Source organism: Brassica napus, chromosome A9 (assembly GCF_020379485.1).
Source record: "Brassica napus cultivar Da-Ae chromosome A9, Da-Ae, whole genome shotgun sequence".
In the NCBI taxonomy this organism is placed as follows: domain Eukaryota; kingdom Viridiplantae; phylum Streptophyta; class Magnoliopsida; order Brassicales; family Brassicaceae; genus Brassica; species Brassica napus.
In genome coordinates, this window is record NC_063442.1 from 41,384,280 (window position 1) to 41,438,901 (window position 54,622).

At 36.3% G+C, this 54,622-nt stretch overlaps 13 protein-coding genes, 1 long non-coding RNA gene, 3 other non-coding genes and 1 pseudogene across 20 annotated transcripts; 10 read left to right on the forward strand and 8 right to left on the reverse strand.

The window, feature by feature from the left end:
* Positions 1-564: 564 nt before the first annotated feature.
* LOC106364556 (gibberellin 3-beta-dioxygenase 1-like) lies at positions 565-3,798 on the forward strand. The gene is made up of 2 exons (XM_048741707.1): positions 565-1,090; positions 1,614-3,798. The coding sequence occupies exons 1-2, from the start codon at positions 600-602 to the stop codon at positions 2,197-2,199; spliced, it is 1,077 nt and encodes a 358-aa protein (XP_048597664.1). The 5' UTR covers positions 565-599; the 3' UTR covers positions 2,200-3,798.
* A 4,647-nt stretch (positions 3,799-8,445) lies between these two features.
* LOC106367068 (L-type lectin-domain containing receptor kinase S.1-like) lies at positions 8,446-10,644 on the forward strand. The gene has a single exon (XM_013806755.3). It carries the CDS (start codon positions 8,550-8,552, stop codon positions 10,536-10,538), a length of 1,989 nt encoding a protein of 662 aa, XP_013662209.2. The 5' UTR covers positions 8,446-8,549; the 3' UTR covers positions 10,539-10,644.
* An 888-nt stretch (positions 10,645-11,532) lies between these two features.
* LOC125578237 (ABC transporter G family member 40-like) lies at positions 11,533-12,488 on the forward strand. The gene is made up of 3 exons (XM_048740580.1): positions 11,533-11,688; positions 11,770-11,985; positions 12,306-12,488. Exons 1-3 carry the CDS (start codon positions 11,533-11,535, stop codon positions 12,486-12,488), a joined length of 555 nt encoding a protein of 184 aa, XP_048596537.1.
* A 384-nt stretch (positions 12,489-12,872) lies between these two features.
* LOC106364555 (serine-threonine kinase receptor-associated protein-like) lies at positions 12,873-14,906 on the reverse strand. The gene is made up of 7 exons (XM_013804104.3): positions 14,574-14,906; positions 14,323-14,458; positions 14,107-14,188; positions 13,763-13,938; positions 13,541-13,678; positions 13,323-13,462; positions 12,873-13,255 (listed from the first exon to the last, which is right to left on the reverse strand). The coding sequence occupies exons 1-7, from the start codon at positions 14,674-14,676 to the stop codon at positions 13,020-13,022; spliced, it is 1,011 nt and encodes a 336-aa protein (XP_013659558.2). The 5' UTR covers positions 14,677-14,906; the 3' UTR covers positions 12,873-13,019.
* Positions 14,907-15,363: 457 nt separating this feature from the next.
* On the forward strand, positions 15,364-15,435 carry TRNAW-CCA. The gene has a single exon. It is a non-coding gene; the product is annotated as a tRNA-Trp (tRNA).
* Positions 15,436-15,793: 358 nt separating this feature from the next.
* LOC106367067 lies at positions 15,794-17,499 on the reverse strand. Of its 2 annotated transcripts, XM_013806754.3 has the most exons (3): positions 17,365-17,490; positions 17,143-17,176; positions 15,794-16,803 (listed from the first exon to the last, which is right to left on the reverse strand). In XM_013806754.3, exon 3 carries the CDS (start codon positions 16,793-16,795, stop codon positions 16,052-16,054), a length of 744 nt encoding a protein of 247 aa, XP_013662208.2. In that variant the 5' UTR covers positions 16,796-16,803; positions 17,143-17,176; positions 17,365-17,490; the 3' UTR covers positions 15,794-16,051. The 2 variants fall into 2 exon arrangements, with proteins under 2 accessions (XP_013662208.2, XP_013662207.2); XM_013806753.3 differs by lacking the exon at positions 17,143-17,176 and having other exon boundaries at positions 17,365-17,499.
* Positions 17,500-21,440: 3,941 nt separating this feature from the next.
* On the forward strand, positions 21,441-23,838 carry LOC125578238 (annotated as a pseudogene).
* A 180-nt stretch (positions 23,839-24,018) lies between these two features.
* Positions 24,019-25,388, reverse strand: LOC106363112 (agamous-like MADS-box protein AGL61). The gene has a single exon (XM_022691873.2). The coding sequence runs from the start codon at positions 24,578-24,580 to the stop codon at positions 24,029-24,031; it is 552 nt and encodes a 183-aa protein (XP_022547594.1). The 5' UTR covers positions 24,581-25,388; the 3' UTR covers positions 24,019-24,028.
* Positions 25,389-25,607: 219 nt separating this feature from the next.
* BNAA09G56820D (uncharacterized protein At1g15400) lies at positions 25,608-26,384 on the forward strand. The gene has a single exon (XM_013806752.3). The coding sequence runs from the start codon at positions 25,738-25,740 to the stop codon at positions 26,164-26,166; it is 429 nt and encodes a 142-aa protein (XP_013662206.1). The 5' UTR covers positions 25,608-25,737; the 3' UTR covers positions 26,167-26,384.
* A 70-nt stretch (positions 26,385-26,454) lies between these two features.
* Positions 26,455-27,525, reverse strand: LOC106367064 (peptide deformylase 1A, chloroplastic/mitochondrial). The gene is made up of 3 exons (XM_013806751.3): positions 27,113-27,525; positions 26,941-27,030; positions 26,455-26,876 (listed from the first exon to the last, which is right to left on the reverse strand). Exons 1-3 carry the CDS (start codon positions 27,491-27,493, stop codon positions 26,568-26,570), a joined length of 780 nt encoding a protein of 259 aa, XP_013662205.2. The 5' UTR covers positions 27,494-27,525; the 3' UTR covers positions 26,455-26,567.
* Positions 27,518-31,792, forward strand: BNAA09G56800D. The gene has a single exon (XR_007316685.1). It is a non-coding gene; the product is annotated as an uncharacterized BNAA09G56800D (transcript).
* Positions 31,517-34,017, reverse strand: BNAC08G38920D. Its single transcript, XR_007316684.1, has 3 exons — positions 32,896-34,017; positions 32,679-32,784; positions 31,517-32,041 (listed from the first exon to the last, which is right to left on the reverse strand). It is a non-coding gene; the product is annotated as a glyoxylase I 4 (transcript).
* A 782-nt stretch (positions 34,018-34,799) lies between these two features.
* LOC106367063 (TSET complex member tstD-like) lies at positions 34,800-35,967 on the reverse strand. Its single transcript, XM_013806750.3, has 4 exons — positions 35,765-35,967; positions 35,402-35,515; positions 35,232-35,311; positions 34,800-35,160 (listed from the first exon to the last, which is right to left on the reverse strand). Exons 1-4 carry the CDS (start codon positions 35,950-35,952, stop codon positions 34,964-34,966), a joined length of 579 nt encoding a protein of 192 aa, XP_013662204.2. The 5' UTR covers positions 35,953-35,967; the 3' UTR covers positions 34,800-34,963.
* Positions 35,968-37,930: 1,963 nt separating this feature from the next.
* Positions 37,931-39,312, reverse strand: LOC106364552 (ethylene-responsive transcription factor WIN1-like). Its single transcript, XM_013804101.3, has 2 exons — positions 38,897-39,312; positions 37,931-38,657 (listed from the first exon to the last, which is right to left on the reverse strand). Exons 1-2 carry the CDS (start codon positions 38,974-38,976, stop codon positions 38,159-38,161), a joined length of 579 nt encoding a protein of 192 aa, XP_013659555.2. The 5' UTR covers positions 38,977-39,312; the 3' UTR covers positions 37,931-38,158.
* A 2,421-nt stretch (positions 39,313-41,733) lies between these two features.
* LOC125578576 lies at positions 41,734-42,309 on the reverse strand. The gene is made up of 2 exons (XR_007316686.1): positions 42,155-42,309; positions 41,734-42,063 (listed from the first exon to the last, which is right to left on the reverse strand). It is a non-coding gene; the product is annotated as an uncharacterized LOC125578576 (long non-coding RNA).
* A 4,113-nt stretch (positions 42,310-46,422) lies between these two features.
* On the forward strand, positions 46,423-47,648 carry LOC106364551. Of its 2 annotated transcripts, none has more exons than XM_048741712.1 (5): positions 46,423-46,621; positions 46,774-47,023; positions 47,093-47,183; positions 47,277-47,346; positions 47,434-47,648. In XM_048741712.1, the coding sequence occupies exons 2-5, from the start codon at positions 46,912-46,914 to the stop codon at positions 47,485-47,487; spliced, it is 327 nt and encodes a 108-aa protein (XP_048597669.1). In that variant the 5' UTR covers positions 46,423-46,621; positions 46,774-46,911; the 3' UTR covers positions 47,488-47,648. The 2 variants fall into 2 exon arrangements, with proteins under 2 accessions (XP_048597669.1, XP_048597668.1); XM_048741711.1 differs by having other exon boundaries at positions 46,424-46,621; positions 46,779-47,023.
* Positions 47,649-48,203: 555 nt separating this feature from the next.
* LOC106367062 (methyl-CpG-binding domain-containing protein 10) lies at positions 48,204-50,053 on the forward strand. 2 transcript variants are annotated; one of them, XM_048741710.1, is made up of 3 exons: positions 48,221-48,377; positions 48,442-48,535; positions 49,047-50,053. In XM_048741710.1, exons 2-3 carry the CDS (start codon positions 48,473-48,475, stop codon positions 49,878-49,880), a joined length of 897 nt encoding a protein of 298 aa, XP_048597667.1. In that variant the 5' UTR covers positions 48,221-48,377; positions 48,442-48,472; the 3' UTR covers positions 49,881-50,053. The 2 variants fall into 2 exon arrangements, with proteins under 2 accessions (XP_013662203.2, XP_048597667.1); XM_013806749.3 differs by having other exon boundaries at positions 48,204-48,535.
* Positions 50,054-50,599: 546 nt separating this feature from the next.
* On the forward strand, positions 50,600-52,264 carry LOC106363110 (zinc finger BED domain-containing protein DAYSLEEPER-like). Its single transcript, XM_048740581.1, has one exon. It carries the CDS (start codon positions 50,600-50,602, stop codon positions 52,262-52,264), a length of 1,665 nt encoding a protein of 554 aa, XP_048596538.1.
* Positions 52,265-54,622: the final 2,358 nt, after the last annotated feature.

Sequence of the window (54,622 nt, forward strand, 5' to 3'; positions counted from 1 at the left end):
AACCACCAAATCAACAAAAACAAGTTAAAGCAAAATAATTAGACAAACAACAAATTTGGCTCATTCTTTCTTTGGCATGATTTGTCTAGCCTCTACACAGTTATCGTTTTATAACTAATAATAATGTTTAACTTCAAGATATGAAAGAATGTATTGGCTTTTATTCTTTTATTTTTTTTAACACAACGAAGGAATATATTGTCAAAATAAAAAAAAAATATATGAAAGAATATACCTATCATAATACCACCACTTCAATTTGGATTATTTAGTTTGACAACCCATCATGCTTATTTATCTCATCTTGCATAGATCAAATAACATAATCTATATTTTTTCTTACAACAGAAGGAAATGGCGGGACCTCCATAATTTTTCTAGAGGTTTGGTTTGTTCGTATTGTATTTAATCGAATAAACTAGTCGAATAACACAACGCGAATGAACCAAAACAAGAGCTTAAACATATGCTTTTGCCTCCACTTGATCCTGGCTCTACCACTATAAATAAACCGCTCCAACAAGAGCTTTAAGAAAAAGACACAAAACATCTATAACACTAATAATTTACAAACTGCATTTTTTTCTTGCAAGAACAAGATGCCTACAGTGTTAACAGATGTCTTTAGAGGCCATCCCATTCACCTCCCACACACTCACCAACCTGACTTCACATCCCTTAGTGAGCTCCCGGATTCTTACACGTGGACCTCCAAAGACGATCCCCTCTTCATCGCTCCTCCTTCCCCTGCGGTCGCCGGTGAAAACATACCTCTCATTGACCTGAACCACCCCGACGCAGCCAACCAAATCGGCCGTGCATGTAGAACGTGGGGTGCGTTCCAGATAGCAAACCACGGCGTGCCTTTGGAACTTCTCCAAGGCATTGAGTTTCTCACCGGTAGTCTTTTTCAGCTACCTGTCCAGCGCAAGCTTAAGGCGGCTCGGTCAGATACAGGTTTCTCTGGCTACGGCGTCGCTCGTATCTCATCTTTCTTTAATAAGAAAATGTGGTCCGAAGGCTTCACCATCACCGGTTCCCCTCTCAACGATTTCCGTAAACTTTGGCCCCAACTTCACCTTAACTACTGGTACATATCTATATGCCGTCTCAAATTATTTGTTCAAAAAATATTAACAGTATATTTAAAGAAATAATATATAGCCTTAAAATTACTAACTCTATATATATGTTTTAAAATTATAGATCCTAAACTTAAAATATAAATAATTTGTTTTACAAAAATTATACTCTAATATATATCTAAAACAATTTAAGGAAAAAAAAACTCGGTTATGTTCGGCTCTTTTTACATATATGCTAAAGACGGCCATGATAGTGTACTAACATTGGTTGAATAATAACATATGCAACCGATAATTTTCCATGTCGTGAAAGATTAGTGGAATCAAAACTTAAGACAGCATAATGAAAATCTAGCATAGTGGACCCACCTCAAGTTTTGAAGATATATCCTTTTAATCGTATCGTAGAAAACAAAAAAAAAGAACAACTTGTTTTTTTGTTTGTTTTCTTGTTTATTTAAAAGGTCGTACAAATTTTACATCTGTACTTAATTAAAGCATAACATTCGTTCTCTTTTTGATTAACAGCGACATCGTTGAACAGTACGAGGAACAAATGCAAAAGTTGGCATCGAAGTTGATGTGGCTATCACTGAATTCACTTGGCGTCAGCGAAGAAGACATTAAATGGGCCAGGGTCAGTTCAGATTTAAACTGGGCCCAATCTGCCCTCCAGTTAAACCACTACCCGGTTTGTCCTGAACCCGATCGGGCTATGGGTCTAGCACCCCATACCGACTCCACCCTCTTGACCATACTCTACCAGAATAATACCGCCGGTCTCCAAGTATTTCGTGATGATCTTGGTTGGGTCACCGTGCCACCGGTTCCTGGATCACTCGTGGTCAATGTTGGTGATCTTTTCCACATTCTATCCAACGGTTTGTTTAAAAGCGTGATTCACCGTGCTCGGGTTAACCAAACCAGACCCAGGTTATCCGTAGCTTTCCTTTGGGGTCCACGGTCTGATACAAAGATATCACCTGTACCAAAACTGGTTAGTCCTGATGAATCGCCTTTATACCGATCGGTCACATGGACAGAGTATCTCCGAACAAAAGCAACCCACTTCAATAAAGCTCTTTCAATGATTAGAAATCACAGAGAGAAATAATAGTTCATGAGATCATATAATAATATTTGTGATATGCTAGTTAATTTGATTAATACAAATTGTTGTAAATTATTTATCATTGTTTGTCTTAATTTTATTTGCACTATGTTCCACACAAAAATCTGGCACTTATATAATCGTCTGAAAAAATAAAATTTGCAATTATGCGATGAGGGTCCCAAGAAATTATATGACTGAAACGCTAAAGATAGAGTATTTTATACTTACATTAAAGACAAACTACACGGTGTTTGTTCAGGCTTCTACACAATTCAGCTTGTTTGATTGCTATCTGACAGATTGTCTGGAAAAAACGAAAGATCACACCTAATATGATCATATGTCCAAACCTAAAAAAAATGACCAAAATAAATACAATCTTATTCTTATCCTACTTCTACAAGAGATATACAGTATCATCATAATATGCCCATCTTTATGAAAATTTTCGTGTTGAATTGTCACTGATTAGAAAATAGATAAACATTTTGGTATAGTGGAGACTTGAAATAAAGTGATTTAGAACTTTTTGATCTTCATTACCAAAACTGCAAAATAATAGTAGTAAATAAAAAAAGTAAAGAGTAAATATTAAGGCAATCTCACTGGAAATTCTATAAAAGTATCTAAAATTCAAAACATTAAAAAGTATAAAACTAAAAAATTATCACTACGGCTCGGATCAATCAGTTCAGTATGCTTTCAAACAAGTCTACTTTGTATCTAAATGCGTTTTTCCAAAACCGAGTAGCCGTTAAAGTATAATATAGAAAAAAGTATAAAAAATTGTAAAAAGGTGGTGAGAGAAGTAAATGACATTCTCATCCCATAAACTAAAAAAAAAACTCTCGTGTGATGTGTTGCATGTTATTAGTCCATCTTACTTTTATGATTTTAAATTATTAATTAAATTATGTTCAATTTATTAATATTTCATTTATGAGATGCTTTGTTTGAGATAATGTACATGCTCTTAGTGAATGCCCCATAACAGTATAAACGAGGCCCATTTTCTACTATTTTTGTTTGAAAAAGGGTTTAAACAAAGTAAACACACTATAGTTTTAGATTAGTGATATGTAGGCAATATACACACACTATTGGTTCCGAAGACAACATAAAGCAGACATCTTACTACACAACAAGATTACGAAAGGCATATATTTTGGTTGAAATCAATATCAGGTGTGTGTATAATTGTGATTAGGGTTCATAGTGGGTGCCATAAATCATAGTAGGCCTTGGTCATGGTACAGTGAGCCTTGAGACGAATCTCCAATGTTTCGTAGATCCTTCATGGCGAAAGGGCTAAGGATGGTCGTTGTCCACCTCTTTTTCTGGTGTTGATATATATCATCCCTTCTTGAAACGAGAAGAGACCAAATGAATACCTCACTTCCACGCTCTCTATCTCCACCTTGTGATAAACACGCCTTGATTCTATCGTTTCTTCACCCGTTGTTAACTTATTTAACTAAAGAAACAAAGAATTAGAAATATATAAAGGTTGTGTTGTCTAAAATATGTGATTCATCCAAGAAATTAAAACTAAATTTACTTGAATATTTACGTAACAGTTTTTCTTGGTCGAGTAATTGAGAAATATTATTGTTTACCTTTGTACGAAAAAAGGTTGAAATCAGTCTTGTGTTTATTATATACTCTCTCATTGAAATATAAATCAACGTTAGCTCGTATAAGATGCTTTTCTTTTGACAGCATCTATCTATATATATATATCTTATTAAAACTCAAGTACAAAATTGGAGTGTTTGGAGACTTGAATAAGACTTTTAAAAATTTGGAGTGTTTGGAAACTTGGATTACAGTCTTTTAAAAAAAAATATTTTTGTTTGAAAACAAGGATAGTAGTATTAAGAAAAAAAGTAATGGGCTTATTTTTTTTAAAAAAATTGAAAGTTATCTAGACTACTTTTAAAATATACCAAAATGGGTCAATCTAATTCCCTAAAAATTGGAGTGTTTGGAGACTTGAATAAGACTTTTAAAAATTTGGAGTGTTTGGAAACTTGGATTACAGTCTTTTAAAAAAAAATATTTTTGTTTGAAAACAAGGATAGTAGTATTAAGAAAAAAAGTAATGGGCTTATTTTTTTTTAAAAAATTGAAAGTTATCTAGACTACTTTTAAAATATACCAAAATGGGTCAATCTAATTCCCTAAAAATTTTTTTCTAAACTAACCATAAAACAAAATTTAAACTTTATATACATATTTCAAATCAAAATAATAATTCAAATTTGATTTATATCAAAAATTGATTCAAAATATACATATATTCAAAAATGGATTTTTACTAAACTATTTTTCAATAACCATTATAAAAAAATATTGTCAATATATATAAGAAAAATATAATACAAAGCCCAATTTGAAATACCAACTCAAATTATGGTTTCCATATTTCACATTAAGTTTTAAAAATATAATATATGTAATTATTTATATGATGGTATGTATAAAATACTATTAATTATATGATTACTTATATGATGGTACATATAAAATACGATTAATTATATGATGATAAAATACGATATATAATAATGACTAGGGATGGGCTTTTGGATACCCATACGGGTTTAGTTCTGATCGGTTTGTATTTTGGGTTTTCGGGGTCAAAGATTTCAGCCTTATTAGAATGTTTCTAAATTTTGGTTTGAGTTCGATTTGGATCTTTGCGGGTTTGGTTTGGGTTTGGATAACTAATTTAAATTATTTTTAAAGTCTTAAATCATTATATATTTTAAATTTCTCAAAATGTATAAATAAAATAATATATTACGTATAAATTTGAATAACATATGTCATAATACTTAAGCTTAACATATCAATTGGCTTGATTTAAAATTTTGGATACGAAATCAATAATTATTTTAAGTATTTTTGGTGATTTGAGTATACTTTAACTATTTCAGATACTTACTTTTGACTATCTATATATATTTTCAAGTATTTAAACCAATTTAAAAGTATCATTTTTGATGTTTTATATACGTTAAATCTAAAAATAATTAATATATGTAAGTATATAAATCTATTTTTAGATAAATTCGGATACCCAAATACTTCGGTTCGGATCAGATTCGGTTCTTTAAATAACAAAATTTTGAATAATTAGAATATTTAATCAATTTATGTTTGGGTTTGGTACTATATCTTTGGATCGGTATCGGTTATGTTCCTCGGATTCATTTTTCTAAATCCTAATAATTACATGAAAAACAAATATCAACATATTTTTCAAAATATACACCCGCGCGCCTGCGCGGGTCAAAATCTAGTATATCTTATTAAAACTCAAGTACAAAACTGGAGTGTTTGGAAACTTGAATAAGACTATTAAAAAATTTGAAATGGTTGGAAACATGGATTGTACTCAATTAAAAAAAATAATTTTGTTTGAAAACAAGGATAATAGTATTAAAAAAAAGTAATGAGCTTATGTTATTAAGAAAAATTGAAAGTCCATCATATTATAAGAAACTATTTATTTGTGTCAGTTTTAAAATATACCAAAATGGGTCAATCTAATTGCCTAAAATTTGTTCAACATAACTCAAGTACAAAATTGGAGTGTTTGGAGACTTGAATAGGACTATTAAAAAATTTGGAGTGTTTGGAAACATGGATTGCAGCCTTTTTAAAAAAAAAAAATTTTGTTTGAAAACAAGGATAGTAGTATTAAGAAAAAAAGTAATGGGCTTATGTTTTTTAAAAAAATTGAAAGTTATCTAGGCCACTTTTAAAATATACCAAAATGGGTCAATCTAATTGCTTAAATTTTTTTTTTCTAAACTAACCATAAAACAAAATTTAAACTTTATATACATATTTCAAATCAAAATAATAATTCAAATTTGATTTATATCAAAAATTGATTCAAAAATATACATATATTCAAAAATGGATTTTTACTAAACTATTTTTCAATAACCATTATAAAAAAATATTGTCAATATATATAAGAAAAATATAATACAAAGCCCAATTTAAAATACCAACTCAAATTATGGTTTTTATATTTCATATTAAGTTTTAAAAATATAATATATGTAATTATTTATATGATGGTATGTATAAAATACTATTAATTATATGATTACTTATATGATGGTACATATAAAATACGATTAATTATATGATGATAAAATACGATATATAGTAATGACTAGGGATGGGCTTTTGGGTACCCATACGGGTTTGGTTCTGATCGGTTTGTATTTTGGGTTTTCGGGGTCAAAGATTTCAGCCTTATTAGAATGTTTCTAAATTTTGGTTTGAGTTCGATTTGGATCTTTGCGGGTTTGGTTTGGGTTTGAATAACTAATTTAGATTATTTTTAAAGTCTTAAATCATTATATATTTTAAATTTCTCAAAATGTATAAATAAAATAATATATTACGTATAAATTTGAATAATATATGTCATAATACTTAAACTTAACATATCAATTGGTTTGATTTAAAATTTTGGATACGGAATCAATAATTATTTTAAGTATTTTTGGTGATTTGAGTATACTTTAACTATTTCAGATATTTACTTTTGACTATCTATATATATTTTCAAGTATTTAAACCAATTTAAAAGTATCATTTTTGATGTTTTATATACGTTAAATCCAAAAATAATAAATATATATAAGTATATAAATCTATTTTTAGATAAATTCGGATACCCAAATACTTCGGTTCGGATCAGATTTGGTTCTCTAAATAACAAAATTTTGAATAATTAGAATATTTAATCAATTTATGTTCGGGTTTGGTACTATATTTTTGGATCGGTATCGGTTATGTTCATCGGATTCATTTTTCCAAATCCTAATAATTACATGAAAAACAAATATCAACATATTTTTCAAAATATACACCCGCGCAGGCGCGCGGGTCAAAATCAAAAATTTAAACTTTATATACATATTTCAAATCAAAATAATAATTCAAAGTTGATTTATATCAAAAATTGATTCAAAAATATACATATATATTCAAAAATGGATTTTACTAAATTATTTTTCAATAACCATTATAAAAAAATGTTGTCAATATATATAAGAAAAATACAATACAAAGTCCAATTTGAAATACCAACTCAAATTATGTTTTTATATTTCATATTAAGTTTTAAAAATATAATATATGTAATTATTTATATGATGGTATGTATAAAATACTATTAATTATATGATTACTTATATGATGGTACGTATAAAATACGATTAATTATATGATGACAATATACGTATATAATAATGACTAGGGATGGGTTTTCGGGTACCCATACGGGCTTGGTTCTGATCGGTTTGCGTTTCGGGTTTTCGGGGTCAAAGATTTCAGCTCTATTAGGATGTTTCTAAATTTTGGTTTGAGTTCGATTCGGATCTTTGCGGGTTTGGTGGGTTTGGATAACCCATTTGAATTATTTTAAAAGTTTTAAATCATTACATATTTTAAATTTCTCAAAATTTATAAATAAAATAATATATTACATATAAATTTGAATAACATATGTCAGAATACCTAAGCTTAACATATCAATTGGCTTGATTTAAAATTTTGGATATGGAATCAATAACTATTTTAAGTATTTTTGGTGATTTGAGTATACTTTAACTATTTCAGATATTTACTTTTGACTATCTACATATATTTTCAAGTATTTTACCAATTTAAAAATATCATTCTTGATGTTTTATATACGTTAAATCTAAAAATAATTAATATATTTTTAGATAAATTCGGGTACCCGAATACTTCAGTTCGGATCAGATTCGATTCTCTAAATAACAAAATTTTGAATAATTCGAATATTTTATCAATTTATGTTCGGGTTTGGTACTATATTTTTGGATCGGTATTGGTTCTGTTCCTCAGATTCATTTTTTTAAATCCTAATAATTACATGAAAAACAAATATCAATATATTTTTCAAAATATACACCCGCGCGGGTCGAAGTCTAGTCAAATTTTAAAACCTTAAAATCTCGCATTAAATATCACACGTATTCGCGGGTCAATTTTACGCTAGCGGGCTACTATGGCCCAAAGACCCGACCCACTCAATTTAATTCAAATTTGTTTTTTCATTTCCGAACAGCGTGGGATCTAATTGGTCGGGAACGGGTTTGACGTTTCCCAATTTTTACAAAATGTACACTTTGACTTTTCTTAAGCCGCCGACGTTGACCACCTTCGCATTATTCTTTTTTCTTGACCACCTTCACTTATTATTGTTGAATTTGGTAAACAGAAAAGAAGAACATCGACGGTCTTCTCTACGCTTTCCCTTTCCAAAAATATCCACACCTCGGAAAACTCTACAGATGCGGCGGCAATGGCGGCGGCCACAGTTGTCACCACCACCACCACCACCTCTACTCATCTTCATCCTCACCGTCACCACTCTCCTCCCTCCCTCTTCCTCCCTTGATTTCCTCTACAACAACTTCACCTCCGCAGCAAACATGACCGACCTCATCCTCATCCAAGACTCCCGCGTCGAATCCACCTTCATCCGCCTCATCAACGAGTCCAACCAATTCTCCTTAGGCCGCGTTTTCCACCCGCAGAAGCTCTCGATCATACCCGATCCGACCCGGAACCGCACCCGTCTCTCTTCTTTCTCCACCTCCTTCGTCTTCTCCATCCTCCCCGACATCTCCACAAGCCCCGGCTTCGGCCTCTGCTTCGTCCTCTCGAACTCCACCTCTCCTCCAGGGGCCATCGCCAGCCAAAACTTCGGTCTCTTCCCCAACGTCCCCTCCCGTTTCCCCGCTCCTCTCATCGCCGTCGAGTTCGACACTGGTCTCAACGGCGAAGTCAACGACATCGACGGGAACCATATAGGAATCGACCTTAACAGCATCTTGTCCGTTAAAGACCAAACCGCAGGGTACTACGATTCTGTTAACGGAAGCTTTGTCCCAGTTGACATGCGTAACGGACAGAACATCCACGCTTGGATCGACTTCGATGGTCCGAACTTCGAGATCAACGTTACCATCGCTCCAGCTGGTTTGCGTAGACCTCGCCGACCTACTCTCACTTTCCGTGATCCCGTCATCGCCAACTATGTTTCGGCGGATATGTTTGTTGGCTTCTCTGCTTCCAAGACTACTTGGGTTGAAGTTCGGAGGATCCTCGCTTGGAGCTTGAGCGACACCGGAGCTCCTCGAGAGATCAACACGACGGGGCTGCCAGTGTTCTTTCTTGATTCTCCGTCGTCTTCTCTCTCAACCGGAGCAATAGCCGGGATCGTCGTCGGTTGTGTTGTCTTTATATGTTTACTTGGTGCTGTTGGTTACTTTATCTGGTGGAAGCTGATAAGAGAGGAGGAAGAAGAAGAGGCTGAGGAGTGGGAGCTTGAGTTCTGGCCTCACCGTTTCAGCTACGAAGATCTCTCCGCCGCGACGGACTCTTTCTCCAACGACCGTCTTCTCGGATCCGGCGGGTTCGGTAAAGTCTACAGAGGAGTCTTGTCGAACAGCAACGAGGTCGCTGTGAAGTGCGTGAATCATGACTCGAAGCAAGGGCTGAGAGAGTTCATGGCGGAGATCGAGAGCATGGGACGTCTCCAGCATAAGAATCTCGTTCAAATGAGAGGCTGGTGTCGCCGGAAGAACGAGCTCATGCTTGTGTATGACTACATGCCTAACGGGAGCTTGAACCAGTGGATATTCGACAACCCTAAAGAGTCAATGCCGTGGAGGCTAAGGCGACAGGTGATCAACGACGTGGCGGAAGGGCTTAACTATCTCCACCACGGGTGGGAGCAAGTTGTTATCCACAGAGATATTAAATCGAGCAACATTCTTTTGGATTCCGACATGCGTGGGAGGCTTGGGGACTTTGGTTTGGCGAAGCTGTATGAGCACGGTGGAGCTCCCAACACGACGCGTGTGGTGGGGACGCTTGGGTACTTAGCGCCAGAGCTAGCGTCTGCTTCGTCTCCGACGGAGGCCAGCGACGTGTACAGCTTTGGTGTTGTGGTGTTGGAGGTGGTGTGTGGGAGGAGACCGATTGAGTATGCTGAGGAGGAAGATATGGTGCTTGTGGATTGGGTTAGGGACTTGTATGGTGGAGGAGTGGTGGTTAGTGCGGCTGATGAAAGAGTGAGGGCAGAGTGTGAAACGGGGGATGAGATTGAGTTGTTGCTTAAGTTAGGACTGGCTTGTTGTCATCCTGATCCAGCTAAGCGACCTACTATGAGAGAGATTGTATCGCTCTTGATTGGCTCGCCACAGGAGGATTTGTTGACTGGACTCACGCCGGTAGCTGCTGCTGATACTGCTTCTCCCTCTTCACAGGTCTGAGTAGCTTTTGTTGTTTTTGTGTGTTGTGCGGAAGATGTGTAAAAATGAAGACTGATTATTTAAACTCCAAATTTACATGTTGATATTATTCAAGACTATTTAGATAGTAGAACTGGCCAATGTTGTGTTATGAAACATTCGTTTTAGTCTCTAGATCTCAAAAATAATATACATAGATCCAATAACTTCTGAATTGTAAATTTTTTTATTAAAATGTTTACGATCCCCATGACTGGCCATGCACCTAAGCTATCTCCCCCCTTTGGAACATTCTTTTTGGTTGAATCAAACAACACTAGGCCTTGTTTTTGAGGAAATAATTAAACAAGAAAAAATGAATGTTGAAGAGAATAGGACGGTCTAGAGAATGTGGTCGTGTCATTGGGAGTTTTGAGCAAGTTAACGAAGACCAACTTTTTATATTAATCGTCCTGGATTCAATTAGAATCTTCGACTAAGACTATTATTTTCAACAATTAACGGTTGTCGGTTACAGTTTTTTTTTTTTTAGGGTCGACTAGAAGGTGTTATGCTTAGAACTAGTCAATGCACCAGTCCAATGCATTTGGTGCTTGTGTATGTGCTCTTGGTGCTAATGCAGCAAAGCTTATTGGTGATAACCGCATCGCGACTAAACACGTTTCCATGAGGTAGTTCGTATTTGCTCTCGTGTAAACATGATTTTTTGAAGCTTGATATGTTGGATTTGGTACATTGACTCAGAACCTTGCAATATAGTCTACACCAATCAAAATATCTCTTTATTCAGTGGTCAGTGCTCTCCTAGTTAATTAAAAAGAAAGTCATAACTCTATCGTATTAGAATTAAATATCACTTTATCTTTTTATTTTTATTTAAACCAATAACAGTAGAGTTTTATGTTGGCCATGAATCAAGCCTTTGATAAACTACTTTGATGTAACACATAAGACAAGACTTAAATCATATTATATCTACAATTGTCTGGAACACAAACAAAAACACGAACTGTATATGTTAACTCTACAACAGAGTATTCAAGGAATCAGCAAGATCACAGAAGGATACAACCCAGCAACATGGATGCTTGAAGTCTCAACCACTTCTCAAGAAGCTGCTTTAGGAGTTGACTTCGCCCAACTCTACAAAAACTCAGACCTTTATAAGTACGTATATATATATATATAACCAAACATTTTACAAAATGAAAGAAGAATCTCATCTCACCTATTTAACTTTCTGCTTGTGTAGGAGAAACAAAGAGCTTATCAAGGAGCTAAGCCAACCAGCTCCAGGATCAAAACTCAAAAGATCTGTATTTCCCAAATGTACGGATCGTTTTTGACTTTCACCTTCTACGGTATGATGGCTGTGGCCATGACGCCTAATCACCACATGGCCTCCGTCGTCTTCTCCGCTTTCTACGGCATCTGGAATCTCTTTTCCGGCTTTCTCCTCCCTCGTCCTGTAAGCACACCAAAATTTGAAAATGCCGTTATTTATAACTATTAAATATTTCAAAATTAGGCCTTCAACTTATTTTATTGTTCAATTTAGACCCTCAACTTGTGTGTTGGATTAAAAAGAGAGTCCATAGTGGAAAAACCATTATATAACTGTTATAACTATTAAATATTTCAAAGTAAGACCTCAAACCTATTTTATTATTAAGTTTTGACCCTGAACTTTTGTTTTGGATCTTAAAACAGAGTATGCCGGTGTGGTGGGAGTGGTACTACTGGCTCTGTCCTGTTTCATGAACATTATATGGTCTAGTCACATCACAGTTCGGTGATATTACGCAACCAATGGCAGATGGTACGAGTGTAAAGCAGTTTAGTAGAGACTTGATCTATGGATTCAGAGAAGGTTTCTTGGGAGTTGTGGCCGCCATGAACGTCATCTTCCCGTTGGCATTTGCTATCATCTTTGCTGTTGGAATCAAGACTTTCAATTTCCAAAAGCGATGAAAAGTTTTTCCTCCTTTGTTATTTGAAATGCATATGCTTAGCATTCTATTTCCTGTAACACAATAAAAAGTCATTTTTTGTAGTGATATTAATAAAAGGGTGATCAACAACACATAACAACGTCAATGGATTAGATTGAATCTCTAGCTAATGTTACATACCGAACAATTCCGAGTGCACGTACATCAATGTGTTACAAACTTTAAATCAATTCTGCTTTCAGTTAATGGTGGTCATCATAAATGTTCAAAATGGCAAATAATAAGTGGAAGATCACATACTCATTTTTTTCTGGAACAGTTTGAGATCCTCCACTTATTTTTGAACATCACCTTTAAGGTACAAACTACAAAGTTTCTTGTCAAACTATGGATTAGAGTCAAATAGAGAGAAGACTAATTGTCAAATAATATGTTCGTTTTATTTCGTCAGAGAAACAATTAAAATAAAAAAACTCTCTGTCACATCTTATAGTGATGCAAAAAACAACTATGAATCTATATGTGGTATTATCATAAGCCAAACGGTGTTTCATTTAGCAGCTTCTGTGGCTTTCTCAGTGATACGCAGACTTTCAGCTTTACGCACAACTTCCTCTGCCACAAGCTTCACGTGACCGCTCAGATTGTTGTTCTCCCTCTCCTCATGGTGCACTGTATTCACCTCCCATATTCTCACCGTCCCGTCTTCTGAACCTGACGTGTATGAATCACCTCCTGGAGCATACCTCACGCAGTGCACTGGTCCGTGGTGACCCTTGTTACACCCTGCATTCACCGGATTTATCTTAAAAAAGGTTACTACACACAGATTCCTAAAATGAAAGAAACTTACCAATCTCTTCTCCGGTATGGAAGTCAAACCTATGGACCCACATATCTTCTCCCCCAGCAATGAAAGTGTTCCCGGTTTTCGGTTCCAGGGATGCTGATTCAACGTTGCAAGGCATCTCATAGCTCTTCACCAATCCAAAACTGGGAAGAGCATGACAAAACCTCCAAGCTTAAAGAAGACAAAGAGAAAACCAAAAAACTGTATGCCTTGAAACTTACTTATTGGCGTCCCAAAACTTAACACTAGACCCATCAGCAGTAGTTATGTATCTCCCATCCTGACTTACTTCAGCACTAGTAACCGGGAACTTGGTTTCTAATGTTTGAACAATCTTGTCATTTCTTATGTCCCATAACCTACAGAGGACATGTACCATAAGAATGATGAGACCAGGAAAGGACTGAGTCTAGACCCAGGAGCGAGGTGGTGACAAGACATACCTAATGTCACCGGTGTCAGTGCAAGAGCTTAAGATGGTATTATCACTATGAAGCCATTCAACGGTTCTGATAGAACCAGGAGGAGTTCCTACTTCTTTTGGAGGCGCGTCTGGCCGATTCATATCGAATATCCGAAGAATTTTCTCCATTCCACCAGTCAGCAAACGGTGAGTGTCCTAAAAAGCAAAGTACTATGCACTAAGATCACAACAGAACCAAAAAATGAACACCAACGACTCCACACACTCAAATCCCAAAAATAATTTTAGAGAATCTCATCATTCAGAACACAATGGCAAGGTGATCGAGTCACTCTTTCCTGGAAAAAAGAAACAAGAGCTTACCTGTGAGAAGGCACATGCACGAACAATGTGCTTGTGTTCAAAGGAGTGCAACTCATTCCCAGTCAATGCATTCCATATCTTCCTGAAACGTGTTATAATCACAAAACAAAAAAAAGTCTTAATCCCTGGGACGTTACCTGTTCCCATCACCAATGGATACAAGAATAAAACTGGTTAACTACAATCTTGAAACGCAGGAACAAAGAAAGAACATACGCAGTGAAATCAGCAGAAGCAGAGGCAGCACGCATCGCATGTTTATCAAGGCTACAGCTCCAAACTGCTCCTTTGTGTCCTTCAAAAGTCCCTATCCAGTCCCCAGTCTCCCCATTCCTCAACATCGGGACCGAATCTAAACACATCAAAACGTCAACAACTCATAACCCTAATCTCTCTCAATCAGATCAGCAACAAGACAATATGATCTTGAATCAAATCTGGGACAGAGAAAAGAAAAAAGATCGTACCTTTGCTGGCGCTGATGAGGAAGAACCCGTCTGGAGTAATCGGGCTGTAAGAGACATCGACGACGGGACGAGAATGACCGTGACAAACTAATGGAACTCCCATCGTTGAGGATCGAAATCGGAGTCTGTTTGATCGGTGCGAATGTACGTGAGAGCTGCCACGAAAGTCCCCCCTTGAAGAGGATCACACCTTTTTTATATAATTGGAAAGAGAGAAAGTGAGAGAAGAAGGAAATGATCAAAAGGAGCAAACTTTTTATAATTTTTTTTTTTTGTATGGGCAGAGAAGAACGCGCGGAGACGACGATGGTAGTTACGCTCAGAGACATGAAACGTTTCGTAATTTACGAGTAAGGGCTTTTATTTGTTACTCTTTTTCTATATGGCCCGTTATTTCAAACTGATTCCTTTATCAGTCCGAATTTAACAATAGTTCTTGACAATGGGACCCATAGAAACTAAATTTGCCAGTCGCTCTTCCAAAAGTTTCGTGAGAAATTCAATCGAAGACCTATTTGTTACACCATGTAGTTTTTTTTTGGTAAAAAAAACATAGTTATTGTTTGTAAATCAAAACATAGATGATATGAACCCAATAGGACTCATACTCGAGACGTTTTTGGTTGTAGTACAGAAAATGTACCAACATCTCTTGGTATTCTAGTCTTCTACACTAGATACTGAAAACTTCCACGAAAATGTACGAGCCTCTTCATTCCTCTAAGCAATAAGTATAAACACTAAGTTTAACTATGTATATTAATATTAAATATGAGTTATTTATCACCAAGGATCCGTGGCGCAATGGTAGCGCGTCTGACTCCAGATCAGAAGGTTGCGTGTTCGATTCACGTCGGGTTCAAACCCCTGAATCTTGGTCCTCTAACTTTTTTACCTTTTTCCATCCCTCAAAAACTTCAAAATCCTAATTATTACCCATTAGTCTTACCACCTAGCCAATTTGATATTTGTTTATGCATACTGCGCGAATTTGTTTTAATGTCTCTCTTTTTTGTAAAACAATTTAATTATGTTTTCTGTTCCAAACAGTCATTGATGATGTTTTCAGCACATCATCGGACGGAACTACTTGTTGTCACCTGAAACTTTCATCTTCCTCCCCGGAGAAACACTTTTTGATATATAAGAGAACCTTGAATGCAAAAACAAAAACGAGAACAGAAGAACTTGAGCATTCTACAAGAATGCAAAATTGCAAGTCTTGCAACCATGTAACAAAGTATGAAACCTATGAATGAATATTTTGATGTAAACAGAATCTTTTGAATATGCGAAGATGAACCCACAGCTATGGAACAACACTTGACTAACTGAAACATAAATACAAACAATGTAAGAATTATGCCTAGAACAAGAGCTGATGTCACTATAGAAACCTAAACAGTGAGAGAGTACAGTATGTATAAAAATCAAAACTTGGATTGAATTCAACATACACTCGGCACTTGGAATAATTTTCACGGAGTCCATCTGGTACCATTAAACTCCAACCGGGGCATTGAAGTATTAGCATCACTTGCTTGACCACCCCTCACACCAATAAAAAGATTGTGCATGAAAGCATCAAAGTTGAGATCGATCAAGGGATGGTGATGCGGAAGCTGATAGAGAGATCTCTGTTCTGACTCCCATCTCTGACGAGCGTTGATCATCTCAATGAACTCCGCTCTCTCCAAATCATCCCACTTGCGTTTCTCCAAAGGGTCCACTTTCGGAGGCGTAAAGCCCGGATGCTCAGCTTTCAAGTGAGTCTTGAGCTGAGAATAGCTCCCAGAGAAACCGCACTTGTCCATAGAACAGCACCTCGGTCTGGCATTCATGAATCTCCGCGCGGAGGTAGACTTCACCGTCCCGTGAACGTCTCCTCTGCAGTAGGGACAGGTAAGAGTCTTGACACTGCATCGGCTTGTGTTCTTGTTTCTGCGGAACTGCTTGAAGCAGTTGGAGTGACGCGCGCTAGTGTCGCACATGTAAGCACGGCATCCTTTGGAGAAGGAAGAGCATTGCAAGAGGACGGCATTGTGCGGCGGCTCCATGCAGATCACACACCTAACATCCTCCCATTCGCTCACACTCTCTGAATCGAGAGGAGATGACGACTCGGCTTCTTTTTGTTTCTTGCTCCGACAAGAGCGTAGCGGGTAAGGCGATACCCTGTCTCTGTTGCTTGAAACCGGCAGAACCCGTCTTTCCTTAAGCATCTCACACACTGAAAACAACAAACAAAGAGTTAAAAACTTAAACTCATTACACATCTATTTCAGAGAACATGAAGCTGTTTATTGTCGAACATAGACAAAGTCCTCAAACACCAAACCAAAGCATTTACATTCGAATAGACACAACACAAAACCCCAATCAATGCATATTCAATGAGAATCCAGGAGACAGAACACGAGCTTAGTACTAGTGATTACTAAACGTTACATTACAATCACCATATCATAAACAGAGAAGCAAGAGAAGATGATGTTTTTCAACTCGATTCAATTGAATTTGGAGCTATTCACTTATCCCAATTACAAACAGTTGTAGACTTCTCAATCACCTGAATCAACGGATAAACATTCGATTCGATTCAGCTGCAGATTATCAAGCAGGAAACAGATCAATTTCGATTGCAATCCAACGAGTATATGAAACTTTTCGCCCCAGGAAACGAAAAACGCCAAAATTGATTCCCAGAAATTTTCTGATCGTATCCACAAACAGCTAAACGACATCGGATCGAGGAGGAATCAATCGCCGATAGAAAAGAATAAAATATTACCTGGCCGGAGAGACGAAAGAGGCTCTTTTTGAGAGAGAGAGAGAGAAAGGAGTTTCGTAATGAAACGGTGAAGATGGAGAGAAACAATTAAAAGATGCGCGTGCGTGAGATGTGAATGTGAGATTGCATTTGCTGGTGGAGGAGGTCAGGGGCTTTTATAGGCGCCGAGTGACGTGTTTTCGGAATGACGAAAATGCCCTGACCTCGTGGAAGTCCACCCTCTTCTACTTTCCTTTGCAATTTAACCATATTTGTCTTTTTCCCTTCCTTTGCCGTTGCTTTTCCTTTTCTGCGGCTTCTAAAGTTTTTTTTTTCCGCCAAACATTCATTACACATCCTTCGAAAAACATAAGTTTATTATTTTAAATTAATGATTTTTTTTTTCATTTGAATCTGTTAGAAAATGATTCAAACAAATTCAAAGATTCTTCATTCAGTGACAACTAAAATAAAATCAGACATATTTTTTCCCTATATATCAAATAAATTCAAAGATTCTTACCAAACATAAATAAATTCAAAGATAATATATAAAGTTATGTGGGTTATCTCATATTAATTTTACATCAGTTGGGAATCCGTATAGATGTTAAATTCAATTTTCATATTCAAACCAATTTACAACACAAGTTTTATAGGTAAGCTTTACATGCGCTTTTACATCTTTGAAAAAGATTACAACAAATCGTATAATAATTTGTGGATTTTTTAAAAAATAAAAAAATATTTTTTTTAGTCTTATATCCAAAACTATGTTGCTTTATTCTACTTATCTTCTTATAAAATATGATGTTTCTTATTAAGTTGTGTGAAAGTAATAAAATTTGTGATCACTCATCATTTATATGTAACTAGGTGACCGGTCCGCACCCTGTGCGGACATAAGAATATGACCGGTCCGCACCCTGTGTTTCCTCTCGGTCCGCACTTCACGAGAGGGAACACAATAACGTCAGTATGAAGAGGCAGATATTATGTGTATGTATAATTGCAACGTCACAAAATATTTTGTGTGTTTACGAAGATACTTTCATTCAAAAAATGGAATAAAGAGTGTATAATTTTAGAAGTAACATATTTTATATTATCATTAATTAGAATTGTATTGTATATGTGTCGTAATTCTTTATTTTAGGTGAATAATATTATTTTTCCATAAATAATAAACAAACATTTATGTAGATATATTAAAAGAAAATATAATAAAAATTGAAATATTATACATAAATAATATAAATTATGAAGTACATTTCTCGATAAAGAAAGCAAATTCAATTAAAAACCTACAAAAAATTATATCTACCAAGCTCTTTTGTCTGCATGCAGATGAAGCAAACATCAATAAGTTAAAGAATTCTTCCATATTTGGAAAAAATATATATATATATATATATATATATATATATATATATATAACAATGACAAATTAAATAAAAGAGTATGTAAACACCTGTTTTCTACCAGTATGAGTTAGAATACCGCCGTATTTAAGAATCATAAGGGCCTCTACAGGTCTTTCTTCTTCGCCTTCACCATCCCACTTCAGCGGCTTCAGTTGAACCTTCATGTATATCCCTGAAAAATTTCTTCCCTGCGTCATTCCAAAAGGTTCTCTGATGTGAGAAAATGACCTCATGAATTAAATAAAAAATGCATAATGCTAGCTTACTTATAAAATAGTATATTCAACAAAAAAATGATATAAGATAGTATTACTAAATGATACTATGTAATACTTTTCCCGGACTATATTCAACAAAAAAAGAGAAAGTACTAAAGAACCTCTTCAAGAACTGCTTTAACTTGGCGAAGCTTCTCAGCTTGTTCAAGGTCTCCTGGATCACTATCACTCTCACGGCCTAGTCTACATATAAAAAAAAAAGACCATATTGTCGTTACCGGTATTCAACACATGAAAAAAATAGACCAGACATGATTTTTGGAGACAAGACACAAAGAGTTGAGTTCAGGGTTTTAAAGATGAGGAGCCTTTGCGTCTAAACACATTTTTCTTAGCACACAAGCAGGATCGTCGTAATACCTTAATAGTATGAGAGGAGAGATTTGTGAATAATACTTTAAAGAATGAAAAGAAAATGTTTGTATTTTAAAACTTTGGGTGTCTCCTATATATATACAGTCGATTTATATCTCATATTAATGACGCACAATATTTTGCACAATAAATAATAAAATCGTTTAAAGAAAGATATTAAATGTGTATTGTCAAAAAATGATTTGAATATGATATGATTTTAACTTGCGCAAGTAATCTATATTAAAAAGGTAAGCTATTAAAAACAAACAACCTAATTAGAAACATTAAAATATTTTGTAAGCAATGTAATAAATATGATATCAACATGCGCAAGTTTACCGTTTGAATAATAAAGAAAGTTTTTAATATTTGTCTAAATTCTAAATCTTGCCTAAGGGTAAACTAAATCGATAAAATTTAATGATTTCAACTTGCGCAAGTAATCCATATTAGAAAGGTAAGTTATTAAAAACAAATTTTGTCAATAAGTTATTTGCATATTTAATGATTTCAACTTGTGCAAGTAATTCATATTAAAAAGGTAAGTTATTAAAAACAAACAACCTAATTAGCAGGGGTGGGCACTTTACCCGATATCCAAAGTGGCACCCGAACCCGATCCGAAAAACCCGAACTGAAATCCGAATCGAAGTAGCAAAATACCCGAACGGGTATTGAATAAGGAGAGATTGGATACCCGAACCCGAACGGATAATACCCGAACCCGAATGGATATCCGAAGATAACCGAATATATGTATAATTAACCTTATATTTCTAGTTTACATCTCTCATTTTATATAAAATATTTATATTGATACTACACTTACTTTAAGTTCATATGATATACATATAATTACGGAAAAAAATGATTTGCTACTCACTTAAAATGCATGTCAAGTTTTTTATTTCAAAAATTAACAAAAAGTTACATCCAAAATTTTTTAAAAAATAACTAAATTAATGCCTTTTTAGTTTTAAAATATTATGTCCAAATCTATTAACCATTCAATTTATTAAAAATAAAAAATTAGTTAACTGAAAGTTATATTTTTAAATATAAGAAACTTGAGAAATGAAAATTTTAATTTTTTTTTTTCAAAATCTAAATATCCGAACCCAATCCAAAATAACCGAATCCGAACTAAAAATACCCGAACCCGGCCCGAAGTATAGAAATACCCGAACGGGTTCTACACCCCTGTACCAAAATACCCGAAAATCCGAAATACCCGATCCGAACCCGAACGGGTACCCAAGACTAAACTAAATCGATAATTATTATTGTCTAGCTATATATGGGCTTAACGAAATCGACAATAGTTTTGGGTTTGTCTACAACGATTGATTAAAATAAATGAAAAATAAAATTCAAAAAAATCGACCAATAGAATTATAACAATTTTTCTGAGAAGCTCTATATTAATGCCATGTCAGCAGAAATCATTAAAGTGACTTCTCTTTTAATGTATAGGAGGATATATACATATTGTCTTTCCTCATTTGACGTATGCATATATACATATCATCTAACATTTTCAGCTATATAAGATTATCTTACATACGTGCCAATACATGCTGGTAGAGACATAAATACAATAAAACCAAAGAGATCCCAAATCTTGCCAAATTGCCACTTACACGCAGCCTGCATGATGCAGGTAACGCAAGGAAGAATTAGCCTGTGTCAAAATCAAACGATAGGAATGGCTTCCAACTATTATTAGAAATACTTATTCAGAAAATTTCTTAGGGAGACGTATTTCTTGTCGGCACATCTTTCATTACATTTGAAAGCTCAAAGACATTACAAGTTTACAAATATATCCGAATATATTGCACCATAAACACGGCCCAACATTTGACCAAAAAAAAAAAAAACACGGCCCAACAATTGAGTTATTTCGGCCCAATAATCAGAAGGCAGTTCAACCCGCCCAAATTTAAAATGACCCGACCCGTAGCTTTTAAATGTGAACGAACCGTAAAACCCGCGTGGGCTCTCTTCCTCTTCCCGTTTCCAACGTCCATCGCCAACCATGGCCAAAGAGAAACCGAATCATCTTCTCACCTCCGATGGAGGTTTGCTTCATTCTATCCTCCATGCCATTAACTGATTGCTCAAATTCACTTCTCATTTCTTTTAATTGCGGCTAGATTGGTGAGCTCCTGCTTCAATTTATAGATGTAGGTGTTGATGAAGATAGAGATGGAGTGTTAGTAGACGACTCTCACAACGACCGACGTTAGGTGATAAACTCGAGAGTAGTCTTAACTTATTAGGCCGAGAGAAACTTTGCAGTAACAGTGATTCTGCTCCGGGAGATGATAAGCCTCCGACCGCAGCCTCCGTTAACGTTATGTTGAGACAAGCGTTGCATGCAGATGATCGGTCTCTTCTACTTGATTGCTTGTACAACCGAGATGAACAGGTTCGGTAGTTGTATGTTCTGTTTGTTTCTTTTTAATTGTTTATTTTTTTTTCATTCTCGGTTACTTCTTCTGTACAGGTGATTGCTAACTCGGTTGCTAAGTTGAATTCAGCAGAAGTACTCAAGCTTCTGAACTCTCTCCTGCCAATACTACAATCAAGGTGAGAGTTTAAGAATTGAAGCTGGTTTTTAAAGTGGTGGTTTTTTTATACTTTCTTGATTTTGCAGGGTGCAGTTTTAGCTTGTGCGGTTCCGTGGATAAAGTGTCTCTTACTTACTCATTGCAGTGGGATTATGTCTCAAGAGTCATCCTTGCTCGCGTTAAACTCCATGTATCAGGTTAGGGACTGCTTGAGTTTGTTGTCCGAGTATGGCGTCTCTGATAGTAAAACAGAAAGTTTGAAGGTAGATGATGGTTGATATGTGTTTGATTGCTTGTGTGTGCAGTTCATTGAATCACGAGTGTCAACTCTTCACACAGCCGTAGAAGTTTCAAGCTGCTTTGACTTGGTATGTAATGTATTATTATCTCTGATACGAAGAAGATATTGATTTCATTGTGTAGCAATAGATTTGGTGTTTGATTCCATTGATCACTTTGGGAATGAAACCACGCAACTGAAGTCCTGAGGTCGCTGTGCATGGATAACACTGTCATTTGTGGACTGTAAAGTATGTTACTGATTCGTTATTGATTGTGTTAATGGTAGATTGTGGACGACTTGGATGAAGAGGAAGAAGAGGATGGAGGTCCCGTGATCTATGAGGACAAGGACAGTGATGAAGAAGAACGGGAAGGAACAGAGTTAGCAATGGAGACAGATGAAGAAGCAGACGAATCAGCTGATGGTGTCAATGATTTTGAAGACATGAGCGACTGAGAAGACTTACTACAAACAGAAGAAAGTTTTGATTTGTGTGAGGCTGATTGATTGTTAGATGTAATGTTGTATCGATTAGACTTTTGTATTGAGAAAGAGTTTATGTTTTCTTAAAAGAAGAAAAAAGTTGACAACGAGTATGTAAATTGAGGCAGACCTTGCAAGTGCATCCAAAGTTCCATCACAGCCATCTAAAAGAGCCCTGTTCGTTTGCAGCTGTTTTCATATGTGTTTGCCGCTGGCATTGGTGTCGCTGAAAAAAAACAGCGGCAGTTGTGCAACAAAGACATGATGATTCCAATGAACAGGGCAAAGGTCTACTCGAATTTTATAATTCCCTCAATCAATGGAATTCTCCAGAGACGTGTCGCTGTGTTTGTAAGAAATGTGCAACAAAGAGATTATGATCTTCTGAAAATGCTGAAATAGGTAGAGAGCTGGAATGGAGTTTCTTTGCTCACCTGTACGGTTATGAACTTGATTTTTCCGGAGAGGTCTTCAAAAATCTTAACAGGCTGAGAGAAAAGCTCCCACTAACACATAAACAACAAGGAGCCAAGAACAATAGATTCAATAAGTTATAAGAACCAAGCTTTTATATACAAGTTTGCTTCTAACATGTAAAATGCGATGCACGTACGTATAACCTTGTGCATTCTCAAAATTAACAGAGTCCAGATGAATGTGGTACTTGCTCAAAGTGGAAACAAATTGTTAAGAAGAAGAAAAAGAGAGAGAGAAAGGCTATTCTTTTTGTCCCACATCGGTTTCTTTACTCAAATTTGTGTTGTTTATATACGTCCTTAAACAAACAATTGTACGTCGAGCTCAGTAGCGAGGGCTTGTGACCCATGTGGGGACAATAAGCTGATGGAACACTGGCCCGGCCCACAGGTCGGATCTGTTGTGGCATGTTCTGGGCTGCCCAGTCCAAGCCGAGAGTGACCCGTGTGTGTTGAGCGAAGGCTTGGCTCAGGCGGTTCCTAAAGTGGAGGGCAATGCGTGAGGCTGGTTTCACAGAGCAGCGATCACCTCCCTCTCTCGGCAGTGGACGGATAACGGCTCAAAGCCACTCAGATCCAGCATGGCCTGGTGGTTCGTACCCAGCTGAACCATCATCTTTTTTAATTTTTACATATTCCCATAAAATTCAACCAATTCCACTTTAATTATGCTCAACTCAGTTCTGAAAGGCCACAAAACATTTAGGAAATGAGAATAATATATAACCAAAATTGAAAAAAGAGCAAGCATGTTCATAGCCAAAAAGCACTACTACCATCTATAACTGTAAATTTCCTTCTTTCCTTTTTATCACAGTTTATATGTGACTCGGGAAGAAGCATGTACATAGCTTGAATTATAAATACAAGAAAAACCAGTAGACATTGAGTTCATGTAAGAAGGAGGAGGCACCACCATTGTCTTCCTCAGCTCCTCTAGCGCATATCTCATTTCCTGTAACTGAAGCAAACTCATTTCATCCACCGACCATTTAGCCATCTCACTCGCTTTCCTCATCTCCTCACCTTTCTTCTTCTCTTCCTCCAGTTGGCTCAACACCAAACTCAACTCGCTCCGCGTTGCTGTGTTTTCCCGCGGTTGACTTTGCTGCTGAAAAGAAGTATTGTTCCTGTACCGGTCCAGCACGGAGTAGACGCTTGGATGCCCGAACGAGAAAGGCTTTTTGGCGGGTGAGAATACGATTATTGCGACCTCTACACCGCACAAAGTGCATAGCTCGCTAGCTTTCTTGAAGAGACCAGCTCTGCGTTTGGAGAATGCTACTTGCCTGTGGCTCTCTTTCTCTATCTTAGCCATCCGTATTCTTTGCCGTCCAGTGCTTCCTTTTTTCTTTGAAGTCATTACTTATTTAGACGTTAGAAGGATTGTTTTTTCATCCCTTTATCATATATAGAGTATTGATTGTGGTGTAGCATTATAATAAACTTGCATTCGTAACTGCCCATTTTGTAATTACTCGATAATGAAATATCAAGATTTGTGAGTTATAAAATCTCAATTTGTTAATGTTGTGATGTAAAGAGATTTAGCCAATACATAATAGCCGTTGTTGACCGTTTATTTATCTTCTGATAAAACCGGTTCGCTACATGTTATTAGTTTTCTTAATTGATTCTGAGGAAAAAGAACATAAGAGCGTAAATTATTTAGCTTAAATAAAACTATATATTACACGGTGAAGTTGAACTTGATTTACAAAATGTCCCACTTTCACCTATCCGTATTTTTATATTATTTTCATCTCAAACTAGAGATTTGTAAATGTCAAACTAGAGATTTGGTATCTAATGACTAATGCCATCCTCACTTGCTCACCTAAATATAGTAAATATATTTGGTCACCCAATGAAGGAGAAGATTTTATTATAAATTAAATCGTGTCCTATAAGTCAATTCCCGTGTTTGTTTCTACTTTCTAAGCTTAATTATTATCTAACCCACGCCACTTGATTATAAAACAATAGTAATAAAAATGTTTACGCCATTTGAGTTTTTAAAAATAAAATAAAAACCCAACATATATGTGATCTGAATATGTATTAAAGAGGATTATGTGGCATTAAGATTCCAAAGATTCATACAGTTTTCTGATGAATCTTTGATGTTCCGTAGAATTATATGATCATTCAATATTTGCATTTTCAAATTTTAAAATATTTTAAATTTCTTATATCTGTTAATTAGGTTTGGTTTTCAAACCAGTTTTTTTTCGTAACAACTAGTATCACTGTTATCGTTACTTTTGCTAATACATTAATTCTGATAACAGTGATACTAGTTGTTACGAAAAAAAACAAATTCAAAACATCATCATCTTATCGATTCATCAAAATAATAAATATTAGTAATAATAGTGGACCGGCGTCAATTAAATAGTGATGACAGAAATAAAAAGGAAAGAGAGTCTGAACACAATGATTGATTAATCACACACTTATAAGCCTTATCACTTTTTAGTCTTTTAGCTCAAAAGAAGAAATCAAGAGAGAGAGAGATCCATGGAGGGTCTTCAAAGATCAACCATCTCCTTCCGCCGTCAGGGATCTTCCGGCATAGTCTTCGACGACCGTGTCATCGCCGAGCTTAACAAACAAGCCACGGAGCAGAAAGACGAAAGTCAACGCGACGAACAGCCTAAGCCTATGTCGGAAGAGCAAGAGAAACCGATCGCCGGCGACGAGAAAGACAAGCTCAGACCTATCAAAACAAGCGTACCACCACCAACAGCTGCTGGAGGACTCGAGAGGAGTCGATCCAACGGCGGAGGAGCTCCACGCCATCACCGAACAACCGGAAGAGTGTCTCCCGCGGTGGATCCGCCGTCTCCGAGACTCTCGACATGCGGTTGCTGCACTGCGTTTGGGAAGAAACCGCCGGGGAAGAAGAATAATCCGAGGAAGAAGCCACCGAAACGCAGATCAAGGTAGGCTTAAAACTAAAGAGATCACCAAAGTATACTGTCTTTGATCCTCTTTGTGTGTTCTGATACAATCTTGTTCATTTTCGAATCTCTCCGGTTAAAGCTTATAGATCGCAATACTTTGAATTTTATGTTTGATTGTAAATTAGCTGTCTTTTTTTTTCAGACAAATTTTTCATCTCTGTATTTGTTTTTTTTTTCTTGATCACCGCCGCATTTCACGCCTTCGCCGCCGTGTCTTGTCCATAACGAGCTAGACAACATTTCCAATTTAAAAAAAAAAAACATAGCTGTCTTAATGTGTGATATGTTCTGTCTTAAAATTAATAATACTGTCCGTAAAGAGACATGAAGCTTTAAAACATTACAAAAATTACATAACAAACTTTCTGTTGAAGAATCTGTCTATCATTGAGGTCCGAGTTTAGGACAGCCTTCAGCTAGAGGCAAGTCCAAGTTATCTACTGTCCTAAAAGTGCGTGGTATCATCTTATCAACATAAAGATTACCATCCAAATGATCGCACTCATGCTGCAGAATCCTCGCTTGCCAACCCGAAGCATTCACCTGAATCCTCTTCCCTTGACGATCGTAGCCCGTCACTACCACTTCAAGGTGTCTCTCCACCACAGCTCTGAATCCATCAACGCTCAGACATCCTTCGAAGAAGAGAGCTTTCTTGTCGCTGCTCGCTTTAAGCTCCGGATTCACCATTACCTAACACATCAAAAAAGTTAACTCTCACTAATTTTAACAACTTGAATGACTAAATCTTTATTACCATAAGATCAAAGGGACGTCTGTTTTGAGCAAAAGTCTCCTCCTTTGGTGCGTAACTGATATACTCTTTTGTATCTTCAAGAACAATGATCTGAATCATCACCATGGAAACAAGTTTAATCATTAACATTTTTAAAAAGAAGAAAAGAAAAGCGTTAGACTTTTTTACTTACTCTTAAGGGGACACCGATCTGAGGAGCAGCAAGGCCAACTCCAGGAGCTAATCTCATTACTTTAACCATATCATCAATTATCTTCTGTATACGCTCCGACCCGATTTCTTCCGGGTCAACTTCTCGGGCCTTCTCGTGTAGAACCGGATCTCCAGCTGCCACGATATCCGGTAAGTCCACTTTCTTCTTCTTGTCCCCAAGACCCAGTAGCCAACCGGCTTTGGTCTTCAAAGAGGATGAAGAAGAAGAGGAGAAATGATAGAGGTTATGGTTCAACGAGAATGAGGTGTCGGGTCTTGAAACGGGGAATCGGGTTGAGCGACATGTGACGGCGGCGGAGACCGGGAGTAGTCGAAGTGAGAATCTGAAAATGGTTGCCATAGCCGTCGGTTTGGTCAGAGGGGAGTCTCACCGGGTCGTTTCTTGAGATATGTCTCTTTGGGCCTGCTAACGTCTGCGGCTCCTTCGGCCCAGTATTTTTGAAGCCCAATGTTGGCATTTGTCTCTAAACAAATGTCTTATTGCTAGTTTAGTCGTTTTTAATGATTTTATGGGACGATCATGTATGGGTCGAGACCACTTACTGGATGGATAAATTTAACTATGGGCCTGACTGGTTCAAACGCAGCGGTTGCAGTTGCGAGAGTTTGTGGATGTGGACGGTTGCAGTTTCTAGCAGTTTTAAGAGATTTGTACGACTGGTACTGCGGTTAAAAATTGGTGCGTTTGCGGGTGACTTATGACTGGTTAACTACCAAATACGGTAACAGTCAAATAATAAATTAACAATATTTACATTTAATATAATTATAAAAATATCAAAAATTATAAAATTATAATAAATATAAAATTTATATTTAGAAAGTTATAATTTTAATTTTTGAAAATTTATTGAAATTGTTTTTATTATAAAATTTTATAATATTAATTAAAATATAATAGATATATTTTAATATTTTCATAATTTCAATTTTAAATTTTTTATTAAATATTTTTACTTTTGTATATATATTGTTTTAAAAAAAGAGACAATGTGTGGAATATCCTCAATTAAGGTCTAAATTTGCTGAATGCCCATAATTATGGATAACCCAAAAATGAGTAATTTTTTAACACTGTGCGGACAAAAATGCCCTTATGCTTTGTCGAAAACAAGTAACTCTAGATCTATCAGCTAAATATTTACATAGCAGGTAACAATCTACATACCAACTAACATATTCGCTAATAATTTCAGTATCATCTAACAATCTATGTATCAAACAAATGTATCGACTAACAAATCATATATCAGTTAATGAAACTATTAACAATTAATTAGTTATCTCTAAATCTATTTGTAACAGCTAACACTTCATGTATCGATTAAGAATCCATTAAAATCTAAATAATAGCAGGTAAGTAATAAAATACCTACTAACGTATATATTATCTAAAAGTTGATTGTGATTCGAAATTGGAAACATTGGAATTGGGGTGAGATAATAAGATTAACATTATGGGTGTCAAAAGATTCAGAATAAAAAAATAAAGATTTGTGTTGAATCAGAAGATGATTTGAAGAATTTATACGAGACATAAAGAGATTAGAACACATAAAAGGGAGAAGAGAGAGAGATATAGATAAGGATATTATAGTCACTAAAAATATTAAAAAGAAACAAGGTTATATGACAAATTACATGGGTTTTTGGGTGCATCTACGCCAATTACTCTTAAAAAAAAGAATTTTTTTTTACTCTCCCGTAACCGCCCGCAACCGCAAACGCTAGCTGGAACCGGCTTTTGGATTTATGAGATTCAGAGCGGTTTAAAACGGTTTAGAGCGATTTGAGTGAATATTGCAAACCGCCGACAACCGCTACCAACCGCAAAAGTTGTGTTTGCGGATGGTAGCGGGAAAACCAATCGCCCTCTATGACGGTTCATTTACTAACTGTAAAATGATCTCGAGCTTTGGTTGGCTTATTTGGGATTAAAAGAGGAATATATTTAGGAATAGGATCATGTCAAGCAGAGAACATAACACCAACATGGAGTTGAAGCCTAATGTTGGCATTCAAAACTGATTACTTAATCTTAAAATCTAAAGATAAATCTAAAGAATGTGGTATATTTTACACAGCTTTATAAAAAGGTAACCTGTTTTGTAGTTTAGAGTTTTTAAAATATATATTTTCCTCACTATCCTTTATTTTATTTTACATTAGTGATGTGATACGGAGCAATCCATAACAGCTCCACATCGTAATTGATAAGAAAATTGTAATAAACAATTCGAAAATAACATCCTAAACTAGTGATTCAAATATTTTAACTATTGATGTGCTTAAAGAATGGATAGATGTTTGGGGGTAGCCAGTAACGCTCCACGGCTCCAGCTGTCCAAAGTAAAGTTGTAAACATACATGCACGTACGTAGGCTTTGAGCCAAATAGTTAATTAATTATGGTACATGTTTGTAAATTGATTCAACGGATCTGCCTAAGATTTACTAGTTCAGTTTGGAAAGGTTAGATGCTAACTTAAGCCTTATGATCTCTTCTTTGTTATTTTAATCGATCTTCTTGGTTAAAACAAGAAAAAAGCGGAAAAGGTTACCGGAGCGGCGTCAACGGTAAGAGGGGGAGGTGAGTTAAGGAAGCTGATCTCCGATGCTTAAGCCGTAATTCTTTCCGTGTAAACAACTTGGTTAATATATATATAAAATGGTCAATCTTGTCTAGTTTTTATTTGGAATCTTGCTTGCTTACTTGTTTCTTCATATTGATAAAGTCAAATTCAATAGTCAGGCAATATCTTTATATTTCGTCCATGCAGAAATCTTAGATTTGATTCTGTTTATATCCAAATTTTTATTTTTATTTTATTGCATGCCAATGGATTTTTTTTCTTATATATCACGATTTTTTTTTGTTGTAAAATATAGAACCAAATTAGATAATAACTTTTTGGGGTGAAATTCATAGTATAACTATGATCATTTGCAGAGAATACATTCGGTGGTTTCAGGATGGTTCCTCAGCCTCCTAAGTCGCGTATGTAACTTGAGATTCAAGATTCCTTTTTTATTCCTTCAACATTCAAATATGGTTCCTGTATAGAGTAAAAAGTCTTATTGATTCCTTCAAATCTAATTCTGTTTTTTAATAAAGAAAGTATTATCAAAATTCCCCTATAAATACATAGGTTTAGGAGCATCCTAAATATCACAAACAATTCACCCTAAATCAAAACCAGGAAACACAAACACTCCTACATATCAATCATGATGAACAACAACAACAACAAGAACAATCTGAAGATGAGTTCGGCGCAAGAAAGTGGTAATGGTACTTACTAACATCGTTATTACAGAGACGAGGAATAATAAGAAGGTAGAGAGAAAGGCATCCATGGACGTGGACAAGTGCGCGGAAGCTTTCATCACAAACTTCAGAAAGCAGCTAGCTTCTTCTCCAGCGTCTCGAATCCATCGAAAACATGCTCTCCCGTGGCCTATAATATTATTTATCAATACACACTTCTATGTATGTATTACTACGTATGTATTATTTCTTTCTTTTATATATATGCGCTAGCTGACTCCGAACGTCTAGTATGCATATTGTTACTAGTTGGTAAAAAATATTGTATGTCATTTATTATTTTACTTGTCTGGTGTGAATTCGGGTAAATAACTCGATAAATCTAAAGCCAAGAGAACATTCCAAATTGAGGCGAATAACTTCTGAATATGATTCTCTTATTAGATTTGTGAAACACTCCATACGACCCCAATTAAAAGCCCTCTATAACCTAAAAGTTCGATACTAGGACAAATAGCTATACTGTAATATTTTGTTTTCTTAATTAGATGTACTGTACCTTTCGGCATGCATGTGTTTATTTTGGTAGATCTATCACAAGTACATCTATCACACAAAAAAATCTCATTTTAGAATCGGATATATATTACACCACACACAAGTGTTGTGTGACTTGTTAGGAACCAACTAAAACAATATATGTAAGCATTATTCTCTTTGGTGGTCATATGATTTTTCCCTCTGTGCTTAAATGATTAATTTCTATGTTTTACAAACATATCAAAAGTTGATTATAAAAACATCATTTTTTGGTATTTAGCTATTTTCCATCAGCTTAACCCAATAGTATTTGAATAAATACAATAATACTTTTTGAATTTACAATTTATCATTATTAACTATTAAATTTGCACAAAAAATTCAAAACATATACATTTTTTAAAATAATTTTATTTTTGAAATTTAAAATTTACTATTAAAAATAAATAGAAAATATAAAACATTTATTTTTCTGAAACACAATTTTATTTTAAAATATTTCTCTTTTAGTAACATTATATGATAAGAAAAGCGAGAGAATGATCATTTCCTCTAGGGGAATCACATTCACTGATTCACGTCGGTTTCTTATTCATTACATCCAAAAACAAACACACCCAATGTGGACACACGACAACAACAGAAACCAACTAAAACAATATATGTAACACTAATTCCCTTGGTGGTTATATCATATAACGAGAATGATAATTCCCTCGGGGGGGAATCACGTTCACTGATTCCCGTTGATCGGTCTCTTATTCATCACACACAAAAGCAAACACACCCAAAGCACACACACAAACACAACAATAGCAGAGATAGTAAAGGGTGGATCTTAATTAGTCTGCGGTTGTGGCTGCCCCATCTGATGAAGTTTAACTTTTGCGCAGTACTGGGCCAGTCCTCCTACGAGGGGGACAACGGGGAGGCTATCGCAATTGCAGATCTCTATCATGAAGCCATCAGGGTCGTGAAAGAAGATCTGGTCCACTTTGATCCCTCTTCCTTCTACTATCTACCTCACATACTCTATTTCCATTTCATCAAGCTTCTTCTCCACTGCTGCCATACTCTCGCACTACATTTCCACAATTAACATGTCTTCTAAACTACACCGAGATTTGCAATAATAATCATACATATGCCCAAAACAGAGCAACACCTATATATACATGGTATGATTTTTATGTCTGCGATCTCATTTCTCTTTACACACAAAAAGGATGTTTCAATTCTTAAAACTAAATATTTTGTTGTCAATGATTGAAATATGAAAACTTCTATCTTTCAAAACTTTGACCTATAAAAACTCCACTTTCATTGACCTATAGAAGTCTACCTTGTTTTCTCCTATTTTAACATTTTGCTTGTCCTTTCCTCATGATAGCTTGTCTCGCAAATTCAGTTTCTTTCTTTCAAAGTTATTACAAGTCCCATTAAATTCTACTGTTCATTCTACCTTCAGTATTTAGTAACTTAACAGTTCAGTATGGAGCAACTTTGGATCTTTTTTGCCTCCCTAAATAAATAGTTCTTAAGTTGGTGTTTTGCATAAAATATTCATAAATTTATACAAGTTTCTGAAGGGAACATTTTGTGTGCTTTCTTTCTTATCTTAAGGGAATACAGAGCTTGTGTGAACCTAACTTGTGTGATTGTTTAACCTAATATATGTTTCAGGTTTTAAACTGCTCAAAAGAAGATGAAAAATTAACCTGAAAAGAGATGTGGTTATCTTTGGAATTAATCGCAGTTTTCTTGGGAAGTTTTTCAGGCTCTGTGGAACGCAAGAGATGTATTCCAATTCCATGTCCGAACAACCTAACCCAAAAACACATACAAGTTTTAAAACTCATTTATTGTTTTATGTAAACTCTTTCATAATTTCAAACATATACATATATTAATAAAAAGATAACTACGAGAGGGTACCAAGCGCCTTCAAAATCTAAAGACTCAGGTCTTCGAACTGGGAAGAACCCTAAGACCTTTTGGTAAAAATTCATCGACTCTTCGAGCGATCGGCACAAGAGAGACACATGGTTCAGTGACGTGAGACGGAGAGGGTTGACTGCGTTTTCCTTCATTTTAAGAAAACTCATAAGGACAGTATAAAACAAAAATGCAACGCCGCCTTGCAGAATGCTATATAAGTAGCTGTGAGTGTGAAATTGTGAATATAGATGTGCAGGAGTGTATATTGATTGGATAACTTATCTGATAATCAAAGACTTGGCCATGATATTGTATTTATAGAAGGCCTCTAAGCAAATGGAAACTTAGGGTTTTTAGAAAATTTAATATTCATACTTAAACGTGCCAAAATTAGGTCTATAACATCATATTTTATTTAGTTGGTATAATTTAGATATTAGAAACTTAACAAGATTTAAGAAAAGTAAAAATAAATGGACGATATGTTGAAAATAAATATATATATATATATATATATATGGTTACATAAATACAAGTCATGATCGAATATTCTTGTATACTACGTAAAAGAAATGATTAGAAAGTAATTCAGAATGTGATGAAGAAGAACTAGCTACTACTACATAATACCAACTACGACATAGAATAATGTAAATGATGTGATTGGTAAAAAGAATGGTGTAAATATGCGAAATTGGGTGATTACAGAGGGAATATGTTGAGAACCCACCAATGTCGGGTTGAGTTCGATACGCAAGAACTCAAACAAGCTGACTCGGACAATCACAACTTCTCGTTTTTTTCCTTTTAACTAAACAAAGACTAAGACAAAGACTAAGATCATACCGGACACGTCGGCAATTACCAAACATAAGTCTTTTGTTGTCTTATGCAAAGACTTTGGTCTTTTGTTGCCGTTTCCAGAGAGATTCAGACAAAAGATGATAAATGAAAGAAGTATTAAAGAAAAAAAAAATGAAATCTCTTTTTTAGAAAATCACGACAGTTAACAATACGAGTCGGAGAGAAAAAGAAACACATGTATTATATACTGTATGGAAAAGAAACCCTGCTGAACCCCTTTAGATTTTAGCCTGGCTGTTACGTTTTCCTAATCTCGCATGATTTTATGATCTCATTTCATAGTTTCATACCCTAAAGATACTGCAATTATATCAAACTTTATTGAAGTGATAAGCTTTAAAAATCGATTATTATTATATATATTGTGAGTGTTGATTTGTCACTTACTTTCAAAAAACACGAAACACCAACACTGGACACCTTTTATTTTTTAATGTGTACTATTAATTTCCATATATATAGCTAGTCTTTTCCCATGACGAAGGGCCGATAAAACCAAATCTGTAATCCAAATCAAGAGTATACAAAGCTCAGTTTAACATGTTAAACTCGTTTACAAATCTTAGTTAAATAGTTTTGTACATAATCTAATCGAAACAACTACTAGTGCATACCGCATTCATAATTATATACATTTATCCTACAAGTAAATGGTAGGGCCAATCAAATGAATAGGCTCAAACCTTTTGTCCTTTTTTTTGTAAATGGAAAGGAGAAAACAATTCCTAAAATGATTATAAAAACTGTAAAACGTATTTCACGATGCAGGAGTGTCCACAAGTTGACAAGGAAGTTTCAGTTTCTCTTATTTAGTATTTACAAGAAATCAAGCAGCTAGCGTCTGAGATTCAGACAAATTGATACGTTATCATCTTTTCCACGGTATCAGGAAAGCCTCCGAAGTGGATATACTTGAGTTGCTTTAAGCAAAAAACCATTGGTTTGTCCAGCAAAAAGAGGAAAACAAACATGAACTGATTGATTAGTTCAAAACCAGCTCTTAGAGGAACCTTCCCAAACAGTTATAACCAAGCTAATTAGGCGGAATCTTCAAGCTAAGATTCAATAACCATCATCACTACACCACATTGCTCCACGTCTGATCAAAACAAATGAACAGTAAAATATTTGATACAGGATAAGTGATTCAACAAAATGACTAGAAGCAGAATGTATGATGGGTTGGACTTTGGAGCAGAGATCAAAACTCAGAAGGAGGTTTCAATCGAATGAGTCGCTTGATCCTGTCTTTGTCGGTGTTCTCAAGAAGACCGTTCCAAACGATTTCATCAAGACACAAACAAATCCTTCCATATTTATCCAAAAACACTCGCTCCGTTGGAGGTTTCCCGCATATGTCCTTCACCGCCCCTGTTATGATAAAGATAGCTTCCGCCACTGCAAGAAGATTCAAAATAAAATCACTTACCAGCTGAGAGAGAGAGACAGAGAAAAGAGAGGCGGCTTACAAGCAAGTTCATCGTACTCGTCTTTGCCAACAAGGAAGATGCTAACATCCCCTAGCATTGTGTACACTATATAAACCGACCTCCACAAACAAACAAACAAGCTCTCTATTACTTCTACTGCTCCAAAATGTTACAAGAAAGATAGTAGAGGTAGTTAGAAAAAAAGGTACTTGTGGCAAGCGACGAGGAGCTCCTCGTTTTTAACGCCCTTGAGATTCTCAGCTCCCAACTTAACCAAGAAAGATCGCCACGTCAGGCGTTCCTCAGCTGGCACTCCATTGAACCTGAAACAAAGATCTCATGAACAAAAGTCACAAAGTGAACACAAATGACATCAAAAGGCAGGCAAGTGGGTCTAAACAATCTAATTTTGGGTAAAAGCTTCAAGCTTTTGGATCTGGGACATGAATTAATCTCACAATCAACAACTTCATAACCCTTATTCGATCGATTAACAAGATCACAAGAGCTCGATTTTGATCTAAATGAACACAAATTGCGAAAATAGATGAAGAGAAAGAAAGGGTGCGAACCTTTCGATCAAGACGTTTCCTACGGAATTAGCGAACAACACCGCAAGGATCATGATCCTTCCTTCCTTCCTTCCTTCCTTCCTTCTCCGAGATTCCTTTTTTATTATGCTTTCTTCTTCGTCGTCGTCGTCTCTCTGTCTCGCTTCTTCTGCTTGAAAAATCGACAAGGGGCCTTTTCGTAATTTCATTATTTCGAATATTTTAAATTTTAATTATTTGTGGAGTTCAGTTATTGACAAACTCGTCCTCAATAGTCCAGCCTTTGTTATTTTTACCCCCGTTTAATTCTTGGGAACTAAAACAACCACTTTGTGTCACCCATCTTTCTTGTTACTTTGTTTTTATTTTAAAGATGGTAGATGCATAATGAAGTGGAAACATTAAGTGGATGTAGACTAGTAGATACATATGACTTGATAGTTAAGTTTGATGGGGTGTTGATACTTAAAGATAAGGAAAGGTAATGTGTCACTGTTCCCAGATCTATCAACAGAAAGTAGACACCACCACTTTTCTTTCTTGTTACCTTCATTATATTCATTTCACACTGCTTGTATCTATCTATGTTATAAACTTATAACCATTAACTTATAAACTTGTATGCAATGGTTAAGTGCAAGTTTAAAGTGAAAAGAGGACAGGTCATAAAGATGAGCACAAACAAGTACCAACAAGCTACTGTTGAAGTGAAAGTTGATGCTATTCATCAGTAACCTAATTGTTATAACTTTTGTACTATTTAAAAGTTAAAGAATCTTAACTTTATCAATTCGTTATTTTAAACACTTCTTAATTTTTCTTCTATGCGTCATGATAGAGTTAATTGATATATTCATTCGTTAAAAACCTAATTAAGTTAATTAATTCGTCCCCAATTTCCCCGTTTTTATTACAACACTTAAAAGTTCAATCATAACGTTGCCGTATATACCTCTAAGCTTCAATATGATTGGTTTTCCAAAAAAATGTTTGCTTATGATCGATGAAGCGTACTCATTTGGTTAGACAAACAAACAGAGATCGGTCGTTGATTTGGAAGGTTTAAGGATTCAATCATATAGTCCTTGATTCTCAAGGTCACAATAAGACGTTGATAGATATTCTATAAATAAAAGATAATACGTGCTGATATTGGCGCATGATTTATGAATTATTTGCAAAAATAGAACTCAAATGAAAGCTACGTCTATAATCAAATTCCTTTGGTTTAGTTAATGCACTTTCCTCTCTTGGTTAGACAATGAACGTTTTGTAATTTATAGAGGCTAGATGAATAGTTGTTTTGTTTGTGGTAAGCATCTTTTTTTACAGCTCACGCGAAAATATCGATATTCTCTCTATAATACAGATATTGCAGTTTATAAAGTCCATCGTTACTCATCTTGAACTCATGGTTCATTTTGATGGTCCAGTGATCTTAAATCATACGTACTATTCCGAATGAACTAGCTTCATACATGATATACCCATTATAAAGATTCAATATATAATGTCGTACTGTGGAATCTAGGCTATAAAACTAGAACTAGAAAACTTCTAGGCTATAAAATAACACTTGATGTTGCATTTATAATATAAGATCATTTTAGTCCAAAAAAATATTATAAGATCATCAGTTAGGTTATAATTAACAGATTTTTTTTTTTGTAAAATGTGAATTCATTTCATAGAAATGGCATTGAGATATAAGAAAAACTTGAATCTAAAGCTGCTAAGACTTAGCAATGAGTTATCTAAGAACCCCCCAAAAATATTAAAAAAAAAAAGATTCTTAAACACAAGGTTAGGCTTAAACTAATTACAATTTAAGGCTAAATAAAGGTAAAGGCTAAATAAAATTAACAGATATCTTCATCCGAGATTCTGTTGGGATAGATTCCTGGGAGTGGGAATCAATTATCATTTAAATTGTCTCCATTAATTGTTTACTGTCAAGTCTCATCATACGTGCAAGAAAACAGAACTTATAAGGATACATGATACATCAACATACTTAAACCAATGAAGGAAGATAAACTCATTAACAACCCTATATAGACGTGGTTTATCTCACATACAAGTTTAATTAGAAAGTGTACTGTCTGATTAACCAGCATATTCACTTTGCTATAAATTGCATGTACTCTTGCAATAAATTTGTTATGTACTATGTAACATCATTTTACTTTTATTTTATAGAAAAGTAATTATAAGAGTACCAGAAAATGCAAATTAAAGGAAATGGGTTCCTGGATTGTAGTTACAAATACTAATATTTTATTGGACATAAAATGAGGATACAATATATAACACATGTAAATATAAACACGATGTATAAACATTAGGGTATAATTGATAATTATGGCTGTAAATCAGCAATACAATAGGTTTATATTATAAATAAGCAAATATTATTTAGTTTGTATTGAGAAGCTCCTCTATCATTTGCAAAGCAACCTTCTCTTCCTCGTCCATTGCACCTTCTTCTTCGCCGTCGCCAACCTCAGTGGCCAGACCAACATCGTCTAGTGAAGCTTTTCTAGTAGGCTCATGGGAGGGGCCGGCGGGGCCAAGCTCCACCGTCATGACCCAACTGGAATCAGACTTGGAACCGGCGCGTTTCTGCCAAACACCAATGTGGGAGCTGGTCGTGTCAAGACGGAGGCAGGTGAGTGATGGCGAAGGAGACTTGCAGCATTTCCTCAGTTTGGCGCTGAGGATGGAAGAGAGTGATGAAGATGCAGAGGCTGAGGCTGAAATGTCGGTTTTGCTCTCAGACGTGTCTATGGTGCTGTTGTTCCTGAGGGGGAAGTTGGTCTTGGCGTTGCGGCCGCTCATTAAAACGGCGGCCTCGTCGTAGGCTCTTGCTGCCTCATCCGCAGTCTCAAACGTCCCCAGCCAAATCCTCCTTTTCCTTTTTCCATTTATCATGCATATTATAGAGTTTAGTCCGTATTATAAGCAATAAGTTAACCAAATATAAGAAGCTAAAACTACAGAGATACTAAAACGGAGTTCATATGCTAACTAAAGAGAGGAAAGCATGTAATATATATGTTTGAGTGTGTGTGTTTGGTTATGTACTTGAATGCATCAGAAAGGGGAAATAAATGAAACAACGCAGAAAAAATGGTAAAGAAAGAAGAAAGGTACAAGAGAGGATGACGAATCTCAGCGACCCATGAACCCCAATGGCGTTGCCTGACACCTCTGAATTTCTTCGTCTGTACCATTCTTACTTACTTTGTGTTCTTTGTCAGAGAGAAGAGTAGGAATTCTTGATGACGAGTATTATATGCATGATGAAAGTTTGGTAAATGGTAATGTTGTATATTTATATACATATGTTAATTTTTGGCGGATGAAAAGGGTTGTACTAGTTCTTACTCTTATTACATTTTAGTATTTTACGCACTCTCGAAATTCTATAAGAGGGAGAAAGAGAGCGTGTGAGAATTTAGTTGGAGTTGTTGGTACCGAGTGATTGCTAAGGTCAAGAGATGGTTATAAGGGTAAACGATTTTACATTTCAAAGGTTGGGTCGTATATATATATGTAGAAAAGGCACAAGTTATAAAAGCATCACATGGCCGTGTACATTGTTTTTAGCATAGCTACGTACATCCTAATCAATTGTCCACATCACATATATATATAGCTAGGTACGTGCTACGCCTCTCTCCGTTTAATTTGATGCTTGCTTATATTTGTATACAACTTCATACGTACGTATAAGCCTTTTGTGTTCACCATTATTTGCAATTTTTTAAGATTAAGGTGCAGCGGCAACTAAGACCAAACATCATTATGTATTAATGTTTTGTTACATACTTGTATGTCTGTTAACAACCAACATTAACCATCGTCCAAAATTAGCAACAACATATTCCAGTCATATGTACATACATGAAATTCCCTGCATCTTAATGTAAATATTAATACCTAAATGTTATATATCGATCGTTATAAGCCTCAGTTAGGCCGTAAGTGTGAGTAAGAGCATGTACAACCCAAAAACCCATTATGAGTATCATAACTAATATTTAATAGTAATTGTGTACTAAGAGATCTGGTTAAGAGACGACAGCATTTAATGTGTTCCAATGCTAGTCTCTTAAATAAAGATTCTTAGAAATTAAAAATTAATATTTATAAAAAAGAAAAAAATTAAACAAAACATATTAAAAATAACATTTTAAACATTGATTTGTAAATAAAACATGAAACAAACATCATTCAAATAAAGTGGAATAATTTGAGAGAAGCATCACAGCTTAGTTGTTGCTTTGTCCGAATTTTTGCCATATATGTTCAACCAAATCATCTTTCAGTTGTTGATGCAATTGTCTATCACGAATTCTTCTTCGAGCATCCATCATATTGCTGATATTTGATGGCATATTTGTAGAATACGAAAGATCGACATGTGAACTCCCGTTATCTTCTGCTTCTTGGAACTCTGTAACGTTAAATAGAGAGTATCCATCTCTTTCATCCTCTACTATCATATTATGGAGTATGATACAAGCTCTCATAATCTTTCCAATTTTAGCTTTATCCCAAAAAAGTGCTGGATTTTTAACAATGGCAAAGCGAGCTTGCAGGACTCCAAAAGCACGCTCGACATCTTTTCGGGCAGCTTCTTGTTGTTGAGCAAATAAAACTGCTTGCGGACTTTGTGGTAATGGAATTGATTGGATAAATGTTGACCATTTCGGATAAATACCATCGGTGAGATAGTAACCCATACGATACTCTCTTCCATTGACATAGTATGTCACTTGCGGAGCTTGACCTTGGATTACGTCATCAAAAACATGTGAGCGATCAAGAACATTGATATCATTTAACGTACCTGGCGGTCCGAAAAACGCATGTCATATCCAGAGATCATATGAAGCAACCGCCTCTAAAACAATTGTTGGTTTGCCCGAACCCCGAGAATATTGCCCTTTCCAAGCGGTGGGACAATTCTTCCATTTCCAATGCATACAATCAATGCTTTCTATCATCCCGGGAAAGCCACGGTACTCACCAATATCAAGTAGACGTTGAAGATCGGCAGGTGTTGGTCTTCTTAGGTACTCTTCGCTGAATAAAGAAATTATTCCGTCCACAAAATTTTCCAAACATGAGAGAGTAGTAGATGCACCGAGACGGAGGTATTCGTCGACCCCATCAGCCGCATTACCATATGCCAAAACACGAATGGCTGCTGTACTCTTTTGAAGTGGAGAGAGACTAAGCCTGCCGAGAGCATCTCTCTTTTGTTGAAAGAATTCAACTTCATTGGAGAGTCGATTAACGATACGCATGAACAATCCCTTGTTCATTCGAAAGCGTCGTCGGAATAGATTATGAGGATATGTTGGGGTTTCGCTGAAATAATCATCCCACAAACGTCTATCACCTTCTTCACGATTCCTTTCGATATAAATTCTTTTTTTCTTCTTTTTTTCTCGCTTTCTTGATTACCATGATTGGTGGGAAAATTTTCAAACGTTTGATCAAAATATTGATCAAATTGTTGATCAAAATGTTGATCAAATTGTTGATCAAAAGTATCATCAATTGATCCATCAAATGTGTTATTAGAAGAAGATGCCATTTTTTGAGTTTTGTTTGGTGAGGACGAGAGATTAGGAATTGGTTAATTTTTTTTTGGCAGTGAATGTGTTTGGTTTAATGGGAATGGTGAGAACGAGTTATAGTGTTTGGTTTAAGGTTTTTGGTGAGAACGAGAGAATGTGTTTGGTTTAAGGTTTTGGTTATAGTGTTTGGTTTAAGGTTTTGGTTATAGTGTTTGGTTTAAGGTGATCGGTGAGAACGAGATAATGTGTTTGGTTTAAGGTGATTAGTGAGAACGAGAGAATGAGATTGCTGAGAAACAGAGAGTGAGATTGGTATAGAAAGAGACAGAGAATGAGATTGGTTTGTGATATTTGCAACCTTGGTTCGAAAGTGAGAGAGTGAGATAGAGAGATTGTGAATAAAACATTAACGCAACATGACTTAATATATAGAGATTGGGACCAAAGTCTGATACAAGACCCGTGACACAAGTAGTAGAAGACTACAACAACACTACAAGACTACTAGACTCCACTAGAAACTTTTACTCCGTGACACAAGTACTACAAGTACTACAACACTCCAAGACCACTAGACTCCAAGACAACAAGACTTCAAGACCACAAGACTCCAAGACCGCAAGACCTACTACACTTTCACTCCGTGACACAAGACGCCAAGACCGCAAGACCACAGAGACTCCGTGATTATTCCACTCCCATTGCTCCATCTTTTCACACTGTCCTGACCTGAAACAGAGAGTTAAACAAGAACAATAATCAGGCTTAACAAGAATAAGAAGCATTTTCTAACAAGAACAAGAAACATAACTACACCTACGCTAATTAAACATAATGTCACTGATGATCTTCTTCTTTAAGGCTTCTTCATACTCGGCTAAAGGCTCCTTTTTTGAAACCAGAGATTCAAGTAGTCTCATCCTCGACAACTTATCCTTGGCGGCCAAGTCCTGTTGTTTAATAGCCCACATACTTAATAGAAGAATGAGGAGAAAGGGGAAGCAACGCATTGATCACAATTCACAACCACCATGCATCTTGGAGAGAGCAAAGATAAATGTTTATTAACTACACAAAGCCTCCTATTTATTACCTAAACACAACGCAAACCTAACCAACGCATTTACCACAGAGGCCTCAATTCATTTCAATGCTTTACCTAACAATCACCTAAGACAATGCTTTACTCTATTGGACAGAACGAGATTAATGTTTACCTCTATCAACAAGAGTACGCCTTTGTTCTGACCTGGATCACGCGTCTTCATCCATCAATCTCCCGACTCAAAGACAGAAAGAAAAAAAAATTAGAAAATGAATGAACAAAAGGGATCATGGATAATTGGAAGACTCAAAGACATAACCAAATGAACAAAGGCGTACCGTTTCATAAGCCTGACCAACAGACGTCGTTTATCTTCCTCTTGAACCTGGATCGTGCGTCTTGATCCAGACATGGACCGACTGAAACACAGAAACAAATTAAAAACCAAATCAACAACCAAAACAAAGATTAAGACATGCTTAATTTAAGACATAATCAAGTGAAAAGATTTTTACCTTTTGATCAACAACCAAAACCAAGATTAACACTCGGCAGCGTTTATCTGCGTGTCTGAGAGACACCAATGGTCAGATCGTGGCTTCCCTGCGTCGATGAGACCCACCGTTTGAGATGTCGCCGTATCGCCACCGACTCAACCTCTCCACCCAAATCGCCGTCATCCTTCCTCGAGCAGAGCCATCGATAGATACGTCGCCTTTTTCCTCCATCTTTTCAAGAGGAGATGTCGCCGAGGAGTCGCCGAGGAGTCGCCGAGGAGTCGACGAGAGAAGAGCCACCGAGAGCCACATGAATCGCCTTTCTCGTCGTCGAGACGGAGAAACCAAAACAGAGAAAAGAACGAAGATGAAACGAAGACGCGTCTCCACCATTGCCTTTTCCAATTATTATGTGACACGTGCCCGTAACATACGGTATCATAGCACCCCTAATTAAGGGACGTGGCTTCGAGTTTTGTCTTCTTTTTATTTCTTTTAATCGTTTTTAAGCGTTTCATACGCACTTAAGAGACAGCGTTGAACGTGCTCTAAACTTAATATTATATAACAAGCGCCGGGAAAAGTGGTTACTCACGATCAAATATAACACATGCGAATATGCGATATACATCACAAGAACAAGTTAAAAGTAAAAGAAGGACAAAAATAAAGAAAGGGTGGTCCATATACAATATGTTTGTGGAGCAATTAGTAGAAGATTTTGTTAAAAGATATTCAACTGATTACAATAGCTTGTGCATGAGCCCTAATTGTTGGGTTGTGTCCAAATTAAGGCTGTTTAGGGGTTAATCTCATATCTATTTCGTTTGATTTTTTGAGCAAACATCTTTAATCTAATTGTATGCTTATATTTAAATGTAGATACTACAGTATTATACATTTTTGGTTTCTTGGTGCTAATATGGTTATGCGTGGCTGGTTAGTGGTTATCATATAGGGTCCCCACTTTGATGAGTCCGCTACCCGTTATTTCATCATTACACTCTCTTCATTAATTCTCGTATTTTTGGGATCTTGCATGTGATTTCTTTTCCAATTATATATGCCTTCTATAAAAAAAAAAACTTTGTTGTCGACTTGTGTAGTTATTTATAGAGTGATGCACTGTATTGATCATACTGTAATTAATACAATACTTGGATATATTAGTAAAATCGTGAATCCCTCGGCTGAAATTTTCGGAAGTAAGACCTAACTTCGTGGCTATCAGCAATATGAATCCTTGTAAATTTTTACCCGGATTATATATTATTATTTTATATATTCCATATATATAATTAAAACCTGAATATTTTGAACATAAGAGCATGTCTAATGGGGATCCTTAGCAAAAAATCCTTAACAAAAAAATATTATAATAATATGTGGGACCTATTAAATTTAAGAGTTTGTGCCAAATTAATCTTTAGCTAAGGATCAGATTTGTTACTGTGCGCGGATCCCACCTGCCACGTGGGATCCTGCGATTGGCTCCTTCCTTTTTATTTTTTTTAGCTAAAAAATAAAATAAAAATAATAAAATAATTTAAAAAACTTACCTTGGTTATAGAGCCAAGAGTATCAGCATTGTGGATGGTCTAAGCTCTACTTAAAATCTTTTGGAACACGAAAATCACGTGTTTGAATTTCCTGAAACGAGGAACATATTTGACAAGTGGCCAAACAATGGTGTTTCAACAAAAAGGCAAAGAAGTGTACCAAATGCTCCAGTGGGAGAAAAGATTCCTAACGGAGACGTGGTGGTCACTCGCATCCAGATAAACAAGCTGTGAAGAAACTGAGAAGATAAAACTAATATGGGCCTAATTTGGGCCATAACATTATCCATACAAATACACGTTACACACCCGAATATGGACAAGTTAGGTTTAACGGCAATTGGCACTAATAACAGCCTCTGAGGTAAAAACAAAAACAAAAACAAAAACAAAAACAATAACAATGACCGTTTCTTTCTTCTGTTACTGAACCAATCAACGGTCTATCGATTTACTAAATTGAAAGGTGTTTGTTTAGTTTTGGTGCCCGATCTTTCCTTTTTTTACTTTTCAAAAACCTTCTCCATAAAATGTTCTCTTTGTTCCCGGATTCAACAACAAAAGATAATTGTTTATCCGTCGCTCATCATAGGTCGTATATACTCAAGAGGCACCAACCAAGAGTTAGTGTTCATCCCACAGCACGTTTCGTGGGTATATAAATGACTGGTCCAACACGTTCCAAACCCGCGAGGGAAATCTTCCTAACGTCATCATCTCTCTCCTTCTCTTCTTTCTCTTCCTCTTGTGCCTCCTCTGACGATGATGATGCTGCGATAGAGCTAAACATAGAAGCCACATCCCCAACATCTCGTGGGAAACTTTTGAAAGCTTCTTCACGATCAGGCTCCGAAATGTCGTGCCTGACTCATGTCACGATGCAGCCTGCTCCCTCCCCTCCCTCCAAGTTCCGACCAGGGTCGCCTTACGACCCCGAGAGAATCCCATCATCCGTGTTCGGCAAGAAGGCTAAGGATGTGAACTGGAGCGACGACTCGTTGTTTAGTCTGAGAATGTCCAACTACGAAGGGTTTCGTCAAAGCAATCTAATGCCTGGAGATGTTTTGATGCCCGGTGAGTTCTTAGCGTACTCGCCTTCTTTAAAAGTCAACCCTGAAGATGTAGAAGATGAGATGGTGAAAAAGAAAAAGACCACATCAGAGGAGACTAACAACATTCATGGAGAGATGTCCTTATCACCAACTCCTTCAGCTTACTCATATCCTAGCAGTTTTGCTCAGTTATACCAAGCGCCGCCGCAGTCTAGCAAAGCTCAATCTATACCCCTTCCTGTCAGCGAGAAAAAGAACAAGAAGACAAGAAAGAACAAGAAGGAGAAAAAGAATAATAACAAGGGTTGTTCAATATGCTCTTGGTTGTTCTCAGGGTTTTCAAAGTGCAAATGTTACTTATGTTGCTGCTACAGATGGAAGAAATGTGGCTGCTGCTGTTGCAAATGAGTTTTTCATTCTTCATCTCCAAGGAGCCGATCATGATAAGCCATCCATCATGACACTTAAGAGTTGACATCTAATCTACACAAAAAAAAAAAACGAATCTTAAGTCTATGCAAATGTATTCTTCTCTTACAAAAAAAATGGTTATCCAATTTTTTTAATCATATGCTTGATTTTGATTCCAGCTTATTTTGTTTATTCATAGAATGATAAAAATTTATAATAAATTCTGAGTACAAGCTGTACGTATAACGTTTGAATTATGTGGAGAATGCATGAAAAATCCATACTATTATTAACTTTTGGCTTTTTAATTATCAGTTCAGACCAAACACACTATTCTACATAATGACAAGACCATCTGCATAATTACAAGACATACTCTGTCGATCAGATTCTTCAATTATGTAAAATTTGCAGGTTCTTGATCTTTGTTGGGTTATGGAAAATGACAAGAATACCCTTAGTGTTAGTAGGAGGGATGAATAGTATAACTTGTCTCAAGCAATCATTTCAAAGCGAAAGTAAAAGGGAAAACGTAAAGTTCTTCTTCTTCGTGAAGAAGCTGCCGATTTTAGAAAAAAGGAAACGACGAAGAAGTAAGTTATTTGCTCATTCATAGATTTTGGATTAGACGTATTTGATTCTTCATTCTTTGGATCATCTTAGGTGTTATCATTAAAGTCTCGAGCTTGCAGATCTATTTGAGCTCCTAGGTCAATCAATGGGGTGAGATTCTCCTCCCAGTTTCTGTTTTTGGCCTTATGCATAGTCTATAGGTGTTTGATTGATTCACCCTAATTAAGATTGGTAGATAGAGAATCTATTTTGAAACTAATAATAAGAGATGATGAGAGGTGGTTGTGTGGGGTTTGTAACAGAGCAGTGGCTGCGTGGCTTGCTACAGAGAACGCAGCAGAGCAACTGAGACTTTGAAGGACCCTCCTCCTCCACCTTTTAATAATAATTCCACAGCTCCAAACGTCTCTGAGGACTTTTGGTCAACAAGCACGGTTGATATGGACAACATCACCTTCCCTTCTCAGGGTAGCATCTCATCATCCAACCAAACTTCTGATTCTCAGTCTGCTGCTAGGAACTCAAATGCACCTCCTGAGTTTGTAAACCAAGGTACTTTCCCTTTACGGATTTGTGGGTCAGGGTTGGGTATGAAGCGAGTCTTCTGTGTGTGTGTTGCAGGTCTTCTTCTTTGGAATCAGACACGAGAGCGTTGGGTGGGGAAGGAAAGAGCCAGTAATTCACCGGAACGCAAGCAAGGAGCCAAGATAAAGTGAGTTGCCTTCATAACACACTATTCACTATTGTTTCTTTAAATGGCAATGCTAAAAGACTGAAGATGTTTTAACATTTTCTTTATATGCAGTTGGAACGCAGCATCGTATGATAGCTTGCTGGGGAGCAACAAGTTATTTCCCCAACCCATTCCTCTCAGTGTAAGTTTGTACTTAATCAAACTCTCTGGCGTTAAGGGAAAATCTCGGTGGACTGATTCTATTGCTTGCTACTGATGAAAAAAACAGGAGATAGTGGATTTTCTAGTGGAGGTTTGGGAACAAGATGGTCTATATGACTGATGAACAAAGACTTGAAAGACACACACAAACACACACACTAGTCCGATTATTTTGTATTGGTTTGGTTTATGATCTGCCTTGTTGTACCATTTTCACTTGGAATTGTTGGAAAAGAAACCGGGAATGTTCATCAGTAAATGAGAAATTTTATTGTTGTACCATCTTTCAGTGTGATATCTGGATTTGACCAATCAGTATCTCAAGTGTAAGACATGTCTTTGTGACATTACCTCCTACTTCTGGTGATCTATTTCTATGACATTACTTTGTTCATTTGTTAAGGGTTATTAGATGCTCTGCCTCACTGTACTAGATTTTGCTTCTTCTTTTGGTGTTTAACTTCAAAAGAAAGTGTAAACCTCAAGTGTATTGTTAGAAATAGTACTTGGGCCGGTGAATTTGGGCTTATTATCAGAATGTATCACAATCAGAGACATGTCTTGTTTCTTCTGTCCCAACCACACATTGATGTGATAGATGATATATACAGTTTTCACACACACACACATATCAAGCAATGTATTGGGCCCATTAGCTTGGGCTTCTTTATAGTATAGAGTGGGTATAAACAGAGGAAAAGAATATTCGCTGTGAATCAGACGCGGGAAAACAGATTCCACCCTTATCCATGGATGCGTAAATAGGACACGTGTTTACCTCAAAGAGGTCTGTCATTGAACTATAATGTCCCCCACAGTTGTGAATTTACTTGGAGAAAAGAAACAAATCTAGACAGAAGAAGAATGAAATAATCAGAAAAAGAAAAAATAATACAAACATAGAATATAATCTTAATGAAAAAAGACTGAAACAGGAGAGACACGCAAGCATACATATCCAGTTGGATCACAACGGTTGTTCTTTGCATCATCTCTGACTACCAGTAAAAGGAAAGGAAGACCCATAATTTTGCTTTAAAAAGACAAGTGTGTGAGAGTCTGTTCTGTGTGTCAGGTCGAAGAGAGAGATAGAGAGAGAGGAGAAGATGACGCACGCAGACGAGATGATGTTCATTGAGCTACCAGCCCCTTCTTCATGGACGAAACTGGTGTCTATCTATTTATTTATCTATCTTCTTCCTCCTCTTTTTTTTTTCACATTTCTGCTGTAATTACTTTTTTAATTTTCTTTAAAAAATTTGATGTCTGTGTAAAAAAGTTGTTTTTGTCTGTTCTGCTTTCTCTTTTGAGTAAGTTTCTGTTGTGTCCTCATGTTCTAGTGTTTATGTTCGATTTGGGTAATTTAATGTAATAACATGTTTCGAGGTTGGTTTTGTGATCTTTTATGCTCAATTCCAGAATTAAACGCTTACGATTTTTTTAAAAGAAATTAAATTAGGGTTTATGTTCAATTCTCTGTGGAAATTTTCTAATTAAATGATTAGAGATTTTTTAAATTAGGGTTTCTGATGAAAATGCTCTCTGTTTAAGACATAAACCCTACAAATTGGTTGGGCCTTTTCTATAGATTGTGTCTGGAGAGTTCATGTGTTGCTTGCTTGCTTATGTTTTTTTTTTTTTTTTTTTGGTTGCTTATGTTAGCTTGTTTGTTTGTTGCAGTATTATCCGGAGCTAGCAGGTTCACCGAGGAAGACAAAGATCGTGTTCGTAGCTCCAACTGGTGAAAGGATCAGCTCACGCAAGCAGCTTGAGAAGTACCTCAAGGCTCACCCTGGGAGCCCTGTCATCTCTGAGTTTGACTGGACTAATGGGGAGTCTCCGAGGCGATCTTCCAGGATCAGCCAGATGGTGAAGGCTACCCCAACCCCCACTCCTGATGAGAAAGAGCCTCCCAAGAAGAGGAGACGCTCTTCTGTCTCTAAGAAGGGGAGTAAAGGGGCTGCTGCTGCTGAGCAAAACGAAGAGGCGCAAGAAGGGGAGGTTGTTGCTGAGGAGAATGTGGAGGCTGACAAGAACGGAGAGGCGGAAGAGTCTGCTGTGAAGGCTGAGGCTGAGAAGGAGGGAGAAGTTGTGGCGGACGAGAAAGAGCCTATGGAGGTGGATACCTCTGAGGTGGTGAAGAAGGCTGAGGGTGAAGGAACCGCTGAAGAACCTCCCAAGGTTGAAGTCCTCAAGGACACTGAAATGAAAGAACCAGTGGAAGCTGTTGCTGCTGAGGTGAATGGAGAGGAGAAGGCTGCTGAGGAAGAGACTGAGAACAAGGAGCTGACTTTTGGTGAGCCTAAGCTTGCTGCGGATGCAGAAGCTGATAAGGGGAATGAAACCAAAGAAGCTGAGGAGAAGAAGGAAGATGGTGAGCCCAAGCTTGATGCAGACGCTGAAGCTAATAAGGTGAATGGAACAGAAGAAGCTGAGGAGAAGAAGACAGAAGCTGTTGCAACAATAACCGAGGGGGACGAGGCAGGCACAAGGAAAGAGTTTGTTGTTGTTTGATTTGAGTTTTTTTCATTTGTAGCTTTAAAGATTATTATGTGTTTGTTGTTGTTGCTGTTTTTTTATGTGCTGGTAGAGAACTAATGTCTATGTAGTTCAGTCCATTATCATTAGACTCTTTGTACTCGCTGCGAAGTTTTTAATGTTAGGCATCCAGTCTGTTTCTTTTTTCATCATACCATCTATTATATGAATGATTTTACCAGCAAAAAAAAACTTAAAAGACTCATGAAAAGTGATAGCCAAGTAAAAAAACAAAGCAGAAGATTACATACATAGTACACACTTCTGGCAGATGCCTTTTGGGTCTCCTTAGTACAACTAGCACTAAATTTTCTATAACTTTTTTCTAACACTAAACTGGTTTCTTTCAATTTGTTAAAGTTTTAAAATTTTAAAACGTTAGTGAACTTTAAATAAAAGAAACTGATGAGATTAATTATAATCATTCCCTAATTTCTAGCATCCACACTTACTTTTTTTGTGTATCAGTTATCAATTATTGCATATCTTTTCAGTTTCTCTTCTCCTAAGTTATGTTTGCACTGACTTCATATTAAAATATTTTGAATCATTCTTTGTATCAAAGCTTTCTATGGTGTGGGATCACTTCACCAGCGAGACCGATCAGCTACCACCTCCCAAGAAACGTCAGAGTTCTTCTGCTAATGCCTCTCTAGATCAAGATCACTGCAACCATGAGATGACAATTGACAAAGATGATTATCATGCATGACTATCCTCTTCGTGTGGTCGACCATTTTGCTGGTTTCTTGAAGGTTCTTCGTCCCCAGTTCACTATGCCAAGGTTAAACACCATTCATGATGATTGTGTCTTAATGTTCTTGTCCCAAAAGCAGAAACTTTCAGACATCATTACAAAGATTCCTGGAGGAGTTAACCTTGCAGTAGATGTCTGGTCATCAAAGCAATCAGTGGGTTACGCCTTAGTTTCCGGACACTTTGTAGATAAAGACTGGAACTTAACTCACCTCCTTATGAATGTATCTGTAGTTGCTTCTCCTGATTCAGATTCTGCGTTGAACCAACCTCTCAAAGCTTGCTTGTCTGAATGGAAACTAGAAGGGAAGGTTTCAAGCATCACTGTCAGCCAAACATGCACTGATAATCTCAGATGTTTCTTGTCTGTCAAGAACCAGCATGTGTTGAATGGTCAGTTGTTGATGGGGGAATGCTATGCTAACGTTCTAAGCAGTATGGCTCAAGAAGCACTTGAGGATGAGAAGTTGATAAAGAAAGTCAGAGACAGCATCAAGTTTATTAAGACGAATGAAACTTGTGGAGATAAATTTGATGGACTGAAGAAACTCTTTTCAACCGATACTGCGTATAAAGATCTTAACGTTGACAACAGAACTAGATGGGACACGAGTTACAACATGTTGTTGGCTGGTTATGAACACAGACAGCTCTTGTCTTGTTTGGAAACTTGTTATCCTGATTACAAAATATCATCAATATCTTCTCAAGATTGGAGAAAGATTGATGGTCTCTGCTCGTGCTTGAAGGTTCTTTTCCAAGCGGGTAATGTCCTGACAAGACCAAAGAATTTGACAGCAAACGAGTTGTACCATGAGATGATTAAACTTCAGCTAGAGCTGAGCCATGCAGCTATGTATGAAGAAGACTTGGATGTTAGAAACCTTGCAAAGTCGTTGTGGGAGAGGTTTGATCTGTACTGGAGAGGATGCTTCTTGGTTTTGGCGATTGCTGTGGTTATGGATCCTCGGTGCAAGATGGAGATTATTAAGGATAACTTCACTGAGATGTATGGTGAAGAAGATGCTGAAAAATGGATCAAGACTGTTAATGATGCTGTCCATGATCTGTACATTAGCTACGGTGAACAAAACCTGTTGGATGCTAATATAGAGGTGGCTCAAGAACCTGAGACAGGTCCACAAGTAGAGCAAACCACAGAGTCACATCAACATGAGGGAGAGCATAAGGTAGAGAAGAAAGAACTTGGTGATGATTCTCAAGCACAGCCACAAGCAGATGAAGACTACCACATGGGTGATGTGCTTCTCCAGGATGGGACTACTCTAGTTACAATTGGAGACTCGTTGTCAGACTATGAGATTTTTCTCACAGAGCTGAACCGATACTTAGGTGAGACGTTGGTCCTGGGGTCAGAAGACTTTGACGTTTTGAGGTGGTGGAGGGTCAACAACACTAACTACCCTATCCTCTCTAAGATAGCTGCAGATATTCTACCCATTCCTTGCAGCACCGTCTCACCTGATTCCGTGTTTGACACGGAAGTGAAAGAGATGGACAATTATAGAATCTCTCTTCCTAGTGGAACCTTGGAAGCTCTCTTGTGTACCAAGGATTGGCTCAAAAACCCCAAAACATTATGACAATCTTGTGAGATTTTAACTCCGTTTCCTTTTTTTTTAGATTCGTTTCATTAGTTTTCATATCTGAATTTATCACTATTTGCCTTTTGATTGCATTGATGATGCCTTAGATCCTGATTCAGTTTCTCATGAATGACTATAACCATGCATTTCTATGTTACATAAACGGAAAGATGTTGTAACAAAGCTAAGAATCAGATGATGAGAACGAAAAGCATATTAGCTTATTCTTTATTGATTAACCGGCTCTTAAATAGCATTTTAACATAAGACAACTGCCTCCTACTTTCTTCGGAGGACTTTAACAACTTGAAACAAAACTCTTGAGTAGATAAATGGCGCTACTCCTATACAATAGAAGCTTATTGCGACACCATGCACGTACATCTCCCATAAACCAGCAAAAGATATTTTGCTACACTCATACTTAACTAGAGGAAGAAGTCATGCATGCATGGTTATTAATATGGTGGTCCAGGTGGAGGCTGCGGACCGAAGGGTCTTGGAATCAAGGTAGCTGAGGGAGGTGGAGGTCCTGGAGGAGGAGGGAGAGGCCCTGGATGCGGTTGTCTTGGAGGCGGTGGAGGAGGAGGGAGAGGCTCTGGATGCGGTTGTCTTGGTGGCGGTGGGTGGTAGATAGGTGAAGGATGGCCATGTGGGGGAGGAGGGAGAGGCTGTGGATGCGGTGGGTGCAGGTAGAAAGGTGGAAGCGGAGGATGCTCATGATGCGGTGGTGGAGGATGGCGATGAGGAGAAGGAGGCATTTTGGTTTTGAGCTTTGTTATTGCAACGTATATGTTGTGTACTTTAGTTTATATAATAATATCAAGATTGAATATGGATGTTACCTACAAGTCTTTTGAAGTGTTAGAGAGTCCCAATGGTCATTAGTAATATGTTAGGTACAATGGAATGGTAGTTATCTACCTAATCTTTACTGTGGAAAAACTACAACTTCTGAAATAATAAATAAAAATTGCATGTAAATTAAATAAAATGCATATTTCACAAGAAGTGTAACTTTGGAAGCTCTCTTGTGCACCAAAGGATTGGCTTAAAAACCAAACATTATGACAATCTTGAGGTTTTAACTCCGTTTCCCTTTTTTCAGATTCATTTCATTAGTTTTGGTATCTGAACTCATTTTTCTAAGTGAAAGTAAATTATCACCATTTTACCTTTTGATTGCATTGATGCTCTTAGATGATCCTGATACAGTCTCATGAATAAATACTATAAAGTTCCCTGTCTCTGCTCTCAAGCTTATATATACTTAGCCAAAACCTCTTACAATTTCCATGAAGTAGATTTCCTTTAGTGACAGACAGCACAGGACTTCTTGAAATACTCCTAAGCGGTCGTCCTAAGTTCCTAACCAATCCTACATCTGGTTATACTTATACATGAAACCATATAACAGTCAATTTAAACATACCAAAAAAATCAGCATTTTTAGTTGGTTTGTAAACGGGTTTGATAGGAACAGAAAAAAAAAATCACATCTTATAGCCTAACTCTGAATGTTGATAGGAACAAATTTCTTTTTCAAACAGAAGGTTAAATCAATACTATTAAATTAGGATCATGACCCATTGATATATGTTGTGTCCAACTTAAATTATAACTGATCTAAATATTAAACGAATCTAGCCTCTTTCAATACTAATAATGCACGCTCTTATTATTTTTATTTTTTTGTTTGAGAAAGGCACGATCTTATCCTTCAAGAGCAGTTATTTTTCTCTGTCCAGTAACCACTTCTATTTATTGATAACCTTTTTACACATGATTTCTCATCATCATCCTAACACTAAACGCTTATTGAGCAAATGTTAGTGTTGTGAACAGAAAATGATGATAATCCCACCGACACAAACGAGGTATACTAATTTCTGAAGAATCATGGTTATAATGTAATCTAATTTGATAAACCCAGCTTAGCGAACTGGGTTGATAAAACCCATTTTACAGTTACTCATCGTAAACATCTAAGTCGAAGTAATCGACCAAAAATAAAAAATTTATTACCCTTTTTCAGATGTTTTATGAAAAAGTCATGTTCGAGAACTCGGCCTCGACAGCCGATTAGTCGCCAGAAAATCATGGAGTTGTCAGGAACCATGGTGATTTGGTGTTAATTGAGAAATAAATAAAAAACTGAAAGAACTCATTTTTTTTTTTGTAGATTTAAAGCTTATAATCACATGTATACTTTAGATTCGTTATATTGTGACTGAAACCTGCAGGAATAACAAGAGAAATCAGCGAAAAATGAAAACATTTCTTATCCTATTAAATTAAAATAGAATTTATTATTTAAAGAAGATTAATTTAGCAAAATAGCATCTTGGAATTTTA

Excerpts from the sequence above, each read along its gene's own strand:
- LOC106367068 (XM_013806755.3), top strand. The coding sequence starts at position 8,550 with ATGCGGCGGCAATGGCGGCGGCCACAGTTGTCACCACCACCACCACCA.
- LOC106363110 (XM_048740581.1), top strand. The coding sequence starts at position 50,600 with ATGATTATCATGCATGACTATCCTCTTCGTGTGGTCGACCATTTTGCT.
- LOC106364555 (XM_013804104.3), bottom strand. The coding sequence starts at position 14,676 with ATGGGAGTTCCATTAGTTTGTCACGGTCATTCTCGTCCCGTCGTCGAT. Across the intron at positions 14,189-14,322 it reads GCTTCTGCTGATTTCACTGC|GAAGATATGGAATGCATTGA; the intron begins GTATGTTCTTTC and ends AACACGTTTCAG. Across the intron at positions 13,939-14,106 it reads GTGCATGTGCCTTCTCACAG|GACACTCACCGTTTGCTGAC; the intron begins GTAAGCTCTTGT and ends TTTGCTTTTTAG.
- LOC106367063 (XM_013806750.3), bottom strand. The coding sequence starts at position 35,952 with ATGAAATTACGAAAAGGCCCCTTGTCGATTTTTCAAGCAGAAGAAGCG. Across the intron at positions 35,516-35,764 it reads GGAAACGTCTTGATCGAAAG|GTTCAATGGAGTGCCAGCTG; the intron begins GTTCGCACCCTT and ends TCTTTGTTTCAG. Across the intron at positions 35,161-35,231 it reads CGAGTACGATGAACTTGCTT|TGGCGGAAGCTATCTTTATC; the intron begins GTAAGCCGCCTC and ends ATCTTCTTGCAG.
- LOC125578237 (XM_048740580.1), top strand. The coding sequence starts at position 11,533 with ATGTTAACTCTACAACAGAGTATTCAAGGAATCAGCAAGATCACAGAA. Across the intron at positions 11,689-11,769 it reads ACTCAGACCTTTATAAGTAC|GAGAAACAAAGAGCTTATCA; the intron begins GTATATATATAT and ends CTGCTTGTGTAG. Across the intron at positions 11,986-12,305 it reads GCTTTCTCCTCCCTCGTCCT|TTCGGTGATATTACGCAACC; the intron begins GTAAGCACACCA and ends GTCACATCACAG.
- LOC106367062 (XM_013806749.3), top strand. The coding sequence starts at position 48,473 with ATGACGCACGCAGACGAGATGATGTTCATTGAGCTACCAGCCCCTTCT. Across the intron at positions 48,536-49,046 it reads CTTCTTCATGGACGAAACTG|TATTATCCGGAGCTAGCAGG; the intron begins GTGTCTATCTAT and ends TGTTTGTTGCAG.
- LOC106364551 (XM_048741711.1), top strand. Across the intron at positions 47,024-47,092 it reads TCCTGAGTTTGTAAACCAAG|GTCTTCTTCTTTGGAATCAG; the intron begins GTACTTTCCCTT and ends TGTGTGTTGCAG. Across the intron at positions 47,347-47,433 it reads CCCAACCCATTCCTCTCAGT|GAGATAGTGGATTTTCTAGT; the intron begins GTAAGTTTGTAC and ends TGAAAAAAACAG.
- LOC106367064 (XM_013806751.3), bottom strand. The coding sequence starts at position 27,493 with ATGGCAACCATTTTCAGATTCTCACTTCGACTACTCCCGGTCTCCGCC. Across the intron at positions 27,031-27,112 it reads AGATCGGTGTCCCCTTAAGA|ATCATTGTTCTTGAAGATAC; the intron begins GTAAGTAAAAAA and ends GTGATGATTCAG. Across the intron at positions 26,877-26,940 it reads GACGTCCCTTTGATCTTATG|GTAATGGTGAATCCGGAGCT; the intron begins GTAATAAAGATT and ends TTGATGTGTTAG.
- LOC106367067 (XM_013806753.3), bottom strand. The coding sequence starts at position 16,795 with ATGCTTAAGGAAAGACGGGTTCTGCCGGTTTCAAGCAACAGAGACAGG.
- BNAA09G56820D (XM_013806752.3), top strand. The coding sequence starts at position 25,738 with ATGGAGGGTCTTCAAAGATCAACCATCTCCTTCCGCCGTCAGGGATCT.
- LOC106363112 (XM_022691873.2), bottom strand. The coding sequence starts at position 24,580 with ATGACTTCAAAGAAAAAAGGAAGCACTGGACGGCAAAGAATACGGATG.
- LOC106364552 (XM_013804101.3), bottom strand. The coding sequence starts at position 38,976 with ATGGTACAGACGAAGAAATTCAGAGGTGTCAGGCAACGCCATTGGGGT. Across the intron at positions 38,658-38,896 it reads GAGATTCGTCATCCTCTCTT|GAAAAGGAGGATTTGGCTGG; the intron begins GTACCTTTCTTC and ends AAATGGAAAAAG.
- LOC106364556 (XM_048741707.1), top strand. The coding sequence starts at position 600 with ATGCCTACAGTGTTAACAGATGTCTTTAGAGGCCATCCCATTCACCTC. Across the intron at positions 1,091-1,613 it reads CAACTTCACCTTAACTACTG|CGACATCGTTGAACAGTACG; the intron begins GTACATATCTAT and ends TTTGATTAACAG.